Source organism: Pithys albifrons, chromosome 1, assembly GCF_047495875.1.
Source record: "Pithys albifrons albifrons isolate INPA30051 chromosome 1, PitAlb_v1, whole genome shotgun sequence".
NCBI classification, from domain to species: Eukaryota; Metazoa; Chordata; class Aves; order Passeriformes; family Thamnophilidae; genus Pithys; species Pithys albifrons.
This window is the reverse complement of record NC_092458.1, coordinates 9326588-9398676: the sequence shown is the minus strand read 5'-3', so window position 1 is coordinate 9398676 and position 72089 is coordinate 9326588. Positions and strand designations below refer to the sequence as shown.

Here is a 72089-nt window from a genome sequence, read left to right as displayed (position 1 = left end):
TATAGCCCTGCCTTAAAGGCAGTGGAGTGAAAAAAAAGTCATAAAACTCCCTGCATTTTATCAGAGGAATAATTGCTATTGGAGAAGAAACTTCTAGGAACATCATGAGTTCAGAGACTGGGAAGAAGCTGCAGGCAGACATGTGCTATTGCATAGTTAGATGGGGTGCAGCAATGACACCTTTTCCCCAGTATCATTGTGAGGATCAGCTGGAAAACACCTTGTATCCTTCCTGCCTGCCTGCCTGTCCTCTAACTCATGCATTGTATTTGGCTTGGTCACTTCCAATCCCAAAGCAAGGATACTGGGATGGAAAAGACAAGGCAGTGCAGTGGTGAGAGGAGAAAATGCAGTCACGCATCTGGTTACATGCCAGAGACTTTTCTACAGGGCAGAAAGCAGGAGCATCTTTTCTTTCTCTAGTTTTTCTGGCCCTCCTCCTCTGTTACAGGGATTGGGAGGCAGAGCCCAACTGCACAGCCAGCCCCAGGACTTATGATGTCTCCCTCAGTGTGTACCAGTGTACCCTAGCACAGGAGGTACCAGCATTTTCCTTGCTCTCTGTGCTGATTCCTCTGCCCTCCTGTTCTACAGCTGCAGGAGCAAGACAGAGTAGGCTCCTTTTGACTGGCATGTGGATGTTCCACTGAGTTCTGCATGGCCTGCAAAATGCTTGCTTTTCTGAGAAGAACAGATCTGCAGTGATACCTTCCAGCCAACGTGGAACTGATGGCATGCTTATTTTGTTTTGGATCAAAAAAAGGTGATCACCTTTTGATTTGCCCATGGCTACTATTTAGTGCAGGCTTTTAAAGGGAAGACTTTTTGCTTTGTCCTGTAAGACATTGAGCACTCACAAATTTTGAGCAGTCTGGTCTACTGGAAGGTGTCCCTGCCCATGGCAGGGGTGTTGAAACTAGGTGATCTTTAAGGTCCCTTTCAACAGTAACATTCTATGATTCCATGATTCACTGATCTAAATGAGGAATCACAGTCCACTGCATGACAAGGGAACCATCTTGATCATGTTCTGGTGACAGTCACAGAGAAATGAGTGAAAGCTGAAGCTAAGCATTATTTTTTTCAAAGGTAATGTTCCATTCACTTGCTTGAAAATGGGGAGATGAGGATTCCTCAGCTGAATACAAAATAATTTCTGCCAAACAAGTACTAATGGAACAAAGATATTCATGTAATTTTTGAAAGGGCTAAAAAAAGAATGAAAACATTTTTGTGAAATGTTTACCTTTGTGAAAAAGGCAACATCAAGATAAAGACTCTACCTGTCACAATGTCAGAAGTTTCTCCTAGCCGGGAGTTGGTTAGTTGATAGTGCGTGTAAGATCAATACCAGATAACTTAATAGCTGACTAATCTCAATTCACACATTCTTAAGGAAAAGTGTACTGTCGAGTCTACTGTGATCTTTATTCTGTTCAGTTAATGAAAGAAGAAAGATTTCATCCAAAATTACCCAAGGTGCTCATTTTATAGATGATCCTGTTGAAAAACACTGTTCTGCAAAAGTGAGGAAACAGGAATCTGATACAAATCTGATACAGAAGGCAGTTGGGTAATTCATAATTTTAGCTCCATTCATAAATCTGTTACCTTTCTAAAAGCAGAAGAATACTTACCCTCATACACACAGTCTAACTCATTATCCCTGTCTGGTACTATTGGCAGCACACTTATCATTTGGGCACTATTGGAACAATTTAAACTCATTAGGGACTACAATACCATCACTTACAGAGAGCAACATCTTATACCATGAGTAGTCTCAACAATACCACCTATGGAATAAGATATTGACTGGCATCAGTATAGATTGTACAGCAGGGTCCCGGGTGCATGGTAACCATAGCAGAAAGAGTAATAAAACGTCTCAGCATTATGTCAGCATGAAAGGTCTTACTGTTCCCAGTCCAATCTTCTTTAGTCCTAAACATGTTCTTGTAACACACTTGCTGTGGGATATGCAGGTTATTTCAGAGTATTTATGACTCAGTTATGAATCTTCATAAACACAAATCATTGTCAGCATGGGCTCAAGTGAATTCAGCAGTTCCAAAGAGAAATAAATAGCTATTAGGAGGCAAACTTCTCATTTCACACGCCAACTCAAATACTGTCTCACATTAGTCTGATCCATACACTTTAAAACCTGCCCAGAGAGACTATGACTGCACTTGTAATTAGGAGCAGAAGCACTCAACAAACTTCAGTGGAGTCACTGAAATAGAGGGAGTGGATGTCACTGGACACAAAACTTGGCAGAGACTCATGATAGAGCAAGACAGCATGAGAGCCTTCACAGAATGTGGGTTGTGTTCATGTTTTGCAGGTCGTGGATGGTTTGTGGGTTTTTTAAGGAGAATAATCTTTGTTTCCAGAGTGGTTAATGGTTTTATTACTTCATTGCATTCAGTGCATAACAGCATTTCACTCTTATTTCTTTATTTGAATCCCTTAGACAATACACATAGCTGCTTTGAGAGAGATTTATGCCAAAGGTAGCAAACCAAAGCTTGTCTTGCAAGGACATGGGTTAGATTTCAGCTGTGTCTCAGTTTATCCTCGTTGTCTGTTTCTGTCTTCAATGAAAGAGAATTGAGTCGCCATATGTCTTTACTTCTTCACAAGTCTTTGCTCCAACAGTTCCATGAAATTTCTGGATGTTTACACTGATGAGGAGTTGCTTATCTGTCTGAGACCAGAATTTCTGTCAATCATTAGTAAATATCAGCAACTCTATAATAAACTTTTCCTTTTTGTGACAAGAATCGCATTTGTAAAAGAAGTTACTTAATTTTCAGGTCATAAACCATTAGCTAATAGATGTTTACCTCTTTACATTTGCCTTAGGCTGTGATGCCTAAACCTGTAAGGAAGCACCTACCCATTTTAGACAAAAACCAAACCAACATAAAGGAATATATAATATATTCTGCATCTCTCCAAATGCCACAGGGGCCATAGCATTAATATAAAAATCTAAAATACTTTTCTCTGTCTCTAATAAATTATGAACTTTGGGGAGACAAGGAGTAGTTTTTCAAATCATGGTACCTATTACAGAAAAGGTGATAGTACTTCATCCCTGACAAGCATCTGCAGAGAGTTTGGCAGCTTACCAGTTTCTCTTCATTAGGGCCATTTGGGCCAACTCCAGTGAAAATGTTAATGATTCTATTGAACCAAGTACAGGATGGATAAGATGGATGAGCTGGTTGGAGTAATGACCACTGCATTCAGGGAAGGTACAAGCCAAAGGCATTAACAGAGAGTGCAAGACTCAAGAATTGGATGAAGACGAAAAAAGCCAGGGGGAGAAACATAAGGATGGCCACCCTTGGGAGGGCCTGTGTGTGTCCTCTGTGCTCTGGTTCTCAGAGTCAAGTGGGAACCCTGTGACATTAACATGTGCTTTCCTTCCCCCTCTTCCCACTTGTTCACTACTTCAGTGTGCACCAGATTAACAGCACAAGCTATAGAAGCCTCTTTGTTTTCTCTCATCACACACTGCTTTTCACTCAAGGTTGCAGGGGTGAAATACTGGCTATGATGAAGTCAGCATGCATTTTACTGACTGTTTCTGTAGGTCCAGTTTCTTCTCAGCCATGCTTATTTCCAAAATCCAGCAAGCAATGCTAATAATTTCCTGGGGGAGAAGGTAGGGAACTGTATTTTTCAGAGGTCAAGAAGTTATAGGTGAAAAAGTCTCTCTAGAAGTGCTGTGCCTCCATCACTGATGACCTTGGTGGCATTTAGGAGTTCTGCAGCTACTGCTGGGACCTGCATCCATTCTCAGGGCTGTCAGGTAGACCTGCCCCCTTGGGTATCCTGCAGTTTTGTGAATCTAACTTGCTGAAATTACACATTTCAAACCAAAGTTTGCAGGTTTGGGAACACTGACAGGCTTATGCTGAAACTCTGAGTAAATATCTTGCAATTCTATGTAAGAGTTTTTGAACTCCACGAACAAGTTGATAGGTGATTTCTCAGAGTGGAAGACTTTTGCTGATAGCTTTTTATTGTGGCTTAGTTTACTGTCATGAAACTCTGAATGAACACTGTTAATAACCATTCTGAAGGAAAGAACAGCTTGAGCAGTGAGGTGAAGTGCCTCCACCTGCTGTGTTAGCCCAGAAAAAAAGAGCACTTTGAATTGTCTTTACACACACAGGCCTCCTTGTCAAAAAAGATATTTTCATTTATCAGCTCCATCACAGATATTTCATAGTAGCATTTTCTAGTTTTCTGGTTCTTCAGTCTGAAATAAGAGCTATTCAGATGAGAAATGTAGGGTTCTTTCTGTATACAAATAACTCAGTACTTTTATTCTCCAGTTTAGGTAAAGGTTTTATGCCAGAAAAATAGCTGTGGTTAGACATTGCCCAAGAGCGTTCATGGTGTAGCCTACAGCAGTAATGGAAAACCTCCCATTTGACTGCCAAGGGTTGGAAAAAGAACTACAAAATCTTAACTGAGTTCTCAGATGTGGCTGAAAGTGATACAGCTCTGTTGGGTTGAATCTGTCTGAAAATTGTTTATGATACTGCCATGGACATAGTTTAATTTTACCTTCCTCATATTTATCATGCTTGAAGTGGTCCATTTGCTTTATACATTAAAGAGAGCAGCCTGAACTGTTACTGCTGTTAAATGTCTTATTAGTATTACTGACTTTTTTTTCATCTAAGGGACAGAATGTTTTTTCAGATTTGGATGGCAAAGCATTTAATTATTTGTTCTCCCATCATTTTATACATTAGTAGGATATCTGTATTTTGGCATACCCAAAAGAACAGACTGGATTAGGCAAAAAGTTTAACCTTGTAGTAGGTGAGTGAAGGATGTTATTCAGTTATTGTTCAAATTCCTAGAAAGGATATGCACTGTGACTGCATGATTGGTGTGTTAGAGTTCTCTGATGGCTTTCTTCTGTGTCTCAAAAGCCCCACCAGAACAACTTTTTTTTCTGAGGATAGCTATTCTCCTTCACTTTTATTGACAATAACTTTTCAAAATAAATGCTTACTGAAAATTTTATCTTTCCTGTCAGATTTGTTAGGTGGAAGCTGAGGACCCCATGGTTCTTCATGTGGTCCACACAATGTTGATATTGTCTCATTCTTTAACTCCTTTACCTGAATAGAATTGAATAGCTTAGCATCAGCTGCAAATTTATCTACAGCTGTAACAGTTCTTTTGCTGTTTCTAGCACAGCATATTTTATACAAATTACGAACACAAGCAAAACAGAAGTACCTTATAAGTAGGCTGCGTGGTGGATGAAAATCACCCCATAGTAAATGTGTCCTATGTACATGTGTTCCAAGTAAAGGAATCAAAGCAAAGCATCACAACTATGGCTCCAGTTGAATGATTGCATAGAGTCGTTCCTTGGTAGAGGATCCTCAAAGTGTTTGTCAGATGTTTTCTTCTTTTACATATTCGAAGTTTCACTGAACTTCCAGAATGATATATTCACTTCGCACTTGAATTCTCTTCTCTTCTAACATTATCTGACATATAATAGGATTAGTTCCATGAAATGTAGAAAAAGCAATAGTTATACTTGTATTGTATCAGAAGCCACTTATTTGGGATTTCTATTAATAGGATGTTTGCTGAAGCACTGTGATATGCTCAGGAAATGATTCAAAAAGCCATTTATTTCCCACGCACTTGTCTGTCTGCCCAGAAAACCAATAATTTGTTTATTCAGCTTAATAAGATGGGACACTGACTTGCCAAAGCATAGAAATGAGTGTTGAGAGCTGTCAATACATTCAGGAATACAGATAGTGTTTTACACTGACTTGGATTTAATTTTAGCTGAGGGTTTATGCATCTTTCTGAAAGACTTTTTCCCCATAGCATTCACATTCTGTTAGGGCTGTAAACTCCAGGGATCTTCCAGCTCTCTTATATCATATGGATAACATCCATCAGAGGAAGAAGAGTTGTATTTTAGTGGAATGACATAACTGAATTGAGGTCTTGGTAAAATCATATCCATTGGCACATTCTCTACAAACCTTTTGCAGTCTGATTTACAAGTGAAGTTTAGGAATATGTTTATGAATGAATTCTCCATAGATGGAGTGGGAATTAGACACTATGCCTTTTTCCTTTACAAAGCTTTCTTCTTCTGATTCAAGGCTGACTTTTCCAGTGCACTCATAGTTCTGTACCTCAATTTTACATCTCCCTGCAGCTGCTATAAATGCAGAATTGAATTTGCTGAATATTGTTATGTGTCTTTTTCTGGTAAATCAAGACAGCAAACCACTGAGTTAAGGGAAGTTATGCCATTAAAAAAGCTGTGTGATATCAGAATTGGCTGTCTCATTGCAAGCAAAGCTATGCTCCAAATAAGACTATGCTTTACCCATTTCACACTTTCCGGTTCCCTTCTGATGCAGTATCTATTCTGAGCATAAAAGCTCAGTTATTTCAGCCTTACAATTCTATTTCAGAACAGTTTCCCCCTCTGTCTTCATTGCAGCTAATCTAATTGCTTGTTGCAAATGATTGATTTTACCCCTTTTTTCCTGCATTAGTTTGTTGTATATGAGATGCTCAGAGAATATAACAAGGCCATTCTGAATACCTGTCAACCCCTATATTTTCAGAAGATTTTATACAAAGCACTCTCTGAATACATCTCCTTGGCTGGTTGGCCTTGCCTTCCTCCAACAGGACCTGTCCTTCAGCTGAAACCACTGAGCCTGAAGTGAGAGTGTGATTTCACAAGGGAGGGCTACAGGACAGGTCTGGGTGCGAGGAGGTCCCACTCAGTCCCTGTCCTCAGGCACTTGTTCCCAGCCCCATATCAGCACATGTTACTTCATGGCCATACTGCATTTTCCTCACCCACCCTTCTCTTCTTTCTCAACATGGTGTTGCAGGAAATACTCTTGCCAGTGGAGAAGAGGAGGGAGTTATTTAAGCCTGCTGTCCTCAAGGCTCTCTCTCAGGGCATTACATCAGAGACACACTGGGTTTTACATTAGACAGAGTACTCACAGACAGGTAAAGTAATTTAATTTCATCCCCCCAGACTTCTGGCAGCTTATCACCATACTGTAACACTGAACATTTCATTAAATTGAGTGCTTGGTCCAGTACAGGTATCTAAGTTTTTAATAACTGTTCACCTGGTTGTGATCTCCAGCTTCTTACTTTATTTTGTTTTTAACCTCTCCTCATCCTGAAGTTTTAAATTGCAGAGAATCACTAGTTGCCTCTAATTTTCTGTCACTTTGTGGTCTTTATTTGTTAATGGAGCCTACTGAACCAGATCTTTATGACTATCTGATGGAAAATACAAAACAAGAATCCCATCAGGAAACTCCAATTAAAGTTTTTAACTTCAGTTTAGCTCAAACTGGAATCCTTCATTTTCCTGAACAGATTAGAAAGGCCTCATTTATCATTAATAAAAATATATAAAATTACATTCCACATCATTGCTCTGCTGCACAGAGCTGTAATTTGTGGCCCTGTTCTCTTGTATGGATCCAGTTGTATTTTCCATGGTGTAAATGTGCTTTTTATTGTGAAGATGGTGATGTGGGGCATCATGGAGAATGTCGTAAGATTTTGCTTAAAAAAGGAATTTTTAACAGTTAGCTCCCTACATAAAAATTTCACATAGTAATGTCAGAAAATGAGAAATGCAATTACTTATTCAGCTGAATTGAAACTGACTAACTTGAATTTATCATAAAACACTAAAATGAAACATTTTGAGTGCATTGCCAATTGTCCTTACTTGAGTTGAGAAAAAGAGTGAGCTATCCCCATTTATGATGGGAGTCTGGGATTTTATTCAGGAAAACGGATATCAAACTAAATACATGGTTGCTACCACAGCAATCCATATTTGTCTGAAACTGTAGTTCCTTTTCATTGCCTTTCTGTCTAGTTAATTAGAAGATATGATAATGGTGATAGCAAATTCTGGTTTTTAGAGTTTTTTCCTAATATTCTGACTCCTTAAGCTTATGGCATCTTTATCAGTAAATGTAAACATCACTGATGAGCTGAGCTGTGGGGCTCTTTGAGGTATCACTGAAGTGGTGATTACATCAAACATCAACCCTCTTCTGTGTGCCCAGTATTGACAGACATTAACCTTCACGTCATCTTGTATTCTGACACTGGAACGTTCATGACAGTGATACATTAGCTCGCACATTGGCAGAGCCCAGACATCATATCTTGTCTTTATAGATGAAATCAGAGTGTAAGCCTTGGCTTTGTCAGTATGCTAATTAGCACAAGAATGCCAAGAGCATCTAGAGATCATTATTTAAATTTAAGCCATGTTTTAGCATTTCTGTTGATCTATAGCCACCAAATAAGAAGTCAGCAGCAGATGACTGAATTCACCAAGCATTTAGGTACTGAACTCCCAATTATCACAGTGGGACTTATGTTCCTAAATGGTTTTGTGGTTGTTATATGTCTTTACCATCAGCCTACAGATGACTTCTGGAGCCATGGAAAATAATGTCCATGGATTTGATAGCATGTGACTAGTTTCTCAGCATGAGACAATGCAAGTACTTTTATTTGAAAACACTAAAATCTAAAGATTGCCAGCCAATCCTTCAGCATTGTCCAATTTTCTTCTGTATTGCAAATAAGCATGTTCTAGCAGCCTCAAACGTCACCACGTGATGATTGACAAATGCAGATTAAGACATTTCATGCCACACAGAGCTGTTCTCACTCTTGACTGCAAATATTGCTACAGTTTGTAAGGGACAGGAAGCCAAGGAAATAAAATGAGTGACTTGTTCCCTTCCTCATTACTTCATCTCTCCTTCCTCATTTTTCATCTTCAGGTCTGTGTGTGTTGAGTGGGTGTTTTCAGAGAATTAATTGCAGTGATGTCAAAGTTGGTTTTCTTACTGGAAACAGAGTGGTTAGATCCTACCAAATGATTAGTTAAAGTCACTTATTCCCATGAGTATGAAATTATGTTTCTTGTCACTTATTGTCCATCCCATCACCCCAACCACCAAATTTTCTACCAGTCTTAGCAATCAGTTTTCCTTGTAACTGCCTTCAGCAGCTCAGGATCAGCAACAGAATTCAGTCCCTCACAGCTCACTCCCTTTTCCAGATCATTTCTGAATATTTTGGCCTGAAGAAGGTACAGGATGTCTCCCCATGCTGCCTATGGTTGCCTTTCTCCTTGGCAAAGAGTGCTTTGTACCTACTCTGTTTCCTATTTTGTAACTTTTATTAAATCCTAAGTTTATGAATGCTTTCAGAAAGTTCAATCACACATGTATGTCTGATTATTGTTATTTGCATTCTCACTGACTGCTAATTTAAATAGTTTTAGGTGTGAGATCTATGACTTCCATCTATGAAAGTTGTGTTGATTTTAACCCTCCACTGTGTATTTCTCCACATAGCTACTGATTTCATTTTTAAATATACTGTCTTCCTCAAGCACCAGAATCAAGGTGTCTGTCCTGCAGCACCCTTGCACTCTCTCCACACTTTTTGGACATCAGTGTGACATTTGCACCACTTTTTCTTTTGCTACTCTTTGTCAGAGCAAACCCATTACTTGGCACAAAACCCAGCACTGCCAAACTCATAGATGTTTTCAGACATTCAACTACACTAGTAGATGACTTTGCTTTCCAAAAAACCCATTTCTTCCCTTGCTTCTCAGTTAGACCAACCTGTGCCCTCCTATCTTATATACAGCTGGAGTTCAGCAATAATGACTGAGTCAGATGCTCTGCTGATATGCAAAGCCATTAAAATGAACACTGCAAATAGGTGTTGGGGAGAGCCCACTAAATTCAAATCAGAGCTAAATTAAACTGAGATAAGAGCAGAAGCTCTGCCCAACTTCTGCCTCTACCTCTAACTGCTGCAGGAAACCTGTCACTATCAGCACAGCTCAGGGCAGTGGAGCGATTTGCTGGCATCTCGTTTTCCCAAGTCCTCCCAAGAGCATAGTGACATCCAGTTGACCATTTTGCTGTCCCAGAGGGTGCACGTCTTTTCAAGTCCTCATGTGGGATGCTTTCCAAACACCTTTGCAGCTGGTTCTCCATCATTCTTACATGGCTTTATTTGTGACCTTATTAAAGATAGCCTCCTTTTTTTTTTTGGTGGTTTATTCCTCCTGCTGAGTCAGGAGATGTTCTCCCCCAGCTCTCGCTGCCTGTGCTCAGACGGAGTTGGGGTCCCCGGCGGGGACGCGCCCGCGGTACCCACCGGGGCGGTGGTGGCGGCACCGGGAGCGACCCGGCCCGAGCCCGGCCCAGCGCCGCCCTCTGGCGGCCGCGCTGCGCATCGTCCCGGGGGACGCTCGGGGGGTCATTCCCCGCCCGGGGACTCGTCCGATCGACTCCAGGAAAGCACAGAAGACGTTGTCGGGCAAAACCACCCCCAATGCTTCTCTTGGTCCTCCTCCCTCCTCCCCCCCCCCCCCCCCCCCCCCAGCCCGTGGGCAGCCGCTGGGTCACAATGCGGGGCTGATGGTGGGATTCGCTCAGAGCCTAACCCAGAGCATCACCGGGGGCTCGGCCACCCCTGCTCCCTCTTGCTTGTCAGAACTGAACCCTCCCTCCCGTGTAACTTAGAAAGAAAATCGCTGCCCTTAGATATCTGGGACTTGCTCTCTTTCTCGTGTGAAAGAAGACAACAGAAAGTAAATCATATATTAGATGTAGGCAAAACCAATTTGTTTTGGAGTTATCATTATTGAATGCCTCCATATTACCTGATTTTCTGCTTGAAACATCCCTCAAGTACAATACAAAGATGGTAAATGGTAATATTACCTTGCTATGTCTCTCCTGCACATTTCTTTCGAGGCACTCGTTTATAGAAAAGCTTTAACAGCCCTGTTGATTATGGGTTTCAGGTTTTTTTCCTCTCTAAAATATGTATTTGACAGTGAGTTGCTTCATTTCTTCCAATCTTCCAGAGTATAATTCTTATTATTAGTAATAACCGTTATTAATTATTTCCATTTTTGTGGTTTTCTGTGAGGTGCAGAACTGTCCTTTCCCATGACAACAAAGATGGGGGCAAAACCAGTACATCTTACCTTATAAAAGGAAAAGAACAGCATGCATTCAGCAATAATTTATTGTACCAGCTGCTTGTTAGTGACAACATTGAAAGAAAAAATTATTCCAAGCCCAGGAGCCCAAGGAGGATACTGAGAGGTTGCAGTGAAATAAAGGAGTGAAACTGGGGGTGAATCCATCACCACTGCTCAGCCCAGGGAAGGGCAGCGTGTTCTGAATGCTGCCTTTGCATGCCAAGGGTCAGGAGGAAAGATTAATTCTTGTTAAATCAGCACCTGTATATGCCTATGAAGTGACACAGCTAAGGGCTGATTCTTACAATCCAAGGTCTCAACATACATCTTTATGGCTGTCTGGCCTTGCCAGTTAATGTTCAAATAAACTCTCAGGCTGATTCTGCCCAGGTTTCACCTACCAAGTAAAGTCTTTTAAATTATTACTGAAGTAACTCCTAATGGTCCCAGTGCAGCTCAGTGCTGTCTGTCAGTAGGTCCTGAAAAAAATGTTAGGAGGATAGATCTGTAAGCCTTGAGGTTGGTGTTTCAGGCCTGGGGCTACCTGTTTTGCAGCGTGTATGTCCTCAGCTGTTTTGCCGGGGGAATGCTTCCACATCCCTGCCAAGGGCCAGCAACTGCAGGGAAGTGCTGGCTGTGCTGACAGCCAAGAGCATGAGAGTCTTCCAGGAATGTTTGATCAAAGTGCCACACCATAAAATACCCAGTTTAAAGTGCCCTTCAGGAAGAATTAGGAAACCAAGGACAAGCATGGGATTTGTACACTATTCTTGCCCTTCTAATGCTGCTGTCTACTACCTTCTTGCACGCAGACCCATTTTTATTTTTTTAAATTTTATTTTGGAAAACAGATGCATGGAAGAAAAGGATCTTCTGTTTCAGCTCTAGCCCAAACTTTTAATCTGGCTTCCTCCCCTTCCCCTCCACCGAAGTTTCTTGCACAAAAGTCTTTCAATGTTTAACTTTTAAGACTCCTCTAGCCTAAACAGTGTCACTAGCCTCACCTTACTTGGCCATGTAGTTACTTAGGATGATGTATTTGATTATACAATTAACCCAAAATCTCAGCTTCCCTTGCTTTCTCATCTGCTCTCTCTCTCTCTTTTTGCACACTCTTCCCATCTGCAGGATTTTTGATGACTTCTTTTTGTCTGTCCTCACCTGTTTGTGAGATGCTGACCTGATCTTTCCTTTGTATCATTCTTTGCCCCTCTGAGCTGTTCTTACCCACAAACATGTCTTTTTTTTCAAGCAGATGACTTTCAAATCTCAGGGACTTTGCCTCCATCTATCATGATGGGAATCTTGTCCTGCAATATTTCCTTGGGAATTATTTGTTGCCAACATGAGCCCAGCATGGTTAGAAGAGATTTTCATATTTCCTCTGCATCAACATGGCAACACTTGTGTTGACTGCTTTTCACTCAGTCCTGCTTTCTTCTTGTTCCTCTCCCTGCATCCCCAGGTCTACCTGTCTTGGGGGGTGTGGGTGTGTGGGGGGGTGTGTCATAAAATACCTCTTTTATAGCTAAAGTTTCTTGCCCAGATGTCCATATCTTGCCTGCCAAAGTATTCTCTGCTCTCAAAAATTGCATTGTTGCTCCTCAGAGTGCTGCTGCCAAGATCCTTCTCCTTGCTCTGGGCTCACATCAACACTATCTGTGCATCTTTCCCAAATGCACCCTCCTTGAAAGCATCTCACACAGACAGGTCTCTTGATTCTCAAGATCCTTTTCATCCCACATTTACCAGGTACAGGCTGGTTCCCTGCTCCTACTGGCCTACCATGCAGCCTTGCTCTCTCACTGTGTTTGCAGGTGCCATTATGGCTGTGGTACTCTTCAAATCTGGCTGAAAATTCCTGTAAATATATACCTGCATGGTCTCTCCTTCAAACACTTCCTTCTTCATGAGCACACATCCAAGGTGTTAGGCAGTTCAGACATCCCTTCCAGCTGTGTCAGATTTTGATTACTGTGTGTTGTGATGAAATCTGGGAGTGAATGGGGAATTTATGAAGTTCAATAACACACTGAAGGAGTTGTCTAATTTAGGATGAATAAGCTATTTTCAAAGGCACAGTGGGAGCACTTCAAATTGTGTGGCCTGCATCTTCATTTGCAGTACCGACTGTGCATCAGCAAGGCTGCAGGATGAAGGAGAAAACCTGACAATGCTTCATTTCCATTTTTACACATGCAAGAAACCAGCACATCATATCCGCTCAGGGGACTTTCATGCTGTGAATTATAATCAATTCCTTCCCCAGCCCTTCTGACCTCCTGTCATGCAGGTATGAGTACAGATCCCCGCTCAAAAAAAAAAAAAAATTAATGGAATTTACTCTGTATAAAGCCCTGTTGTAAAAGAGATACCTGGAATGAAATGGGCTAGAAAATAACCCTTTTGTCAACAGTGTTCTGTTAACTTTGGTGACTGAACAGTGGTGAAATGAGACACAGAACATGATGTGAGCACGTCCAGGGGTGACTGCAATAAAAGTGAAGAATGTGCTTGAAGAGATTATAGGAGGATGTTTTACACCACTTTGTTCCCTCTGGGAGATGAACAGTTTGCAGAAGGAGAATATTTGGTAAATCAGCGGATGGTGCACTCCACATGCTCATCAGGGAGTAACACCTGGTTCACTGACTCCTAGCCCCAGTAATCCAGTTATCAGGAAACAGCAGAACCCTGAGCACACAAACTCCTTTCCTGATACTGGACAGTGGATGCAAGTTTGTCCATCTCCTCTAAGAAGGTGTGCAAGAGGCTGCTATGAAGGAAAGTCATACTGTGGCAAGATAAGAGTGATGACACCCCTGGTGAAGAGCCATGCTCTCTGGGAGATGTTCCCCATCACTCCCATGTTCCCTGGGCGCTGGAGGTGCCTGGTGTGGAGGATGCTGCATGGGCTGCCTGCCCTGGTGCAGCAGGTGTGCTCCTGCCCTCCAAGGGGACGGCCAGCCTCGGCCAGCCTTGGGATCTGCAGGTGGACTCAGAACCTTCCTCTGGCTCCCATCACCAGAGCATCTCCCATGGAACCTCACAGGGGCTGAGAACGACCTGTTGCACTATATTTTTCAACATGGTCCATTTAGACATGATCAATGTCTTTCAAAAGACTGCAGCACACTGGCTGTTCAGGCTTTTTGAATATCTGCCTGTAGCTGTAACTGTGGCAGCTGTAGCTCTCCAAGCACCTTTGAAAAGCAGGTCCTTATGTACATTTCTCAGTGCAAAGTGCATTTGTTTGAAACTCTGGCTCCATTTGTGGGTGGTGAGCTCATAAGCAATGTAGGAACCTAAATTTCATCATGTTTCATATAGGTTTAAATGCTTTTGAAAATTTTACACCAAGCGTTTACAACTCTCCCCCATTGTGCACAATTAAGGAGGAAGAAGGTTGTCTCTTTGCAGCTGTAATTTGAAGGTTGGTTAAAGCTTGAGAGATGAAAAGAAAAAAGCATCTATTGAAAGTGCATGTGGAATCTCTCATTGTCCATCAGACAACCATTATAATGCAGGACCAGGCTCGTGAGACCTGCATTATTCTATTTACAGCTCTGCCAACAGCCAGTGAAGTAACTTTGTGCCACAGTTACTTTTTTTCTTTTTTGCATATGTGCAGGTTACTGCGTTTGTGAAATACAGGTATTGATGCCTACTTTCCTTTGGAGTGAGGCTTGGGATCTCGAAATGAACACAACAGCAGAGTTGGCTATGCAAATGCAAATACTGAAACATTTTGCGTGCTAAGGGAAGATGAATGCTAGAGTGACATGATGAAAAAAGTACACCATTTATAATAAATAAAATCTCTTAAATGCAATTTATGACAAGACAAAAACATGTCTGGGAAACATCCTCAGCATTTCTAAGTTACTTCTGGAGAACATCTGCAGACTAAGCAATGGTGAATAAAACCTGTGTCTTTCATCTTGTTAGCTGTCATCTTCCCTGAAACAGTCTATTTACATTTGACATAAATAATTAATGGTTTTATAATCTAAACTCAGTTTCAATCATTACAGGATCTGGTTTTGTTTGGTTTAGGTTTGGTGGGTTTTTTCCACTTCTGCATTTGTCTTTTCAATTTCTCACTCTGTTGTCAAAAGAGTTTGTTTCAAACCTGAAGCCTGGATTTAACAAAACCAAAAAATTAGAAAGCTGTAACTGTAGACTTGAAGTGCTTCCTGGAATGAGCTATCAATCTTGCAAAGTTGACGTGCATCCTCTCAGAGATCATGAGAGCCCCTTCCTTCACTGATGGAGACACCTGGAACATGGTGATGTGCCTACACTCACCTCAGAAAAAGAGTGAACAACATCACTGTCTGCTGGAACATAAAAAGGATTTCCAATGTTACTTCTCTTTTTTTGCTTTGCTCACCCCACATAGTTTGCCATGTAAAGGTAAGTCATTTAAATAGTAAAGAGTGATGAGTGATATTTTAGGCAAACTGACCACTTTGATATCCATCTGAAAGAAAACACGCTCATGATGAGAGCTAGAGATGTTATATCTCTGAGTGGTATGCTTACAAATCTGAGTCAACAAGTCATTTGAATGGGAAGGGAGACAAGAAGTCTCTGGTCCCATCTCCTACTCATGGCTGGTCACTGCCAGCTGCTGACCAGGCTGCTGGGCACAGGGGGCCATCAGGATTACACCAAATGGCTGCTACCACTTCCAGAAGTGTCCTTCCCACTTCATCTCAAAGCTCAGAAAGCAATGGGATAAAAGGGAGAGAGGAAGGGAGGGAGGGAAGAAGGGAAGCAGGGGACAAGCATGTGTGCTGTTCTTATGCAGCCCCTATCACCAGACTCCCAAATATGCAGGGGAAGTTCTCAGAGGGGTTTCCCTCCACACTGTGTGGATGGGCTGCTTCAGTAGCTCCACAGTTCCTGTCTGTGCCTTTGGTACGTCCTGCTGTGCTAAACATGGCATTGCCTCCAAATGGCATCCACCCAACCCAGCAGCCTTGCACAGAACTGGCCCTGACCCGCAGAAGTGCCTGTGCACCCTGATCAGACTTTGCATCTCCTGCTTTGAACAGTGGCAACCTTCGGCCTATTTTTAAATGTAGGCTTCTGTCTGAAAGGAATACCAGAAAATTTGACTTCCCCTCTGTATCCTCAAGTTCCCACTACATCACTTTCATGGGTATTTGCCTTAAAAAAAAAATTGTAAGTAGCCCTACTTAAAGTTAAGAGTACACATAAGTCCTTTGTTGACTTAAGAGTGAACAGCAGCAAAGCAGCTGAAAACACTGACCCAGGTCACAAGAATGAGGCGGAAAAACAGCTATTGAAGTGTCCTGCTCTGAATCCCACCCTTGGACATGGCTCCCAAACCCCTGGATATTTTCCAGATTGTGTCCTGAAATGCTTCTTTTATGTAGAAACCAGTGATCACACTTTAATGCCTGGTTTGAATTGCCTCTGCCCTTACTTCAAGTAACTCTAGCAGCTGGTGAAACATTCTTTTGCCTGCAAAAATGAGCAGTTGCAAGGGGAAATGTAAATTACAGCATCATTTAATTCTGCAGGGTAGTTTTCAAATTAACTATATTTCTCCACAGTCCAGGAAGTCCTCGTATATATCCATAAGTAGCCTGTTATGAAGCAGTAAGACATCAGTGACAGTTATACCTTAATTAAGTTCTAAGGAGTATTTTCAGGCTGTAATATGCCAAGCAAGTTCCCCTCTGCTGCATCTAAACATGCATTACCTACAGATGCCAGTATGGTGCATACCTCATATATAGAAATGATAATGTTGAATGGCAAACTTTGTGCCTCAGTGTTTTTACCTCCGAATTATAAAATTAAAGAATGTGCAGAATTCAGGCTTCCCTGGTCAACTTCTGATGCACAGTGCTAATATTTATTTGCCTGCCTCAATGGCAATCTTGATTTTATCTTAATTAGCTTTATTAATTTCATTTTTGGGGGGATGGAGGGGAGAATATTTTGGCTTCATATCATCATTCTCTTTCATTGGAACAGTTGAATACCGGAGTACAAGGAAAATACGTGTGCTCTTTCTTAAGTAGGTGGGATTGCTTTCCTGATCTATTTGCAGTGTGAAATAAATGAGGGGAGGGGGGGGTGTGTATTTTATTTTTTGTTGGGTTGTTTTTAAGCTTGCGGGCTTGTTTGGGAGCTGTAAGTCAACAGACTTGTGCTCTTCACCCTAAAGAGTTAAGGGGCTGCTCCCCCCGCCCAGCGCGGCAGTGCCCGGAGCATCCAGAAGGCGGCCGGCGCTTCCCGGCGCTCCCGCCGCGCTGGGAGCAGCCCGCGCGCACCGTGGGAAGCAGCGCAAGGATTGACGTACAGAAGATCCTGCCTATAGGATCCGAGCCGCCAGCCGAGCCCCGCTTTTCTTCTCACTTTAAATCCAGCTGGCGAGGGCAAGCACTGAAAGCGGGAGCGATTGGTAATGCAGCGTGGCAGCAACTCCCGAAAGTTCTTGCTTATTGTGTCTTGTTTCGGACTCGGAGCTGATCGGCAGACCTGAAGCTGGGAGTTTAACAAGCCCCGTTTTTGAAAATGCCTGCCACTTGCTGGTCTCTTAATTTGTTAATTGGCCTTCCAGAGCCGAGGAATATGCAACAGCAAGACAAGTCGTGGAGGGAAAGGCAAATTTCAGGATTCAAATTATGCTAAAAGATGTTCTCCTTTCACCTTATGGCAACAGGACTGTGGAGCAAGGTGAAGGTGCTTTTTCGTTTGATTATTATCAAGATGTGTCACAAAGTGATATGACCTTTAAACTCTTCTGACTGCTTAAAGCCAGCAAGCAGCAGCAAATTTAAAGCAAGAAATTTATGTGAGGACTTTCAAAGAAGAAAGCTGTCTTCCTAGGAGAGCAAATTAGGACGATGGCATCTGGAGAGTGCCTTCTGCTAGACCTGGAAACAGACAACTTCATTCTCTACAACTTCTCCGTCAACCAGAGTGCAAACTTCTCCCTCCTCAGTGACGACTGGTTCTACCCAGCATTCCTCTATGCCATCCCCACGATCTACGGAATCATCATTTTGATAGGCCTTATTGGCAATATCACTTTGATTAAGATCTTCTGTACTGTTAAATCCATGAGAAACGTCCCTAATTTGTTCATCTCCAGTTTGGCCCTGGGAGACCTGCTGCTTTTAGTGACTTGCGTACCCGTAGATGCCAGCAGGTATCTTGCTGATGAGTGGCTGTTTGGCAGAACTGGATGCAAACTTATCCCCTTCATACAGCTCACCTCTGTAGGGGTGTCAGTCTTTACCCTCACTGCTCTCTCAGCTGACAGGTAAGCTTGGCTGCTGTCACCTTGAAAAGAAACCTGCATAATTATAATTCCATAAAACACGTGATTACAAATGCGTATATTCAGGTAACATGTCTATTTTTAATGTAATGAGTGAAAAAGAACCACCTCAGGTAATTTCTGGTGAAGATTAGCATAGAACTGGAGGAGGATACTGACTGAACAGATGCAGACTGGAAGTTTTTCTAGGCTCCACTACATGTTTGTGCAAATTATGTAATAGTCTACATTAATTTAAATAGAAACGAGCAAATCAAGCTAAAGACCAGAGAGAGAAAATGCCATTAAGGAAGCTCTGCTAAAAGATTGTGTGTTCATATTTGCCAAAAAGATAATTGATCCATATTTCATCAGGTGTGAAGGCATTGGAGCTGCAATCTAAAGTACAATGAGAATCAATTCTTTCTAGTGGCTTGCTTCCTTAAGGCTAATTATATATGAGGCAGTATTTCATAAAATATTTCTAAAATATTCAAATGAAGATGCTTGAAGCCAGGAGTCTCAGCTTGTGATAGCCAGTGTATTTCCCTTGATTAAACTGTTTGCCCCTTATCCAATCAAAACTGATCTGTGCTCTTGGTTCAGAAACTTCATCTTCCAATCATGTTTGGTTAAAAATAATGCATAGTTAATATGCTATTATAGAATATGTGAAAGCAAGTTTGACTTTAACAAATTATATATGTGTATACATATATATATTCTTATAAACCAACTTTATTTTCGATTTCTGTGAGGCTTTGAAAACTGTCTCAGAGTATTCAGAGCTAAATTCAATAGATATTTTCATTTGGATAGTATTTGGAAGGATGGAGCCTATCTTTCTAGAAAGGTTGTAAGTATTTATCAGACACTGGCTTTTACAGAAATTCCTATGTGCATCAGAAAATACAGAATACTTTGCTTCTAATTTGGATACTCAAGAAAGAGATTAAGAAGTATATTGTCACCAACCATGCTGAAGTGACACAGAAAAACTGAGTGAAAAAATATTTGAGTTTTAATTTGCTCAAAAAAGTCCTAGAGACTGTATCTTTTTTCACAAATAAGTGAAACTAGGTTTGCTTTGGGTAGTCCCTTGCATGCCACTCTGTGTCTCTCTTCCTAACCTGCTTTAAAACACTAGACTGGTTGTTCAGATTTCAACGTAGTTTATGCACATATTTCATTATACTGTGTGCAGTCTTAATGAAACCAGATGACTCCTCAGTGTTTCAGAGACACAACAGTCAATATGTTTGTCAACTCCTCCATGTTTGGATATGTATAAAAATAGCACTGTTTGTCCCAATAGCAGATGACAAACAGACCTATATGTAGATAAAAGTCTTAAAGCAATGTGCTCTAAAAGTGTTGGGAAAATGGGAAATCTGCACAAACTCCCTACTAAAGGACCAGCTACACTTTTACTCCCAAGTTCGATGTGGTGGCTGGACACCCTCCAACTACTCTGAAGAAAATGTTAGGAAAACAAGAAGTATTTCTCCAGAAAACTCATCTTTCCAAACCTGTAATGTAAGTTGTTTTGAGGGGTGTAAGGAAAGGAAAACTGCACTGTAAAGAAGATTATTAGAGAGATTTGTTGCTATATGATCACATGCCACATAAGGTAAACATTGAAAATGCTTTTACTGAGCAGCACATCAATAGCGCTTTTTGCCTGAAGTGAAAGACCAGAAGAGAAAACAGCAGCTGTGCCAAGATTGGGGTTTGGTACTTTCAGTTCTGAACTTCAGTTTTCTCTGAAACATGTTAACCGTCATGCTGCACTGGTTTTCAAGTGTTACTACACTTTTCAATGTTCCCATTTCCAAGGGATCATTTTACACTCTTCTAATGCATCTGTAGTCCACTGCAGATAGAGGTAATAGTGAAACTTTTAACTTGTTGGATCTATGAATCTAAAACACTGCACATTGAAACACAAATGTCCCTTATCTGTTACGTTTGCTGAAGTTTCTGTTTTGAAAAGTTAACAGCAGTGCTGGAATAATTTTGTTATGAAATATTACAGTATATATTTGGTCAGTTCACAGCCCATTAATCTATTTCCTTAAAACTGTCACCCTGAACTCCAGACCCCAGTATTAATCGTATCAGAATCATTAGGAAAATAACCTTAAAATGTAAAGGGAAAACTTCCAAGATGCCAGTTGAATGTGACCAGCATGGTGAGATGTGCCTCGGGCTGTGGAGGGTCTGGCATCTCAACGCATTGCTGTGGCCTGTGGGGCAGTGTGATGTGGAACCTGGCATGTGGAGTGGTTTCATGGAGAACCATTTCTAAGGACAGGTGTGGCATTGCACATAGGGAAGCACCTGCAGAAGAAAGGGACCTGGTGGTCATATCAGAGTAACAAGAGGCATCAGGAGTCCAGCAGGTACCATTACTCAAGCACAGCTCGTCTCACTTGGCTTTTGCTGAATGAGGTGAGAAGCCATTCCAGGATAGTCAGCAAGGTGTCCCAGTCCATGGAAAGAGATGCCTCCAGAAGAGACAGGTTAAATCACCACATCAAGATACCTATCTCCCTCCTTGGATATAGAGGAAGCCTCACTGTTTAGCACAGACTCCACCTGTGATGCTCACATGAGGCATGTGAATGTCCCTGTTCTCATGAATCAAAGCTATAGACAGTGGGAAAGAAAAAAAACTCCTAGACCATCCACTGTGAATAGCATCACATGGCAGTTGTCTCCAAAGAAAGTGAGACTTCATAATGTACTTCAGGACCTTTGGTCTATAATTCTTCTTCTGCAAAAAAATTACAATAAAACCCTGTGGTTCTAGTGTCCTGCCATAGACAAAAGCAGGTGGGAACAACTTGTGGCATTACTGAAAATATGGTGATGCCTAGAGAGACCTGGTATCACAGGGATCAGAAATCTGCTGTGCAAGAAAAACCATTGGAACGTGATACAAGAGGGACATTTCCAAAGACATGACCATTGAAACACAAGGTGAAAGGTGGGGAATAGGCGTGATGGGCAGATAGAGTATGTGAGAGACTTACGTTACATGTTACAACAGTACAAATCATCTCAGGTGCTTTGTATCACCTTCTGGAAATGAGCCCAGTTTTGGCAGGTTTTTGCACAGCCCGTATCATGGGTGCAAGGATATACCTTCCTGAGGTATACTTTTATTCTTGCTGTTTCCACTTTCCCCTGTGTTAGGAATCTGTCATCTGCCAGTGACTGCATTCTGCTAAAGGCTGGCCTCCAGCATAGAGCAAAAACTGCTCAGTGGTTTGACCCACCAAGACCAAGGGGTTATCCAGAGGATTGACTGTTCACATGTAAACTTCTCAAGGAGAAACAAAGGAACAAACTGATGATCTCAGCTTTTCTGCAGTGGGAGCCTCCCAGCTTTCAAGTGCCCTGTGTACATATGGACACAAATCAGCATGCCTGCTCGGGTTTGAGCAGGAAGGGCATAGCCAAAGTGTTCCTCGGTGCGTAGGTTGTCTCTGTGTACAATCATGAGATTTCATCAGATTAAAGGTAAATTATTTCAGTGTGCGAGAAAGGGCAAAAAAAAGTAGAAGTGTATTTCCCATGGTAGCACTCTGCTGGCTGCACAGTGCTTGCATGTCTGCCTGCTTTTGCAGGAGCAATGGGAGCTGTCAGGTGATACCTGTTTTCCTGGGAGTGTGTCAAATCTGCAGAGCAGCCAGGGGAGGGTTAAGGCAAGTGTTGTGCTTGCCGCCACCTTCCATGAGTGATAAGGCGCCAGGTCTGAGTATACAAGAGCAAGGAAACAAGCACTCCATGTGTGTGTATGCTGTTAGTGTGTTTTTAGAAAGGCTGTAAATTATGTCAGGGAAGGGACATTTGTCTGCCCTGCTGCTCTGCACTACCAAGGCAGTGAGTTTCTTCAGCTACTGCTCAGCTCATCCCAGAAAAAAAATGGAGTTTGGGTTCACCTGTGGTCTTGCCCTCCTCCTCCTCAGGGTAAGGATAAGGGGTGCAGAGGCACCTGTGAGAACAATGCCATCTGGGCTTCTAGCCCAGGCAGGAAAACCAAGGCAGGCTCAGCAAGGAACAGGAGATTAAGGAAAATCTTTACACAGTAAGAGGAAAAGCAGACCATTTAATTGCCCATGTCATGGGAGATGTCTTTATTTAATTGACTTTCTCCCATGACTGACAGGATTTATACATTTGCATTTGAATTACCCTGGCTGTCAAGCATTGATCATAGTTCCCCACTGTTTCACTGACATCTTAAAAAATCGAAATGCCCTGGTGCTCATGCAGTGAAACCTTCCTGAAGTAATGCTATTTTTACAAGCACACAGCAGAGGAGGTGTAAAGTGTATTTCGAGTTTACAAGCAGCGCCTTTACTTTAAGCACCCTGGATTATCTGAATTTTAGTACTGGAAAACTGCGCAATTCCTGCCAGCCAGAGGTGCTTGCTGTCGTGTGGTGGGAGGGAATGACAGTGTGGTGAGACACGTGGAGTGACTATACACATGAGATTAGGTGGCTTACCTTGGTAAGATCAGCTGCAGATAGCAGGAATTGCAGTCCTGTGGGAGACCTGAAATGAGGTTGTTAGCTTTGGAAATGTTGACCTCGGTGTTTTGGGTGCAGGGATGGATGCAGGGATGCTGTAGTGCTTCCAGCAGTGCTGGGTCCTTTGGAATGCATCACAGACACAGTTTTCAATGTTCCTCTGAACTCATGTGACAGTTTGTTTGTTTGAGAAATAAAACCTGCAAACCATCTCTCTCCAAAAAAGTAGTGGTGGAAGAAAAAACCAAATCCAAAATTTCTAGGAATACACTTTTAAACATGCAAAAGTCTTTGTTTAGTGGACTCATATCTTCTATGATTTAGGTCTCCAGCCCCTACTATTAATACTACATATAATACCAGAGGAGGAGTAATATCTATGTGTCAGTTCATTTATTTTATTTTACAATCACTGGATTTTGTCTCCACAAGAGGATTAAGGGAAGTATGCCACCCTAAAATGAAGCTGTGGAAAGCCAAACAGGATTACAAAGTGACACTTTTAAAAAAAAATACCATCAGTTGTAAAGTGTCAGGTCCATAGTGGTCATGAATTTATTCTGTGCAATATAGCCACAGCATTCATTAAATCCCTTCAGGTCACTACAGCATTATTTTGGCACAATTTAGTTGTGCTATAATTTATTGTGTAGCACCAGAAAGGTTTGAGAGGGTAGGGGTGAAAGGCACTTTCTGAACTACAAAGACAGCCTCTAATCCAGTCAATGCAAGTCAGCAGAATGATACCCATGCGTAGGTTTTGGATCCACTGATGTGATCTCAGCCAGCACATTGGTTCTTCCAAGCCAGGGAAGAAAACTGGAGGGGCTTTGGGCCCCAGCCCAGAGCCTTCTCTTGCACCAAAGCACCAGGCAGCTACATACATCTCAAGCCTCACTGCTGACACAGTGTCCCTGCTGCTGCTCTTCACATGCTGATGGCACAGGGCACATGCAGAATGATATAAACATCTCTTTCAACTGATGTACAAGAGTCTTAGATCCTGGTTGCTGGCTGCTGTGTCAATATAATACAAACATTCTTAGCACCCTTAGTTTGAGCTTTCATTTCCTCAGCCCCTTGAATCCATCTGCACCAAGAGCAACAGATCAAACAGCACAAACTTTCTGAATATCTTGATCAACCAGAGCAGATGGCCAAAACACAATAGATGCACTTCTACAACTGGGAAGATTAGAGCTCCCATTTATAGCAGTGGGACTAGTGCGCAAATCCTAGGTTAGAGTCAGTGCTAATGTGCTGGAGACTGTCAATATTTAAGCAATCAAAAGGAAGAAAAGTTATATTACCTATTGTTTACATTTCAGTAAAACCTAAAACCCCCAATCAGTTGTCATGGTCTCATGGTACGAAGTGCTGTACACACCGTTAATAAGAAGAGCAACTGGCCACAGAGAATTTGCCACCTGTGTGTGCCAGCAGTAGGTTGGGACATCAGAATTGCTACAGGGGAATGAGCTCACAGTGGTCCCATCAGTTCATGTATTACTGCTGAATGTTCAGATGTGGACAACAGCCTGGCTGAGAAGAGTAGGAAGAGGTGAGCTGAAAAATGAAAAGCAGACAGAACCTGTTCTATATATGCAGTGAAACATCCAGTTACTGCTTTGCTCACAGACAGCCCCTGCAATAACCTGTTTTTGAAAGAGACTCCACTGGCAGCCCTATGGAGTCCCCTCATTTGTTTATCAGCACTTTGACACTCAGGTGCCCACCTTACTCCATACCATCTAGAACACCCTGGGCCATGAGCTCCTGACAGAGCTCCTGACAGAGCTCCTGACAGTAGCAGGCTCTTCAATCCCCTCTTCAACCACCCACACACTCTCTGCTGCATTGAACCTCAAGCAGAACAAGGGCTTTCAGTATCCAGAAGACCAGCCTCTGCCCTGGGGCAGAAAACAAGGAAAGTCCCTTGGCCCCTTGCAGTGCTGAGGCACCAGAAGGCATGCCAGCAGCAAGAAAATTGCTATACAATAAAGAAAGCAGAAAGCTGGAGATCCCTTGCAGAAAACTCTCCTCCTGATGCCAGGCTAGTGATCAGTTTAACTGGTCTGCCAAAGAGTGTGGAGCATCAAGGGGAGAAGCATAGTCAGGGCTCTGCTCATCCTGTCCTTGCTTGCCCTCTGGCTATGGTCAGTCTCTGCAGCTCTCTGGGAAGGCAGGAGAGAAAACAGTACCATGACACCCTGAGAGAAAAAAGTATTTCATCACACCTTCAGACAGCCCTGAAGCATGAGATTTAGATGTGGACAGTCAAATGACCCGGGAAAACCAGATATGCAAATTCTGGATTAGGACCTACTGCACTAGCCCTCAATTCAGCAGTTTTTCTTGCTCACACCTGTGCACAAAGGCTACTGACTATCTCATAGGATTTGGGTTAAAACAGATCTTTAGTAACACTAGGCTACCTTCTGAGCATTCAGACTAAAGGCACACATACCACCCTGCCCCCCTCTTGTGTGTCTGGCACTCTGTTATCTTCTCTGCTTAGAACTTAGGTCATATTTCAAATCAATATTCATTTGACCTCTAACCACTGCATAATAATCCAACTCACAGCATAACTGAAAGTCTGAGAGAGTTGAGGTTGTTTGGTCGGGAAAAGAGAAGACTCTGGGGAGACCTTATTGCAGCCTTTTACTAGTTGAAGGGGTTTATAAGAAAGACAGAGAGGGACTTTTTACCATGACCTTTAATGACAGGACAGGGATAATGGTTTCAAACTGAAAGATTACATTTAGGTTGGACAAGAAATTTTTATCATGAGGGTGGTGAGGCACTGGAACAGATTGCCCAAAGAAGTGGTGGATGCTCCATCCTTGGAAGTGTTCAAGGCCAGGTTTCATGGGGGGCTCTGAGTAACCTGATTTAGTTGAAGATGTCCCTTCTCATTGCAGGGGGGTTGGACTAGTTGACCCTTTAAAGATCCCCTCCTAACCAAGCTATTCTATGGCTCTACAACAGCAGTCAAGAATAGAACTAGATTGTTCAGCCCCAACATTGTGCTGAAAGTTTGCATAGTGGTCATGATAACATACTGGATTAGACTAAAACCGTGACATGATGAGAATCCCACAGGATCTCATTTTGTCATATGCAGAAAAGATGCACTAATGTCTTTTCTGGGATTCCTCTTTCCTTGAAAGAGCACTAATTTTTTTGCATCACCTGCTCGCTTGGGTCCTGTATATACTATTTTACACCTGACTGAGTTAAATGGCTTCTTTTAGAATATGGTCATTTGTCCTAGTGACTCTACAATATTTTCAGTCTGGTCATCCACTGTGTCATCTGCAAACTTTCCCAGCAAAGGTTTTATGGCCTGCTCAAGGTAGCTGATATGTGCAATAAATAACCCTGCAGCTAGAGCAGGTTCCTGGGACCCAGGCTAGAAATGGCTGCACACACTGCTACCTCCCTACCAGCATGTTTGATGTCCATGGGGATCAGGGTCCCAACCTGGAACAGATCATCTCCCAGTCCAGGTCTCCGAATTTTAACCTTTGTCCCCCTGGAGTAGGGCAAGGATTGCATGGATGTGAGAGGGAGGGCACATGGACCCTGGCACACACATGCTCATATCTACGTGCACAGTCACTTGTCCCAACATTCCCATGGCAAGCTGTGCTCCCCTTGTACGCCAGCATGACCCACAGCCCATTTACATCACCTATCCCATTGTGACAATATAAAAATAGTCCCTGAAATCTGCTGTGTGTTAAAAAAGACAGCCTTATATTAATTATCTGCTGTTATTAGGATTAACCTCTCTGTTATTCAGCCTACAACTGGCCTTGGGCAACCCAAAAACTTGCAGTTGTCTTGGTCACATCTTCTGGCTTTACTGAACTTGACAACTTTGAAGCCAGTTCTCCACTTCTGGGGAAATCACCACTTTTTCAAGATTTGTAAAAAAACTGACAGCAGGTGTTCCTCAGCGGGTTCCTTTAATGCTCCTAGGCATAAATTATTCAGGCCTGCTGTTGTGAAATTGGTTTGTGTTAGCAGATGTTGGCTCACATCTTCGTTATTAGAGCTGATGAGTTTTCTGCTATGGCTATAGTACTGCACACACAGTATAGAATCACATATATCTCCCACATGTTTAATCTTGAAGACAAGTATCTAGTCATTGCTCTTTACTTTGTCTCATCATTGTTCATATCTTCATCATTTTTGTGTATGCCTGACTTACTGATTTATTTTTGTTCCTAATGTATTTTAAAATGCACATTTGTCTGTTACACAGTGACCTTTGATAGTTTATTGGCTCCTTCAGCTTCTCTTATCAGTTACCAACATTTTAAAACTCCAATATTTGCTGTCATTTACTTTTCCTTTTTTTCCCCATCTGTTGCATATTGATTTTTTAATTACTCCTTTGAGGTTTGAGCATGACTCCTCATTTTCTCCTATTTGGGTTAGCTTTTTGCCCTGCACATTTTTTGGTGGCAAGGTGGGAGACACAGGGAGCAGGCGGGGGTCAGCTACTAAGTTATAGTTAGTGTTGCCCCCTTTATATTTGTATTCTGTCAGTTGATTTGACAGCTCCTTTCACATTTAGTAAACCCACTTCTCCAAAGTTCACAGAATCACAGGCAGGTTTGGGCTGAAAGGGACCTTAAAAATAATGTACTTCCAACACCCCTGATGTGGGGCAGGAACACCTTCCCCTAGACCACGTTGGTCAAAGCCTCATCCAGCCTGACCTTGGTTTTATACATATTCTCTTTCCACAAAATTAAGATAAGCACACTACAGCTGGTATAGCTTGTGGAAGTGCTAATTTTTAGGTCATTGATGAGCACTTTTTTATGAGAACAAGGAACGGTATTGATTTTTTGTACATCACAGGAAGGATCTTTTGGGTTGAGAAACTTCCATTTTTAGAAACTCTAATGAATTTCTATAACTGGCTCTGTGGGATGTCCAGCAGTTATGCCACCTGTTTAGGTTACTCAGTAATGCTGTATTTATGCACCAAAGGTGGTACTTTCAGGAGAAATAGGGCAGATTCTCCAGTAAAATCAGGAGTCCATGTCTGAGGCCCCAGCTTTAGTTGTCCTGGTAAGAGTTCAGTCCTCAGGTATGCAGACTCCCCTGTCTCAGGTTATGGACAACCCTGGAGACTTGGGCTAGACAGCTAAGACTTGGATGGAAAGCATTACTATGGCTTGCTCATTTTTGTTCCTGGTGATCCAGGTGCCAGCATCAGTTCTCCCAGCTCCACTCCAGAGGCACAACACATTGCAACCCCTGGACCAGCAAGCCACTCCACCAGCATGAGCTGTGGTGCCATGTCACATGAGTAGGCATATCCCTCTGGCTAAGGCTGCCGAGCACAAAGAAATGTGCACAGTGCTTGGCTGAGTGGGGGAGCTCACTGTTCTTGAAGTTAGAGGATGTTTCTAAATGAATTGGTCCCAGCCTACCCTGAGACAGCAGGTCTCCCATTCATTTGCAAGGACTGCAACAAACTTCAAGGCTGGCTCCACTGAAATATTTGACTTGGGATCAGCCTGAAGATCACCTACTGGTAATAAGTACCCTGGGTGCAAAGGGGGTCTTTCTGATAAGAAAAGCATCATCCATGGGACTCACACTGTTTTCTGTAGTAACCTTTACATCCATTGTTTTTCATATGTACAGTTAATTTCTGAAATATTTTATGCGCCGGATGGCCATGATTGGGAATAGCACATTCACTATGAAATGATTATTGTGTAAACTCTCCTTCCCCAAAATATACTGCAGTTCAATGGTCTCTAAAACACTCTGTCTCAACTCTGGATTTAGTCATTCCTGAACTGAAATTACTGTTTGTCCAGGTTCCAGGGTAATGTACCGTAATGCAGGTATACAGACTGAATTTGGAACACGTGCTTCAAAAAGTGAAAACGATGCTGTTTCCATCAATGCCTCCTTTTTCTTTTCATTTAAATTTTAAATTAATAAAAAGAGAAAGTAGGCAGTACCTGCCACTGTATGTAAGACTTGCCCATTAGAGATGTCTTTGTGCCCATATGCAATTTACTAAAGATTTTAATAACAGATGTTCACTCAAGAATCACACATAATAATGATAATCTTAACTAAGTATGCAGAAAGAGATAGACCCAGAATAGATTGTCGGAGTGTGTTGATGGATTAGACAGTTTAGCAATTTTGTGGATTTATTGAATTGTCTTCAGAGCCATAAATATTCATAACATTCATGTTGGAAACAATGACGTTTGTGGTGTTGCATTTGTGATAAATTTTTTCAGATATTTAGTAACTTTTTTCTTGCATTCCAAGTGAAGCTTCTCACTCAACAGGTCTCCATGTGTTTTTTCACAGCATCAACTTTTTCTCTTTTGCTTAAGGGTTTTTTGCACGGTAATTGCGCCAGTCCCTCATATTATGTGGGAAAAACAATAATGTGATACTAGTAGAACAGAATTAGAAAGTCTTAATTAGTGGATTTTTGTTCAGTCTCGTCGGTCCAAGACCAGATCAATCTGCGTGCATTAAGCTTACAAATGGGTACAGATGACTGGGGATGAGAGGGACTGTAAGTTGCCTATCTTTTCTCCCAGTTTGGTTGCAGGTTGGGACAGAAGAAGTATGGGGATGTGCTGACTAAGACGCAGTTCTTTCATCAATAACACGGGCAGTCGTGGCAATTTCAGGAGCTCATTTCCTAGAGCTGGGAAGAACTCAGCATTTTTGCTTCTCAGCAATTTACATGACTGATTTTGTAGAACACCAGTCCATTCCAACTAATCCCTGCTTTTTAATTTAAATTTGAGGTTCACATTAACCAAACTTCTCAAAATAGAGCTTAGTCTATACAGATTCAAAACGTTATAAGTGGGTTTCTCATTTCAGAGGTAAAAGAGAAAGTGGCAGTAGGGCACTCCTTACTGCCAGCCTGATGCACTCTAAACACTAGGACTAGAATTGAAGCATGGGCAGGCAAGGCTCCTGGAATTTCTTTGAACAGGTCTTAACACACTTGGGTTTTTTAAATTATTGTACCAATTCAGGAGCAGGTCGCAGATCTTTTAATATAAACAGTGTAGGACATAGTAACGGATTATACTATTTGGAGGAAACTTTCCTTGTCACTTAAGTACTCCTGTGAATTCATTTTGGAGGGCAGTGTCCCACTTCTCTGTAGGAAGGATAGGGAGAGGGTATTTTCTCCTATTATGTTTCCTGCAAGCATGAGGTTAAGCTGCAGAAAAAGGGTCGTGCTTGTAAGGACTGTGATAGAAATGGGCCATACTCTGCGGCAGAGCCTCTTTCAGCCGTTTTCTTTTGCTATGCTCCCTACTGCTGAAAAAAAGTAAAGAAGCAAGGGTTACAAAAGCAACTTAGTGCCTCATTTTAAGTCAGATTCAATCAATGAGAGAAAGGTAGTGACAGGCATGTAGCTGCTGTACAATTCATGCTGTCATATTTGGTCACCAGGAGCATCTCTGACAGCCACCTGCCTGGGTGACCAGCTGCCTTCCCTGCCATGAGGGAGTGATCTTCCTTTCCCATTCCACTGGCAGAAACTGCAGTTATTTCAGAGAATACAATTTTTTTTGGCTGAAATTAAGATCTACTAACCTACCAATTTTAAAGAAACTGCAAAGGGTTGTGTCTTCCAGGTTAAAAAAGGCTTTTTTTGCAGCCCATACCTACCAGATATACTGTGAGAGATGTTGTATGAGCCATCTATATTAGCTTTAATTGCTGGCGTGAGGAAAGAGAGAAAGGCACTAATAGAAGCAATCATAAAAAAGGAAAGCAAGCTGAGGTTGCCAATAAAACCAGCTTCTCTACACAGCATAAAGTTACTTCCCTAAAAAACCCCAAAAAACAGACCTTTAGGCATATGGAGCTAAATTAATTTAAAATATAAGGGAAATATCTGATTTCCCTCCTATGTTTTAATTTAATTGTTGTGGCTGTTGTAGCAGTCATAAGTAGGTGGATGAAGGTAACAGGAAAAAGCTGTGAGAGAAGCATTGAGGCTCTAGTCTTATGGATAAGATCCTTTCTTCCTGAAAGAGCAAAATTTTAGCCCTTGATATCCCTATGTTTAAAAACATATAGGCATAATTGCTTTGAAGGTAGAGCCTGTTTATGCTTCAGCTGGTGTATATTTTTCTTGACTTAGCTGAGGAGCACAAGGATGGATAAAATATTTTGCACCAGCAGAGAAACTGCACATAGGAAATTTTGACATCCCTTTGGGGCCTTATTTTGATCTGTGTCTTTGGAGCATGTGTCTGTAACTGTCTTTTTCATGATGAAGCCACTTCTTTGTTTATATTTGAAGCTGCAGCTTTGGGGCTAAGTGCACAGTATTAACCAATGTTTGCATAGTCCAAGTTTTATACTACATTAGGTGATGCTATTATTAGTTATATTATTATATTAACACAAGGATAATGGCACAGCTTTCCATTTCCCTGACATATTAACCTCAGTGAGAAAAGTATTTACTACAGAAAGACCTTGTGTGTGCCACATTTTAGTGGTTCATAATCATTTCAGAAGTTTTGGTTGTGAGAAACAATTACTCAGTGAGTACAACAGGGATCCTAAGAGATGTATATAAGATGTTTCCAAGGATTCAAGGGAGATACACATGCTCTGTGGACTCCTGCCAATCCACAGTGAATTTTGAGGATTGTATAAGAAGTGGTCAGGTGTTCTGGGTTGAAGCAACCCTCTCACCATCTTTCTCTTCGAGGCCTGGAGACCAGCTTGGAGAAAGGGACGGCACCAGCGTCACTGTGGAGTAGGAGAGGATTTCCATATAAATGAATCATCACGGTTCCTCATGAACTGCAGTTATATTAAATGCACTTAGGACATCCCCGTGTGCAATTTCTTTTTGTGGACTTCTTTGAACAAGAGTGCGAGACATTGAGATGACTGGCATCCATTCTGTCCCAAAGGTCATTGGCAGCTGCAGTGCATGCAGCTCGTTGCTGCTTCACAAGTGCAGTGGAAACAGAGAAATTCAAAGGCTGAGCAGGCATAAAGGTCAGCATCTCTTTCATATTTCTGATCAGATCAAAAAACCAGTCATTTTCATCTGGACTGTTTGACAACTGGAGAGAGATTGGAGTTGACACAAGTTCTTGACTATCCTTTTTTATTCAACTGATTCTTCAGAAGGCATATTTTTAAGTTTTGGTTGTTGTTGTGGGGCATAAATCATACCTCTGGTTTTTAATCTTTTTCAAAAATTTCTTGGAAAGCAGATAGGGAAAGGAGTTCAGCAGAAAAAGAAATTATATTAAACAATAATTAGAGACTGAATGTGAGAGCAGCAGAGATGATAAATCCAGGGCTGTGCCTATATTTACTGCAGACAAGTTGAACATGCCATGTGACACATACTCTCTGAGCCTGTGTTACTGTGTGGGTTAAAAATAATGCTGTGGCAAGACCTCTGCATGAAAGCTCACTCAACTGGCCATGTAGGTCCATGGCTCCACTGAGGTACATGGGCATATTCATCAACATTCCCTTAAAAGTGGATTGAAATATTCACATTCTGGATGTTAAATATGGGAAAGTTATGTGTCTTGGGCTAACTCATTGAAAAAGAAATTGCAGGGGACAAAGCTATGGAAAGGCTTGGTATTTTATTTGACATACAAACTTGGAAATACACATGCTGAAAAGCAGAATGAGCTGCTACTCAAATCAAGTCTACCTCGATGAAGTTCTTAAGAAATGTCAAGTAAATTATAAAACCCAGGCTTGACCCTGCCAGGGAAGTGGTATGGAAAAGTAAAGGAATGAAGGCATTTCTGAGCCCCACTCAGAAACCAGCCAGGAGGTGCAGCTTTTTCACACCCTGAACACCAACCGCAGGAAAATCTTCTAGAGGTGTCTCAGACCAAGCACTAGGCCGGGAGTCCAATGCCTTGTGTGTGACCCCCACCACCTGTGTCCTCACTGAGATCAGTTCTGCAGCTGCTGCCCAGAACCCAGGCTGGTATGGGAAGGTAGAGCTGCTGAGGCAGAAGCTGAGGAGAGACCCACTGATGCATCAGCAAGGTGACTGGAAGTGGAGACTCCCACCAGATTGATACTGATCAATCAAGCTTTAATACTTAGAGACTAACAGAGATTACTGAAGATTTTGAGATAAGTTAACCCACCATCAAAGAAGTCATGCAGATAATCAGGAAAATAATTTGATTTGATTTCCAGGCTATGAAGAAAGTATCTCCCTGTGTTTCTGCACCTGAGAGCCTACATTTTCAAAACCTGTTTTCCAGGTTTTGTTTCTGCTGCTTTATCTTTCTTTCTTTCACCTTCATGTTTTGGATCTACGCTGAACCTCATGCAAGCATAACCTCTCTCAGATCTTCTCTTATATCTGCTTTAAAAATAAAGTAAATGCCTAGTAATAAGTGCCAGCATTCCTAGCCATTTCTAATACTGTTCTCTCAAAATCACATTGTTTGTAAATGCCATCTCTATTAAAAATGTACTAGTAACTTGAGATGGATTCATTTTCTGGCTCCCCCTACTCTGTTAATGTTAATAAAAATTAAACAGAGTTTATCTCTATTCTTTAACTTATTCATGTTCCTGGGAAATTAATACTGTAAGATACTCTCTCAGCTGGCTATATTTTGTAAATAAATCCCTGAAATAATCATGCTAACTTGCCACATTGATAAGCATACAATAAGCACCTGCAGAAAGACCTTTGAATTAACCAAATGTAATACTTTGATATATAATTTCCTTCTGCATTTCTCTCCCTTGACGTTTACTAAAGATTTTCAGTTAGCTACTGTTTCTGTCAATAATGTATATCTGGTCCATGAGACTATAAATTGAGCTATTTCAACAATACTGGTATAGTCATCTGCCTAGCACTTCTGTTTTATTACTGCAATAGCTGTAGCATCGTATTTGTTTAAGTGCCATGATTTTCTTCACCTGAGATTATGATCTGGTGCTGGAAGATTGTGCTTTGTAGTGTGACACCACTTAATCCCCAGTTTCAGAGTGCAAGTTAAAGAGGTGCTAAGAGAGCCTTAAAAATACTATCTGGCTACTGCAGCTGCATAGCTGGAATAAAAGAGAGCTGTTGATCTTGGAGAATGAGTGGTTAAACAGCAAACTATTGAGGAAAGTGTCTGTAATACATGAAAGGAAAAATCACCTACACAAGACATATATGAAGGAATATCCTGCAAATGACAAAATGTCCAGATGCAGTCTTTACAAAAATAAATATAAATAAATATAAATAGGTATGTAATTACGTTTGCATATATATACATTCATCTATACATATAAATATGTTTATGTATATAAAATGCACACAGAGATATGTGAGCCAGGATCTTGGAAGGAGCTTAGAAATGAACTATGGAACAACCACACGGGGATGTACCTTGCCAGAAATGGGCTGGGATAGCCTAGGACACAGTCACCCCTCAATTCCCACGAAGCAGACAGTAACCATCATCATCATGGCCAGGCTTCGCGAATGAAGATTTGGAAAATGTTTGAACACTCCTTTGGAGGCAGGTGTATGCCTTTGAAATCTGTTTTTGTTTGCCCGCATGGAAGATGCCGGTTGGCCGCGGTTATCCAACCGGGTGTGGAGATGAGCTTTGGTTCGGTCACATTTTCTAGGCCCCTCTCCATGTGGAGCAAGCAGTGTTGTCCTTAAAAAAAGGCTGCTTGGTCATTCAGGATTCTGCCTCACAAGACTGTCATCTCCAGGGTCAAGTGTTGAATGACCAATATCCTGAACCGCCTGCATGCAGGGTTGGGTCTGCAGCTTCCAGCTGCTTCCTATCACCTGCTGTTTTCACCCCTCGCCTGTCACTACAGGGCTTTGCAATGTGGGTGAACCCTTCGAGCCTGCACAATGGATTTTTTAGGTGAGGCCCAGCGTGCGCAGAACTGGCCCCACCCTTTACTCCTAAGGTTCATCTGCCATGGCCTAGCGAGCTTGGATGGTGACAGCGAATACCTTAGTCTGCAGGTTTGGTTAGAGTATCCTTCTCTTAGATGGATGGCCTTAGAGGGCTAAGTGAGCTCCATCTGCCCGGTTTGGGGTTGGAGTTGTCCTTCTCCTAGGATGGTTACCAGACGGCTAGCGAGCCCATCCTGCCCGTGGACACAATTTGTCTAACCCTTCAGCTGAGACCTGTCTGGCATGGGAGACCCTACCATCAGCATAGCTCTGAACCTCATGAGGGTACGCAAGCCTCTCCGGGGACACCCCTTGTCTTGGAGACAGTAACCAAGGGGGTACTAAATGCACCACAGGCAGTGTGAGGAAGAAATACCCTGCAGTGTGTAACTGTTATGATGATGACCATAAATACTAATTTACAAAACCTGTAGGCACTCCTTCCTAATTATCTTTTTTTTCTTCTACCATATTCCATAAATGCATATGTGAGTTGTGGTTTACTCGGAGTGTGAACTCCTGCCAGAGCAGAGCTCCAGCATATATGAAGCTCTGATGGTTTCCATTCTTCTCATTACACATATCAACCTCAAACAACTTTGGTTCTATGATTTTCTTGCATTCTAAAGTACAATTTTCTGAAAGACTGAAATCATGAAAGATAAAATTTCAAATAAAAACCCCAGCTTCTACATATCTAGCATACCAAGCAATATTTTTTTTCCTGCAATAAACTCGGCAGAACTGGCTGCTTAATGTGAGTGCACTGAATTAGGGACTATTCTTGCCAGCTACATGACCAAATAGCAATTAAAATAGGCAACATGCTCTTTGTAGCTTGAGAAAAAATAAGATTTGGCTTGCAGGAGGCCAGCATACTCAGAGTTTGAAATATGTGGTGAAATCTCAACCCAGTTTTCTTCAACAATATTCTGTGAAAGCTGCTGTATCCTTTTGAAGAGAAGTCTATGATTGCACTTCCTGTCTTAATGCTATTTGGACACATATTAATGTCATTAATATTAATTAACATGTTAATTTCAGGCAGTACTGTGTTTTGTTGGGTCAAAATTAGAAATTAAATGAACTCATAATCAATACAGATGAAACTGAATGGACCCAGGACAGGTGGCTCTGGTTTAAAATGGGAAATCTATTGAAAACACTGACATTTAAACCACCAGAACAAAAAATGAGTCTTGAGTAAAAGAAGATGTAATTTGGGGTTTTATTTTTGAGTGGAAAGGAAAAGCAGCAATACAATGCCTGAATGTTGAGGCCAATAAACTATTTCCTTTTTTTGTTTGTTTTTTTTTTTAGGTACAAAGCTATAGTAAGGCCAATGGAGATCCAAGCATCCCATGCACTGATGAAGATTTGTGTGAGAGCTGCTGTAATCTGGATTGTATCTATGTTGCTTGCCATCCCTGAAGCAGTGTTTTCAGATCTGCACCCTTTCCATGACAAAGGGACTAATAAAACCTTCATCAGCTGTGCTCCTTACCCTCATTCGGATGGACTGCATCCTAAAATTCACTCAATGGCATCATTTCTTATATTTTATATCATTCCCCTATCTGTAATTTCAGTGTATTATTATTTTATTGCTAAGAATTTGATCCGGAGTGCTTATAACATCCCCGTGGAAGGAAATGTGCATGTGAGGAAACAGGTAGATATTTGACTTTCTTCAAAAATCCACATTCTCTGTGAATCTGGGAGGAAAGAGGGAAAACAGAGAAATTTATACTGGAACAGACTGCATTCGTTGTGCTAATTTTAATAGATTAGGTGGGGTTAAAGAATTAAAATGGTTGAAAAAAACCATGACGCAGGCCTAAACAATTAAAGCATATCCTCCTGTTTCCAGGTTCAGAGACTTTGGTGGAGTGGTTACCATGGAAAGCATAACAGGAGACCCATGTCAAAGCCTGGGAAGATATCGGCTAGGATGGAGGGAAAGAGGCAGAGCGGGGATATGGTGTTTGGAGATTGAAGCAGAGGAGTGACATGGTTGAAAATCAAAATTTTAGAAAGTTGCTTTGTCAAAGGGAGTAACTTGAACAAAGCCTTGCCTGTTTCTAAAGAGCTTATTTACTTTGACATATTTATCTTACTTGCCTTACCTCTTCCTTTCAGCTGAGGTGTGCTTTAACCTCAGCTAAACTGACACAAGCTGTTCTTCAGCTGAGCAATTATCCACAGAATTGCACCCAGCTGACACCTCCACCTTAGGCTGACCCAACACAATCATGTCACATAGCCTTCAGGTGCTATGTTGAAGCAATAGGGCTGGAAAGACTTGTTTTTTCGTCCATCAAATAAGGTGCAATCCCTGAAATCCTTACCCTTTTCCCCTTCTGCATGTGCGTAAATCTCTCTCCTCCAGAACATTTCCCTGCTGATTCAATGGCTGTTTTGATTAGTGACAATAAAGTGAGCAGTAAAAGCAGCCCTTTCACCCTTTGGTTTTGGGGGGAGAGCTCTAAAGGCTGCAGTCTAGCACCCTCCGTCCATCATTCCTGTCCTGCAGTGCATTCAAGAGCTATAGGTCTCCATCTGAGATAACTGGTATCGATTTCTTTATTGCGTTGCTTCCTTTCTTCATAGTGCAGATGTGGCCTCAATAGCCCTATATCAAATTAAGCATACATTTAAAAAGAACATATGGTTTAGCCAAGGAGAGCCCTTTCTCAAAGGATTTAATTTTCAGCCTGCTCTCTGAAGACATTATCACCTGGTACATGTCAATCCTTCCTTAAGCTCAATGGCTGATTTTCAGTCAGTGCCATTAAAAAGGTACAAAATAAAGTCAAAATGGTCTTGTCAGGTCTCTCCTGCCTGCTTCCTGCCTGCAGCTGCCCTGAGGAAAGATGAGCCTGTGTAAGATGCTGATTTACCTTTGCAGCTCAGAAGGGGAGGGAAGATGGGGAAGTGTCTGGGAAGTCGGGCCAGGCGTTGCAGCCACACTGGGGCAGAAACAAAGGTAGCAGAGCTAGGGCTACGAGGCAATTTCAGGCCATTCAGGTCCTACTTAAATACAGGAAGTGGTATGCAACAAATTCCCTGGGAGCACCTGGGAAGAGTTTCAGGGATTACCAAAGAGGAGAACATTACTGAGCCCTAAAATTTCAGCAGCATTATATTTTCCAATCCTACAAACTCTGGCTGCACAACCTCTCCCCGGAAGCAGTGCATTTTAGCAGGTGTCTCTGGGAAGCTCTCTCTGTCCTCTCCTTTTGGGCAACCTCCATCATGGCTTTTGTGCTTGTTAGGAAGAGAGATGTGGCTTTCAGTGGCTTTGTCATCTTAGTGGGCAGCACTTGTGGAGAAAAGACAAGGTATAGTTTACTTCAGCTTCCCTCAGTTGAGCAATAGCTTTGGGTTGACTCCAAGCCTGTAGAAGTAAGTAAAGTAACAGTGTGTCTTGTCTGCATGAAGGTTGTACTATGTACTAGCTGGCTTTGTAAAAGCACCTTTCCCTGACAAAGCTGAAAGCGTGCTGGTAGGTGCTCATTCATCTATTCACCACCTGTATCTGTCTTCTCCTGGTTGCTCCAGTGCTTTCAGATGAAGGGTCCACCTTGCCACTGTCTCAGTGTTTCCCCAAGTACAAAATATCCTCCGTCTGTTTCTCTGTCTCCTTCAGACTCTGAGTGCTACACTTGATCTTAAAGAGCTGTGAGCTGTTGACATCACTTTTGTGTACATACACCACATGGCCCTGTGACAGAATGTCCTGCCTTTGGGCTCTGTGAAATATCCCAGACTCCTACCCAATGATTAATTACAATAATAGTAATAATAATAAGATAATATATTAGCATTTCATGTGATTGTGTATATTATATGTGGATAACTAATGCAAATGTCCACATGTTTGTTGCCTGAGCTGAGATTTTGCAAAGTGACAAGCCATTGGAATTTTATCTCTAAACAGGAAAGACTACTTCTAATGTAATAAATTTTCAGAATTATTTGTTTTTAAGGGAAAGGGGTTGAGGAGAGACAAGGAGAGTTCTTGACTATGTTTACTTGCAGTCCAGATTTCCCTGCTCTGGATATGCCACCTGCCATGCTCTAAACCCAAAGCTACAGTGCTGGCAAAAAGAGTCTGCTACTTGTCTGAGATAGGAATAGCAGCTAATCTGCATTTCTCTTTCATCTTCCAGATTGAATCCCGTAAGCGCCTGGCCAGGACTGTACTGGTCTTTGTGTGCCTCTTTGCCTTCTGCTGGCTTCCCACTCACATCATCTATTTATACCGGTCTTACCACTACTCCGAGGTGGACACCTCAGTGCTGCATTTCATTGCCAGTATCTGTGCTCGGATCCTGGCATTCACTAACTCTTGTGTCAACCCATTTGCTCTCTACTTGCTCAGCAAGAGCTTTCGGAAACAGTTCAACAACCAGCTGCTCTGCTGCAGAGCTCGTCTCCTCATCCGGTCCCAGAGCATGGCCAGGAGCACCACACGAATGACCTCCCTCAAGAGCACCAACCATTCCCTGGCCACCTTCAGCCTTATCAATGGCAACCACCTTTACCATGAGGGCTATGTCTAAAGGGCACAGTCAGGGACTGCTGCATCATATACTTAGGACAGCTGCTTGACTTTGCTCCATGGGTTTGGTGAGTACCACACACACAGGCACATGTGAATGTAAGGAGATCTGACATGCTCAGAGAATTCAGAGGAGCTTGAAGCATCTAACATTTAGTCTTGGATTGAGGTTGAAGTATCCGACATTTCACCCTGGACTGAGGCATCACCAGAGCATCAGATCATTGAGCATCAGCCCATGGGAGTTCCCTGGAAAGTGCTGCAAGAAGTTGCTTCAAGACCTGCTCCTTTTAATGAGGGCAAAATGAGCACCTTAAGATCAAATCTTGTTTGGCGCTGCAGAATCTCATGCAGATTTACAGCAGTGACAAAGACCATATCAGGTGCACACAATCAGAACAGTTGCATTCATCAGTTCATGGTAAAATGTATTTTGACATAGAAATAAATCCATTTAAATAAGGTAAATGCTTTTACAAAGGAGTTCACTGTAGATCATTTACAGACTTTTCAAATATTTATTAGTGCTCTGAGTACAGTATTAATTCATGGTATAAAAGGTATCAAGAGTTTACTGGGGCATGTCAGTGGCCCCATCTGAAATGAGCAGTATATTGCACCTCATCAATGTGAAAGCAGTAACATGAATAAATGTGAGTTGGAATATGTTTACAGTTTTCAAATGTGTGAGCTTTTGCCATGTTGTGGAGGAGATATCATGGTCATAGGCGTCACTGTTTGCTATTTCTGTCTTCATGGTGTGAGATAGTGAATGTTTCATCACCTAAGGGGTACCACAAAATTTTGGTTGGGTTTGGCTAAAGGTGAGCAATAATAGGAAATGAAGTCCAGTTATTTTTCATGTAGCAGTGCTGTGTAAAACACCAGTCTTTCAGTAAAAGCTATCATAAATGCAAGGTGTGATCTTGAACCAACATTTTTTTCCTTCTATCTTCACAAAAATCTGTGGAAATAGAGTGAAAACTGGCTAACACACTAAGGAATCAGGTCTTCTGTAACATTCAGCCCAGAACAGTTCCTGTGCCAGGTACTATGTATTCTGGATACAGGAGTACAGTATCCTGCAGACAGCAAACTCTTGAAGCACATGGGCTATAGGACAGGCACTGGAGCTGCACACTTGATAAATATAACTACTGCCAAATGAGGCCATAAACCCCTCATTGTAGTGGAATATTGAGTTTTTCATGGCCTTCGTCCTCTTTGATGATGATCTTTTTCATTACCACAGCAAAAGATAAATGAAAGCTAGTAAAACATTGTGTTAGATTTACTCTGTATATGCAAAAAATCATGTGTGCAGTGCAAAAGGATTCAGCCCTGCATCTGCAGCTGCTTTGGGATGCTCGTGGGAGCTGCTGTCTCCAGGGACTCACAAGGGCTGTGCTGCCAACGGCAGAGCTCTGAAAACTTCAACTGATTTTCCTTTTTTCCCTCTGGGTGATATCGCACAGGCAGGTGAGTGAGCTCAGGGTGTGGCCACACCACTGTGCTGATGTACTATTAAGGGCAATACTGCATCACTCCTGCAGCATCCCTGGACACTACCACCTCTGTCACCCCCTGCTGCAGTCTAAGTGTTCCCACACCCCAGTGAGCCCAAACTCTAATGTGATTGGGTTATTTTACAGATAAGTCAATTCCCTTGTTTGAGCGACTGTGTCACTGTGGTGTTAATTTCAATTTACTGGGCTATCTGATGTCCTCATGTACTAAAATTTTCAGTGCTTTCCCTAATCTTTACAAGAAACCACATGCAGTACCAGAAGCCTAGTCTCTGACCATTTTACAGAGTTTGGTCAAGTTTTGAACTGTTTATGATATTTCAAAATGAGAAAAATTTACCTGACCTAAGGTATTTTTACTAATTATTTTCTTCAGCCTTGTAAGAATTTCATCAAAAGCAAACAGGAATAAAATACTTCTACACCATCCACACCAACTGTGCTACACTGTGTGTCCTCTGTTTGATAACAAACAAGAGATTTCTGTTGCTCTACCAGAGATTTCAGCAGTTTCTGAATTTTTGTTTCTATGGGAAGGGGCTATAATCATAAATCATGAATCATAAAAATGAGAAAATCATAAATATGGGGGGAAAAATCATTGCTGTAACTCTGTTAGGGCTAAGCTGGATACAAACCCTACCTTCCTGAGAAAGATGTTTTGAACACAAGAGATTTATAAAGATACAGCAACATGGATTTAAATAAGTGCCAGCAATTTTGCCCTTTTCTTTGTAACAGAGATAGCAAATCCTCCAAGGACAGGAAAGATGGTTATGGCACTTATTTGGAAAGTGTTTTCCAGAAATGCAGCTGCAAGTGTCCACATGTGTCACAGCCTCACTCTTGCTTAATTTGCTTAGTATTATTTAGTGGTGGACTAGGCACTGTTGGTTGGTCTCAATGATCTTTCCAACCTTAATGATTCTGTGATTCTATTATTCCTTTAACTTTATTTTGGAGCTGATAGGCATATTTAGGGAGAGTTTTATCCAAAATACAATCCTTTCATCAGACTCTAAGATGCCCACAACTTTTTTTAATATTGATCAAATTAGATCAAATTTTTTTCAAAATTTTTTCAATTTTCATTAACATTCTTCCTTTTATTCAGATCCTTGTCCCCCTATTTAATATTCTTAAGACAATTAGGTGATTCTACAAAGAAAAAAAAATCCATTAAAAACAGTTCCTTCCAAAAAGTATTTTGAAATGTATTTCACAAACTTGCAGTCAATTTTTAATATCATTGAAAGAGCAAAACTGAAGTTAGAATTGTTTCTATTTCATTCTCAGATTAAAATAATGTAAAAGCTCAATGCAGCAGTTGGGGTCAGGGAAGGAAGATTCAAGAAAGTTTTCTGAAATATCCCAGCATGTAATTGAAATATTTGTAGCTGCAATTTTTTTTCTCACTCCTTGTCTCATTACCTTGATTTCAAAAACATGATGTACTTTACAGTGCTGCAGCAGTCTGATCCCTTATCTAGAGCTCTTGCAGTGTTTGCTGGCACAGCTGCAGTGCTGATTCTTTCAACCTGGAGCGTTGTCTGCAGCATTTTGTTTGCTTGATAAATTTTCAAAGGGCCCAAGATAAAACCTGTGCCCAAGATACAACACTGGCAGGTGACTCCAGCACTGTGCCCTCAGGTATTGCCAGGTCCTGGGAAGCTTTGAGGTCCTTGGTGGGGACAGTCCCTGGCTGTGACACTGGGGTGGCTCTGCACACTCTTCTCAGCTCTGCTCTCTCCATCAGCACTGGGAGCATTGCAATGGTGACTCAGACCATTTTGTTTAAGAAATGCTGTGTTTCAGTGCCCTGAAAGACAGTGTCCCTGGAATTCCACCTTCTGGGAGACTGGAATTTTCTGGCTGGGTCCACAGAGACATCTTTAAAACGGACATGTGTGAAATTCCCTTTGAAGCAGATATTCCTTTGAGTTCGGCCTGCTTTGTCATGTCTGGCATGTGGCAGTTGTGTCATGTGCAACTGTACACAGGTTGCACGTGGGAAAAATGGTCTCTGGGTCAGAGTAGTGTAGCTTACACACTGGGGCAGTATTGCTGTTTGCTACAGTGCTGCTATGCTTTTGTCCCAGGTCCCAAGTACTGCAGGTCAGAGTTATTAAAAATATGTAGCTGCCCTTATCTGAATTGGTGTGAAGTGCAAAAGTAATATTAAACAGGGATATATCCAGTATCTCAAGGGGAACTACAAGGAAGCCAGAGAGGGACTCTTCATCAGGAACTGTGGTGAGTTATGGAAGTAATGGGTTCAAACTGAAAGAGGTACGTTAGATACATGGAAGAAATTCTTTACTGTGAGGGTGGTGAGGCACCAGAACAGATTGCCCAGAGAAGTTGTGGATGCTTCATCCTTGGAATTGTTGAAGGTCAGGTTGGATGGGGCTTTGAACAACCTGGTTCACTGGAAGTTGTCCCTGGCCAAGGCAGGGAGTTGGAACTAAATGATCTTTAAGGTTGCTTCCAATCCAAGCCATTCTATGATTCTATATTGAGTTATGTCCATGCTTTCTCAGGAGAAATTAAATAGGATAAAACAGTGTTCTTCATTAGGAATTTAAATTTTCTGAGATTCCTGGATTCCCTTTGCTCCCATTGAATGTGGTGGGAGATAAAGATGCCAAGTAAATTGCAGCTTTCAGCTGTTCTTCCTTCAGTTTAGGATTATTCAGTGCAGTTTGGCTGTAAATTTTTTTTCTAGGTTTGGAAATTCACCACAAAGTATAATTATAGAAACTTTCTAATATTGATACCAGGTAAAGAATTCGGTCTACAAGGGGCATTTGTATTGCAGTGTTTCCAACTGTTGCCTTTTTTTTTTTAGGAAATGTTTAAATATGAAAAATCAAAGGTGTGTGATTCTGCTGCATGGCAACAATAGTTGTAAGCAAGAAAATATATCAGATGGTGGAAAGAAGAGTTGTACTTTTAAACACAAATATTTATTTATGAAAATATTGGTTGAACTCAATTAGTTATTTCAAGAAAAACCAAAACACCAAATTAATTTCATTTTTTAAACAGAAAAACAAACACACACGCAAAAATTCAAAGCATCTTTATTCACCTAATAACAAAACAGGAAACCTGTTATTGATATGTGTAATCCTGATTCTCCCAATTAGTTTGATTTATGTGGTATGACTGTTAAAACCCAGAAAGATTATACTTCTATGCATGGTTTGGCAGAAACAATATACCTCCTTGCTCATTTTTCTGACAAATTACATTTTTTTAGAGTAGAAAACCATTTCTGTGCATTCAGTTGGGAAAAAAATACCTGTCTTTCAGCCTTCTTTAAAGGCAGGAAGTTCAGTGCTGCTTATCTGAGCAGTAAGCAATCCCCTGAATGTTAACTGCATGGCTCATTGTTAGTGCTAGGCATCATGCTAACAGGGTAGCTTATTCTCTTCATCCTGGAAAACCACGGCAGGTGACGGGCCTGTATCATCCACCATAAATCATTAGAGATTGCTGATACTGCCCTTTCTGAGAGGAAGAAAGCAGCAGTTCAAGCATACGAGGAAAATTTCTACACTTTTCCTGAAATATTTGTGCTACTTTTACTCCATTGTTTTTTTATTATTATTTTTATGATACCATCTTTATACATTACTGTCTTTAAGCCTTGAAAAACATGCATGGAAGAGAGGTCTTCTGTAAACTGGTATTTATTTAGGAACAGAAAAGTCGTTGTTGGGCTGTAAATTGCATTTTAGCTGGGGTATCTACAGACACCCCTCAGAAGCGAGTTCAGCCAGTCTGCAGCTGAGGCTCACAATGCATGGTGAGTTGGAAAAGCAGCTCTTACCTCAGCCCTCCCTGGTACATGGCATGTCTTGCATGTGGGCTGCACAGCCAGACTGCTCCCCCAAAGCCAGCGGCCCTGGGCCAGCTCTGTGCTCACACATCTCTTCTGGAAAGACCACCTCGCCCCTAAGCCCCCTCTCTTCCCAAAAGAGCTGGCAGGGTTTTCCCCCTGCCATCCTGCCTGCAACTGGGGCTGTAAGGAGCTGAGTGGGAGGAATGCTCAGGTATGTGGGACGTGGACACAGCCTTCTGCTGGACTGGAAGATGAGGCATGACACTTCTCCAAATCATGCTTCAGGCACCCTAGGTTCTGTTAACTTGGGTCCAGGTTACAGATCTCTCGTAACCTGTTTCTCATTTGTAATAAGCTTTCCTGGGAAGCCTCAAGTTTAATTGTACAGGCCACCTTGAAAGGCTCAGCACCTTGAAATTGGTGGAGCTGGATGTGGATTCATGTTTAAATAGGAGTCCTCACCCAGGTAGGGTACCTGTGCAGGTCATACCACAAAAGGGATAAAAGAATTCCTTTCGGAAAGAGTCTCCCCCTGGAAAGTCCATCACTGCTGGCCAGCTCAGTGAATATTTATATGTCTACCTTGCACTTCGTAAATATTGATCACAACAGTTGTAAAATCTTTAAAGAAGAGAGACTGAATGAAATTGTTCTTAATGTTATCAATGAAGACTAAGACTATATCTAGTTTTATATTAAAATCACATCCAAAACTAATTTTATAAGTGGCTAATTGCTTGTTTATGGAAATAGCTACTTCAAATGATTTCTGTGATTAGCTTGACTGTTTTATTGAAAGTGGATATGAATTAAAGAGAATTGATTCCAAAACTCTTCTGAAATAAAGAATTGAACCAATCGTAATGTAAATTAATTAGACTTAATGGCAAAATGCCTGCCTTGTGCTGAACATCTCTTTGTGATCTCTGTGTTTTCAAGGCAAGTCAGTTCCTTAGGTCCACCCACTATGTTGCTTTGAAGTGGACGGATCTGGGCTTTGTGTTAGCACTTCCATCTGTGGAGTCAGACAGTGTATTATTGCTGTTCACACCAACATCTCCCTGCAGCTGGGTTTTGGTGGATGATGGATTTGACACTGGTCTCTGCACTGTGAGGCAGAGCAGGAGGATTGTAACACCTTCCCATTGAACAAATCTTCTTGTCCAAAGAGCTCCAGAGTGTTCAAGAATAAACAAAAAAGTGACCTTTCTGTCTGTGTTTTATGATTGGTCTGAAACCAAACCAAATCAGGTAGAAATGGATGACCCACTAGCCCTGGAGGTCTGCAACAAAGTTGAGCATAGTTCCCAGTGATGGGGTGCCTTTCTTTTACCTGTAGTCATGAAAAAACCCAGGCATCCAGCCTTGTAGAGCTGCCACCAATCCATGGAGATGGACAGGCACATCCAGTGCACACCATACCTCCTGTTTTGGACACTTCCCTTTGCATGAGATGCCGTGCCCCATCTCTGACCACCCAGACCAACTCTAGATGAGCAGCATAGGTGAGATGCCTAACTTTTAAATGGCTGATGTCTGTCCAGCCAAGTCCCACCACATCTATCTGAGTCTCTGCCCCGGGTCCCCCTCTGTCCTGCCCTGTCTCCATGCTGGCCAGCAGAAGGGTGCACATGATGCCCTGTTCTATTTGTACCAACTGCTGCCTGGAGCCTTGTCACCACCATCTGATGTCACATTAGGCAGGCTCTTAAGGTGGTGTAACAAAGAAAGGGTCTTTACTCCCCACAAGTCACCTTAACGAGGCACGTAGGAGATGTCTTCAGATGATGGTTCAAGTCTTTGCTTATTTGGCCCTCTGGGGTTGTCTAACTACCCACTGGCATGATAAGGGGAACTAACTGTGAATACACTCCCAATGGCCACTGTGATCCTTTGGGATGACTTTACACACCTTGCTTAAGCTTTGTTAGACTATGAGTCTAACTTATGCCTGTCTCCCCTATGCCATGTGGTTAATCATGTAGCAGACTGAACAGGGAGGAAAACTCAGAATGAAAATGTCTTACTGCCATAGACTCATTTAGAAGAAGATAATAACAAATCCAGAAAATTCTCAAGCCAGTCTCATGTCTAGAGTGATTAGAGTTTTGCTATGTGCCAGCGGCTGAATGATGCAGAGCAAGAGCATTGGCTCTTGGTCTGATACACACTAGTATCTGTCAGGAAAGGCGCGACCTGCAGGAAAACCATACTTTATTAATGACCTAAAGGAAATGTGATGCTCTTTGGGAAAATTGGGTGTATTTCTCCCTGTAAGTGTAGGGTTGCATTTCAGGGAAGAGGTAAGCTGTGTTGTACCATCTGAGGGACAGAATCTAGGTTGAAAAACATTCTGATTTATGACCATGAAACATTACCCTCACTGAGTTGTTAGGAGTCTCCAGGAACAACCTATCTTGTTCCAAGAAGCAGAGCCCTTTGAAAGACAGGTGAGCAATGAACTCCAGGAAGGCCTTTCAAGTTCAGTTGTTTGTTCCTGGAGGAAAAATCATTTTGCACTTCTAATTGTTCTAAATATGTGCATTCAGGACTAATTGCTGGCAATCTAGAACAAGCCAGGAATCAACTGAGGAAGGTTGGCAATCCATTACCATGACATGCATTTTAAAAATATCTTAAAGAGACCACAGTTTTTATAGAAATGATGACAGCAAGATGAGAAGTGGTTACATATCACAGGTTGGCTTTACTAGAAGTGCACTCTGAAGACAGACGAAGGCACAACCCACTTCATATCAGTTTTCAAGTGCATGTGTACAAAAGCTTAGTTATGAACTACAGGACTACATATTTTATAAAATGTGTATAAATTTAATATCTTCTATGAATATTATTTATCGTTTTGTAAAGTAATGTATGTATGCATTCAGCCATCTGTATAGAATGTAAATGTCTTGAATTGCTGTGCAAAGAAGCAGTGCAGTTTATTTTATTTGAAACATGCTTTGCTTTCCTTCTCCAGAGACTGTATAATCTGTTATGAAAATCACTGAAAATAATTTCCTTATTAAATGAAAATTTGCATTAATGTTACTATCTCAGCTCTCTTGAAATAACATTTAGAGGAAAATTTAGAAGAAAAAAGTTTAAAAAGTGAAAGCATGTGTTGTAATTTGGATTTTTTTTCCAGACCTTTGAATATATTTTTTAATTTTATACACCATAATTTAAAAAATGTTCATGAATGGCCTCTACAGAAATATGAACTCAAACTGAAGATTCTGTCAAAAAGTGAATATTTAATTACACAAAACTTACAGCTAATAAAGCATGACAGACAAAATGAGATTACATTTGTTGCTTTTTAGTTAGAAAATAATCCCAAAGTTTCATAAGCATTTTTATTCACTTGTTTTTGTGTCAGTTTTTAAGTATCAGAAAGGTTTATCCTCCACCAACCAAGCAGACAACACCAGAGACAGTGTCACCAAAATATCGCACTGAGAATTCTCATCCCAGATCCAGTTTGCTCCCATGGGCAGTACAGGACTAACAGCAGACATACAGACCCTAAGGACGTGGGAGGGGTTTGTGTAATGTGTAGTAATCCCATTTCTGCCATCACCAACCTGCAGCAGCAGTGAAGATGTGGATGCAATACAAGGGGGCTCCAGATGGAGCAGGGAAGAGAGGAGGCCACAGACCTCCTCCTGAAAAGATGCAGTCAGCATTGTCTGTAAAAAAAGGCTCAGAGTAATTGAATACATCTAATAATTATGGGCTGTGAAACTCAGCTGTATGAAGTCAATTAATTAATGAAAAAATACAGAGGGACATTATGAAAGCTTTCCTGTGATACTTTGCCAACTGTGGGCTTTGTGTCTGGTTCACTGAGAAGACACTAGGAGTGACCTTTGCTTCAACATCCATACCATTTTGAGCATCTGTTACACAACAGTTTTGGCCCTCCAAGAATCAGTTGCAGCTCACAGCTTGAAGGAGACAATGCTTTTGTTGAGCCTTATTACGCTTGAGTTCATCATTCCAATCCATGCCTATAACATCTTTGTACTCATTACAAACACTGCGAGCTGGATCCAGACATTAGGTGGGTAGGAGTGCAGTAGGAGGCAGAATATCATAACTTGAATTTCTTCTTGGCATTGTTTGTTTCAGATTTATATTGCAGCTCACACTTTGTTCCATGTTTGTCTTATCATTAATAATATTATTTAAAGGTTTAACAGTACAGGCAACTGACAAAGGACTGGTCTCTTTACATGTTGGCACTATCCACCATTTAAAACTTCATTTACTTTTTCTATCCTGCTGGCTACAGTTCTGTTATATATTATTACACGAAACTGCTTCTTATATTGCATTTTTTGCAAGTGTTTTGTGTATTATGGTATTAAACACCATGAAATAAGAAGAATACTGTATTTGAGTAGGTTTTTTCACACTGCATATGTATCAAAACTCAGACTTTTCCCTGTGTATTTGGTGTGAAGAACTATGGACTACACTAATATCCCATTAACTTTTTTTAAGGTATCACTTTGCACAAAGAAAAGCGTTGCAAGACATGGCTTGGCACTACACATGATGAAGTGCCTGGAAACTGCATATTCTACATGTTGCAGTCTGCTATCTTTCTGCTCAGGCAGACAAGCCTAGTACGAATTGTGCTGGCACATCAGCAATCTTGTGACTTGAACACGTGAAAGAGTAAAGAAACAACCAGGTATCTTTGCATAGCTTTTAAGACAGGGACCTTTCAGGAAATCTGGATGCCTGCTGATCTTTTCAAAAATTCTGATGCATGAGAAATTATTTGAATAGCTCTAAAATGTAAATAGGTTGTTTGATATTAATGTCAGATCATATCTTCTAAAATTATACTAAATTGGTTATTGATTAACCTTAAGAACATTTTGTACTTTTGTATTTAGCATGCATTAGCAATTCTTTTCATAGAATCATAGACTGGTTTGGGTTGGAAGGGACCTTAAATATAACCAGCTGCAATCCCCCTGCCATGGGCAGGGTCACCTTTCATTACATCAAGTTGTGCAAAGCCCCGTCCAATCTGGCCTTCAACACTTCCAGGGATGGAGCATCCACAACTTCTCTGGACAACTTGTTCCAGTGCCTCACCACCCTCACAGTAAAGATTTTCTTCCTAAAATTTAATCTAAACCTACCCTTTTTGAGGTTAAAGGCATTTTCCCTTGTTTTACCATTGCATGCTTTTGTAAAAGTCCCTCTCCAGCAATCTTTTAGTCCCTTCAGGTACTGGAAGGTGCTCTAAGGTTTCCCCATAGCCTTCACTTCTCCAGGCTGAACCACCTCAACTCTCACTGTCCTCATAGCAGAGGTGCTCCAGTCCTCTGATCCTCTTTGTGGCCTCCTCTGGACCAGCTCCAACAAGTCCACATCCACTTATTTTCAGGTCCCTAGAGCTGGACACAGCATTCCAAGTGGGCTCTCCCCAACTGGAGCAGAGGGAGTGAACCCCTCCCGTGACCTGCTGGCCTTGCTGATGATGATGCAGCTGAGGTCACAACTGGCTTCCTGGGCTGTGAGTGCACATTGCTGGCTCACATCAAGCTGGTCCTCTACCAACACGTGCCATTCTTGACCTGCTTTGTCATAGAAAGAATCACCTTATGCTGCCTTATATTACTTGCAGATAGTAGAATGTTCTGGAGCTGAAATTCTGTGTTTCTGTTTGTTTCTGCTGCATGGTGTCCAGTGTTGACATTAATTACATTGGATGTATTAATTGCATGTATTTCTATTTGCATGGGAGATCTTGAAAACTCTCTACTGGAAAAATATATTTCTTTGGTGTTTCCTACCACAGACTTAGGAGTTTATTAAGATAATCATTACGAAAATCTGTCAAATCTCTTACCTAGTAGGTTTTATTAAATATTTGGGATTTATTAATTTTCCTGTGTTTTATTACGTTTTCTGCCACAGGCTTAAAGAAGACCCTTACCAGGCAATGGAGCTAATGAAGCATCTATTTCCATGTTCTATTTGTGTTAGGAAGTTTATCTACACCCTCATTCAGAGCAGGTCAGATGTGGAACTCAAGGGTCCTTCAGGCCACTTAATCAACTCAGTTTAATTAATATGATTAAGAACTGGTTCTTATGCTTTCTCCACTGTTCACAATATTGTGTAACCTCAACTTCCTACTAGTTCTGTAGGAGCAGAGTATATTTGCCTTTAATTTAGGTAGATTATTATTATTATCTTTAAAATAATTTTTAATTTATTTGTAGCAACTGTACTTGAATTTGTTAAAGCTCCAGGAAATACTCCAGTAGATGGGACTGCAACTTCCATGTAAGAAGGGAACAACTCTAATAAGAAGTTACTATACATTGACACAAACAGATCTTACAAAGGGTTCTAAAACTCAAATCAAGGCAGAGGCTTTACAAATACATTCTTTTGCACTGAAAAAATTAAATAAAGCATACGGTGTTGGGGGAAATAAATAAATGTTTGCTGACAGAAAATTGTGCTCTCCCTGCTGCCTTGCCAGCCCAGGATAACTTTCTACAATGACATTCTCCAAAGTCTGTCCAGTACATAGATCTTTTCCAGTAACAGGAATGAGCATATGCAGAAGGACCAAGTGAAACATCAGTACAGCTGAATTGTAGCGTGTCAGCAGTCGAGAAACTGGAACTGAACTATTTCAGATGTTGGAGATAAAGTGTTGCCTATGGAAAGGAAATACCTCCTATTCATTCCATCTAATTTAACTTAATGTAGCTCATTATCAAGCCTCTCTGAGTTCAAGGCTGTAGTGGCAGATTAATCTTAAAATGTCTCCTGAACTCTACCAATTCACTTTTTTCAACTCCACATGAGCACAAAGGCAACTCTATAAAAGCATGTGTCCACCTGCACAAACCTGTGCCACTGCCACTCACAGAACAAACTTCTTTTACTGCAAACAACAGGACCTGAACCAGCACTCACACATGTTGTAGGACCCTGATTAATTAAATGTGTTATCTTCTCTTTGTTTTCTGTAGCAGGGCCTTGCTGCTTTATGTATAGTGTATGCATACAAGCAGGTATACATTGTGAGCATCGAAGTTGTCACTTACTGGTGATCAGGAGAATAGATCAGAGGACCAGCTGTGAGCACTCTGGGTGTACAAGCACAAAGGTGACAAAGTCCATATTAAATAGCCTCTGTCAGCTCTTTACAGCAGCACTTGCTTCTTAGCACATTTTTTCTAGATGCCATGTGAAAATAAATCTTCAAAGAAAACTGCAAAGAAGGATGGGGGGAGCCTTCTCAAGCAATACAAAATGTTTCAGAAAAGCAGACTGAGTTGCTGTGCCTGGAGAAATGAGGAGGGAGACAACTGGAAAAAAAACAAAAGTGAAGATACATGAGAGAAAGTCTGAAGTTTGCAAAAGTGACTGGCCATATAGGTTAGCATTACTTTGAGGGAAGAAAACAGGTCACCTTACTCTTTTTGAGGGTCAAAACATCACAACACATCTCAAAGCACCACAGCCTCTGCCGTTACCTCTAGCATGAGCGCTGCAGAGAGCTAGAGCCTTACCGAGCCTTCACTGAACCCTCTTCACTGAAGAGAGGGTCACACTGATTTCAGTCCTGCTAAAAATTTAAATCCTTTTCATTACATTATTTGAATATGTATGATTGTTATTCTGACTTTTTTTGAGAGTGCAGGATCAACTTTTCATCTGAAAATACCTGTTGGAAGTATATGGAAGATTTTAAACTGGGCCTAATAATTATTTCCAAACAAAAGTAAAGGCACATGAAACCAGATAAAATAGAGATCCTTTGGTTTTAGTCTTTGCTTCTCTTTGCAGTGAATTTTATGATTAAACTAGGTGCAATATAGACAAAATGTAAACACCAGAAAAATACTGCTGTGCTTTCATAGGCGTCATTGCCATAAGAGCTACATCTTCAGAGGTATCAGGGAAACAAAAAGATAATGTTAATTTTTCATGCTTCTAAATGATGAGTTGTAGGAAATCTTGACAGCTCCCTTATAATGTAGTCTTTTTTGAAGTGCTGTCAATCAGTTTAAACTATAATCCCAATGACAAACAAAGTTTTCATCTTCTCCCTGTGTGCTGCAGTGATTATGAGCTCAACACATGCGTGGCAGAGCATACAAAACTCTTAACTCACATTGGAAAAGAATGGTCCATCACCTTCAAGGAGATTGAGAGAAGCTGTTAGACTTTCCTTGCAGAAAGATAGAGGAAGTTGTGTTGTTTTTAGCCTTCCACACTTTCCAAAGTGGAGAAATATGGGTCTACCTCAAATACTGAAGAGGCACATGTGAGTGTGGGTCTTTCACTGGGTGTATCTGAAAGTTTTGCCTACTGATGGTTGCTCATGTGTTTAACAGTGTTTGAAAGGTGGAGATGTCGAGCCCTATGTCAGCAGAGCTGTTTGATTTTGGCAGTTTCAGAGCCTTTTATTTTCTGAGTTGTCTGCTCAGGGTCTTGTCATGGTACTTTCCCACAAAAGACAAAAGGCTGAAGGGAAAATTAATCAGTGCGGTGTGGGTTTAGAGATGTTTTTAAAAAGAATTCTCAAAATACAATTTTAAATTTTCATTTTTAGCCAAGTACAGGATGAGTCATTGCTGTGGTGACTGTCAGTGGTTAATTCTCACCTTAAAGAAAGTATTCTTAGCCACAGATATTGGTATCAGACCATGCTGAGGCATACCAAGGCAGCTCCCGTTTGTACCACTTAAGTCCTTTCTAATCCTTGATAATGATGCCACCAAGTCTGAAACCTTGGATCACATGTTCACACTTCTTTTCAACAGTACTTTGGTGAATACATGTCCCTGATAGTGGTTAAAGGGCAGGGGAACAGCAGCAGCACTCAGGTATGGACCTCATTACAGCACCCCTGGTACAAGCTCTTTGCCCAAGGGACCTGGCTGTAAACACAAGGTACCCTGGTCGTCTCACCCTGGGGGAAAAAACCTCATACTTAACCATGAGACAGAGTGTGCATATACTCTATTGCATCAGAGCACTTACACTCCACATTACCTTCCAGTAACTTGCTTGCATGGCAATTTTCATAAGCAACACAGTAAACAGGAGCTGGGTTGAGAGATTCAAGGGCATTTTTCAGTGAGGACATGCTTTTATTTGAGATTTATAGCACCCTGCATGAAATCATAACTTAATGCTTATGCTATGGAAATTTCAATTCCCATGATAATCCAATCTTCTTCAAACCCAGTCAAGAGATGCCTTATTATACCTCTTGAAGTAGATCACAGAGCCTGAAATTCCCATTAGATTAATTAACGTTTTGAAAGCACACTTCTAAGACACTTTGTGAGAGCCGAAGATGAGAAATAAATTTCATCATGACACTGGCTCTGGTACCACCTTCCAAAATGCCCGAACCATTCAGAGTAGCTCATCACTCATGTGCTGTGAGCAAAATGTTTATTAGAGGCTCTCCATCTGTCCTTCCTGTCTTTGCAGCGTCTTCTCTTGAGTCTCTCTAGACACAAATGCTATTACTATTTTTAAATTGTCTTTCCAAACTTGTTAATCTTCTGACTTCTTCAGTAGTTATTCAAGTCTCTCTGCATTCCTGAAAGATTATTTTAGTGTCATAGATACCAGAATTTCTTTTTAAGTATGATTTTTAGTATGTACTTTAATAGTGAATTATTATTATCAGCAGGAAATTAGGATATCCTCCAGACAATATGCAGAAAACTAGGACAAGAGAAACAGCAGTGAGCAAGAATTCTTTGTGTAATTGTATAACTGCATAACTGCAAGTTAAATATTTGGGGAATTTATTGCTTGTGATCTTGGTTATTTGCAATACTGATATCTTTGGAGCTGCTAGAAGGGAGAGAAAAATCTGTTGTACTGTGGTTTTGTCTGCTGGAGTGTGCTGGTTTTGTCTGGGATAGAGTTAATTTCCTTTATAGTTGCCAGAATGGGTCTATGTTTTGGATTTGTGCTGAAAACAGTGCTGATAACACAGGGACATTTAGAATCAGAGAATCATAGAATGGTTAGGATTGGAAGGGACTTTAAGTTCATCTAGTTCTAATACCATGCAACAGGCAAGGATGGCTCTCACTAGATCAGATTGCTCAGGGCCCCATCCAGCTTGGCTTTGAACACTTCCAGGGATGGGGCATCCACAACCTTCCTGCACAACCTGTTCCAGTGACTCACCACCCTCACAGTAAAAACTTTCTTCTGACCATCTCAATTAAACCCATCCTCTTTCAATTTAGAACCACTCTCCCTTGTACTATCACTATTTGCTCATTAAAAAGTCCCACTTTCTCCTTTTTATAAGCCCCCTTTAAGTACTGAAAGGCTGGGAAGAAGTCTCCCTGAAGCCTTCTCTTCTCCAGGCTGAACAGCTGCAGCTCTCTCAGTCTGACTTCATAGGAGAGGTGCTCCAACTCTCTGATCATCTTTGTGGCTTCCTTTGGACCTACTCCAACCAGTCCACATCTTTCTTGTGCTGAGGGCCCCATAGCTGGATGCAATACTGCAGGTGGGGAGTCATGAGAATGGAAACAGCATGGCCCTGCTGGCCCTGCTGGCCACACTGCTTTTGGTGCAGCCCATGACACAATCGGCTTTCTGGGCTCTGAGTGCAGTGGTTTTGTTACTGCTGAGCAGCACTTGCACAGTGTCAAGGGCTCTCATATGGCCCTGCCCACAAGGAGCTGTGGTGCCCTACCCTGAAAGGGAAGGAAGCACAAAGGTGCATAGATGCCCATGGTCAAAAAGGAACAAAAAAGTCATAGGGCCCATAAAAACTTACAATGGAGGGCAGAAGGGAAGGAAGGGAGGGAAGGGAGCAAGAGAGGAAGGGAAGAAAAGAAGGAAGTAAAGGAAGGAAGGGAGTCAAGGGAGGGAGGGAGGGAGGGAGGGAGGGAGGGAGGGAGGGAGGGAGGGAGGGAAGGAAGGAAGGAAGGAAGGAAGGAAGGAAGGAAGGAAGGAAGGAAGGAAGGAAGGAAGGAAGGAAGGAAGGAAGGAAGGAAGGAAGGAAGGAAGGAAGGAAGGAAGGAAGGAAGGAAGGAAGGAAGGAAGGAAGGAAGGAAGGAAGGAAGGAAGGAAGGAAGGAAGGAAGGAAGGAAGGAAGGAAGGAAGGAAGGAAGGAAGGAAGGAAGGAAGGAAGGAAGGAAGGAAGGAAGGAAGGAAGGAAGGAAGGAAGGAAGGAAGGAAGGAAGGAAGGAAGGAAGGAAGGAAGGAAGGAAGGAAGGAAGGAAGGAAGGAAGGAAGGAAGGAAGGAAGGAAGGAAGGAAGGAAGGAAGGAAGGAAGGAAGGAAGGAAGGAAGGAAGGAAGGAAGGAAGGAAGGAAGGAAGGAAGGAAGGAAGGAAGGAAGGAAGGAAGGAAGGAAGGAAGGAAGGAAGGAAGGAAGGAAGGAAGGAAGGAAGGAAGGAAGGAAGGAAGGAAGGAAGGAAGGAAGGAAGGAAGGAAGGAAGGAAGGAAGGAAGGAAGGAAGGAAGGAAGGAAGGAAGGAAGGAAGGAAGGAAGGAAGGAGTGCCAGTACCAGCTCCAGGATCAATCCAGCTGATGGCATGTCCATTGTCCTGGGGTGTGTGCACCAAGGCTTCGTGAGGGTACCTTTTTATAGATTATTAATCTGGAAATGGGTAAGAGGGCTTGGGGGATCTTTGGTGGTCTTGATCCCCTCCTACTCGGTTGACATTTGTTTGACAGTCCCTGCCTCCTTCTCAAATTTATTCCTGCAGTTGTGCAATACTGTGCTGTGCTTTTCTCCAGGAGCCAGAGCAAGGATGTTTGTCCCAGAAAAGTGCTGTCCTACCTCTGTATGGCCCCTTCTCCAGGCACATCCTGTTCTTTCTCACAGCATGTTCTTACCAACAAGGCTTGGTTGGCTCAACAGCCATCTGGCTATCGGTGTTGGAGACATACACATTAACCCCTCATTTTCTGGGCTTCTACAGGAGGCTGAGGATGCACAAGGAGTTGGACACAGCTAGGACAGGTGACCGCAAAGGACCACAGGATAACCCCATACTGTATGGCATCAAGCTCAGCATATAAAGCAGTGGGAAACAGGTTGAACAGGGGACATTCAAAGTGATGACATTTGTTTTTCAAAGTGACTGTCATGCATGATGGAGCATGTCTTTCCTGACAGGCCGAACACCTACCTGCCTGACAATGGGAAATGATGAAAGAATTCTTTGATTTGCTCTGTTTGTGTTTGTGGCTTTCGCTTTGTGTATTAAACTGTCTATATCCCAACCAATGAGTTTTCTCACTTTTACCCTTCTGATTCTCTTCCCCATCCCACTGGGGACAGTAAGGGAATGGCTGCACGGTGCTGTGTTTCCAGCTAGGAATAAACCATGACACAAATCTTGCTGTCATTCAGAGTGACCTGCAACAGATGGAAAGGTAGACCCAACTTCCCATTCTTGTGATATGCTGCCAGGACACAAATATATATGACCTTTTTCTCTCCAGTGGATGTTCGTGTTGCAAAATCAGAGGGGGTGAAGCAGAACCTGATACATCATTTCTTTTAGCTATGCCAGCTGAACTAGAACAGAAAATTCAAAAGGTTCTCTTGTCTCTCTTGACTTCAGAGGTGTAATTCCCACCTCTCCCCCAAAAGCTAGAAGAAGGAATAAAAATTATAATTTGCTTTTTATATTTTGTACTACATCCCTTTGAACAGCCCATCAAACATCCAACTTTGACCCTCTCACACTCTCTAGGAAGTTTCACAGCTAAAAGCCATCCGGTTTGCAAGGTATGACACCAGCTTATGTAGCTGTGCACATCTCATGCATGCTCTCTCCAGCTCTCTCTTGGGTCAGCTGCCCTTATGACCACCTTCAAAGAGAATTGTTTGTGATAGTGGTATCTGAAGATTTTGCAGTTAATAAAAAAAATAACCCTGGGCCTTAATGGCTTGTAGTTCATGCTCTGATTCCTTGAAAGGTCTAGTGATAAGTTTTGCTACCTCACATGGCGATGAACAGTGACTGATGTCTCAGAGCTAAGTCAGCCTTTCACAAAAATTTCATTACTCTGGTTCACAGGGTCAAAAGGCTTAGGAAATGAGACACTGAGCTGTGACAAAAGGCGCAGTGAATGAGCAGGAAATGAAAAGGGCTTCTTGCCTGCAGCAGTTCCCGCTGCACTGACTCAGGAGGAGCCACCTGAGAAGGAACTCAAATTGTTCTGACATCTCCATTACCAGGGAGAGGCATAAATTCTTCACTGCAGCACCTTATCCAGGAAATACAACCAGAGGCCACAGTGCTGGGTTATCAAAGGGAGCAGAGTATGTCACAATGGCATGGTCAGCATGTACCTACTGTTCCTCTTCCTTGCTGTCCTGAGAATTTGTTTCCCTTCTGCAGTTATACTTACAAGGCAATATGGTGTTTTGCATGTATTAAGTATTTGGTTGTCCATATGTAAGTTGTAGCACAGCTCTATCTACTTTACTGTAAATATAAGTGATATTCAGTTGTCTTGTGTAAAGACACATAACTCTTCTGTGTAACATTTTAGTTGTCTGATTACTCCACTTATAAATGATCTCTGAGCCAATTAAATTATGACAGATGTAGTTATTATATTCTAGAGACTGGTGACAGTCTGATGGGTACAAATTGGAAGAGTAGAAATTTAAGGTAGATAATAGGAAGAAAGTTCTTACTGTGGAGGTGATTAGACACTGGAACAGGTTGCTCAGGGAGGTTGTGGATGCCCAACACCAGCAGTGTTTAAAATGAGGTTGGATGAGGCCTTGGGCAACCTGGTCTCATGCCAGAGGGGACTGGGACTAGAAGATCTTTAAAGTCCTTTCCAATCCCTTCACATATTATGATTCTGTGATTCTGTGCTGCAGGTTGTTGCCTGCAGGGGACAGAAGGAAAGAGAGCAAGCCACACAACACAGGACCATAAGGTCTCATGTAAGGAGCTGCCAGTTGTGGAGAGCTAGAAGTGAATAGTGCTGAATATTCAAGAGATTGGAATGGGGAAGTGTCAAGGCTATGTAGCACTTAACCCATTCTCTCTATATAGGGAAAACCAATGAATACACTATTTTAGCTGCTTGTATATTTTGCTACTACAAGACAGGACCCACAATTTTCAGTTACCATAGTATTGATAGGGCTGTCGCACACATCTGCAGTGAGGCAAAAATTACCACGTTACAAGCCACATTGGCTATCACGATTAAAGGTTTTCAAGTGCTCTTCTCTGTTGCTCTTCTCTGGCTCAACTGAGAAGTCTGAAAAACAGGATAAACATCAGAAAGATGCATGAAGGAGTCTGAGTAGCTTCTCCTTTGTCATGGGCATGAACCAGTGCTGTCTCAGGTGGCTAATTATGGAAATTTTGCCAGACCCTTTTTTGAACTGCTGTTTTCTGTATCTGGCCATAAATCCATTATTGTAATTTACTCCTTGCATAGCTTCACTCACTGAAGAGTTTCTGTTTGATCCACACTTCATCCCACTGCACTTTGCAACACCATCTCAGGCATCTCCTGGAAAATAAGGAGGTGACTGTATGTGAGGAAGAGATTATCTCACCACACCAAACATGAGGAACACAAGTCTCCTCCCCAAATCCCTTTTGGGGCGTCATACTGACTGTGGTTTGTCAGGGAAAAGGAATCCACCCACTATGAATGCTTTCAGCAGGTATCTTATCCCAAACAAACACCACAAATTAACTTAGCTGCCTTCCTCTTTCTTTTCCTTCCAAGCCACCACTCAGTTTAATACCTTTCTTCATGACATGAGCCCAAGGATATCTGCTATGTGGAAAGGGATGTTTACTTCATCTTCCCTGTGTGTTGCAAGTGCAGAATATGAAGATAGTTAAAACAAATTCTCAGGGTTTCAGAGAAGGACTTAGGCAAAGCACAGACTTGATGTAGTGCAGTGTCCATGGCAGAGCTCCATTAGCACTAAGTGGACCTTGGAGGTGATGCAGTGATCCTCAGTGTCTTCGCTGACCTTCATTCCCTTTGTATCCCTCGGAGGGAGTGGCCCACTGTATCATTCTGGTTGCCCCTTTATGTGCTCAGGCACCAGTGATAGGTGGAAGGTCATGATGGGATCAGGGTACAGAATTGTGCTGCTTCTTGTATCCCATTTCCTGGCTCCGATGTGACCTTTTTTCCTGCACCATCTGTTGGAGTGGGCAAAGGCCTGCATCTTTATAAATGTACAAACATTCCTGATCTGTAAATACCACAAGCCAAAAAGAAGAGAGAGAAAGAACAAAACCATGAATATACTCCTCCAGCTGCACCAAGGAGAGTGAGAAATTAATGCTTTTGTAGCTGGGTACTCCCACTGAAAGCATCCTCTTCTCTGTGCAAGGAGGGTCTCAGAAACCTAATGATGTGTGTCACTTCTTAATGCTACAATTGGGATTGTATCCTGCTGTGCCGCCACGCCTGGGAAAATGTGTAATTGCTGATGCCTGGCCTCAAATGCTGATGAAAAGAAAGGAATTACATATGTGTATGTCTCAGAACAAATATTAATACTGGGATGTGATTGACAGTAGACTAGGGTTCTGGGTTAAATATGAAGCTATTGTACACAGTGCAAGAGGCTTGGAAAAGAAGTAAAGCTGCTGACTATAAATTAACTGTTTAAAAGGCCATCAACAGGTCCCCTCTGAAAAGTTATTATTCAGCCCTTTACTTTATTTGGGTGAAATGACAGTGGAGGGGATGGAGAAATTCTCATCTGTGTATGGAACTAGTGGAGCACACAAAAGACACAATGTGAAAGTACAACTGATTTTGCAACATTTGTTTGAAGATGCTGTGGGAAGGCATGACTTAAAGACTTCTCATGCTGTGATATTACAGATGTAGAGTATAGGATGAAAATGAAAACTATATCTCTGTATCACATGATGAGAACCCCAAGTACAATACAGCATGAAGGACCAGTAGCATCAGTTGAGTGGTAAGTGAGATCATGCCCTGATCAGAGCAGAGCAAACTAATATGCAAAAGTAGAACAAATGCAATAGTCAAAAAAGTAAAAGACAAAATCTTTAGAATTTCTCAGTGATATCCTTTGTATATTCTTCCATCTGAGTCCTCATAGAACTACTAAACACAAAAACCAGATCACAGGGAAAGGCAGAGACATATCTACTGCTCACCTATTGAGAATTTTTTTTTGGTAATTGCATGTCCTTAAATCATTAAGTTAACAGACATTTTGTGCTTTGTAGCCCTCATGTTGGAACTCATGTTATGTCTGTGTGTCATGAGGAAAAATGAAATAATGAAAATTTCTCATGGTACTCTGTTATTTAAGGCAATAAAATGGAATTCAACTGTGAAGAGTTGCAGATGGATCACAATACCAAATGATTGTGAGAAAAATGGCAGATGAAACGCTGATAAATATGAAGTATTGCACATGGAAATAAACATTCTTAACCATGTATCACAGTGATGGGCTCTAAGTTAGCTATCAGCAAGCAGAAAAAAAAAAGATTTTCGAGTTAACACTTTACAGTTTCAATAAAATCTCAATGTCATGCTCGGGAGCCCTCAAAAATAAATAAAACACTAAGAATTCTTAAGAAAGGAAAAGAGAACAAACAGAATAATAATCCTCTGCTACTGCATGATCATATTGAGAGTGTTATGAGCTGTTCTGATTCTTTCATCCTCCAAGAAAACAGAAGTAGAATATATGGAGTGAAAGATGAGAGCAGTCAAAGCTTTGGAATAGGATCATAGAATATGCTGAGTTGGAATGGACCCATTGAGTCGAGCTCCTGACCCTGCACAGGACACCCCAAGAGTCACATCATGTGCCTGAAAGCGTTTTCCAAATGCTTCTTGAACGCAGTCAGGCTTGACACTGTGACCACTTCCCTGGGTACTCTATTTCAGTACTCAGGCATCCTTTGGGTGAAAAACCTTTATCTGATATTCAGCCTAAACCTTCCCTGACACAACTTCATACCATTTGCTCAGGTTCTGTCACTGGTCACAAGAGTGAAGAGATCAGTGCCTGCCCCACCTCTTCCCTTCACAAGGAAGTTGTAACTGCATTGAGGTATCCCCTCAGCCTCCACTTCTCCAGGCTGAACAGACCAAGTGACCTCAGCTGCTCCTCATGTGGTTTCCCCTCCAGACACTTCACCATCCTAATGGCTCTCCTTTGGACTCTCTCTAATAGCTTAACATCTTTTTAATATTGTGGTGCCCAAAATTGCAAATATTAGCTTTTTATATGAGGAAAGGTATACACAGTCATGAATGTAACAGTGAATAGAAGTTCATATTTATTATTTCTCACAACAAAATATGTGAAGATCAACTGATTAAATTCTTAGGCAATAAGTTTAAAACTTTAAAGCAGGTGGTGTCGGAGTTGAAAAGTTAAGAGTTTGTCCATGGATTAATCATTATATGATCTTGAGGCTGCCTGAAGTTTAGATTGATTCAGAAACTGATTAGATCAGTTAGTGAGGGGAAAGCCCATCTAGGACTACTAAGCAGTCTTGTTATTATCTCTGGCTCAGTAAGTATCTCCTCACACATGCACTATTTTAATGTTACTCTTCTAAACCTCTTTTACCAGCCCAAACTGGGGACAGAATACAGAATTAGCTGCAACTCTTGTTGAAGACACTGTGGTCAAATGCTCCCAGCTTATCCTCTGTTTTTAATCCATTCTGTTACCAGGGTTGCTCTCTCCTGTGGCATCCTGGAGGCACAGGCTAGGTTTTCCAAAGCATTGCAGGGAGTAGAGATGCAAAGATCAGGCCACCTTGACAAAAGTAAGTTCCAGCTACCCGCCAGGGTCTGTGCATCTTTCCATGGAACAAGGGCAAAACTAGAGCCTTTCCTGAGCAATACAAGAAGGAAAACATAATTGTCATACAAAGTATCCTTGAAAAGATAGCAGCCAGAAGCACTCTGTCACTCAGATTAAAAACCTTCTCACTTACAAGAACGATGGTCAAGGAACAGACCCATAAAAGTGCTCATTATTTGAAAGGTTATTGGCATATTAATGGATGGATCCCCTCTCTCTCTCAGATCACACCCTCTGAGCTTTTCGAAAGCAGACACTTCAAAGGGAGCCAGCCTTTTCTCACTCAACTCTGAAGTAAAAAGCCCATAACAGCAAAAGGAGCCTTACTTTTGTAACAGACACCTACTATACATACATATGTTGCTCTCTGAAAGCATTTTGTCCTGTGTGAAGCTGGGAGGCTCTCTCTTCTCTCATGATAGACTCCAAACCAATTTAAAGAGCTGCCTTTTGAACTGCTGACTCAGTATAACACAGGACAACTCACTCAGACTTAAAACGCCAAAGAAATCAGTATACTCAGATATAGCTTGAATGCCCAGATGCCCACAATGCATAGTAGATGTTTAAATACCTAAGACTTTGGTCTTAGTTTTCTTGGTCCAAGTTCTCCACAACAGTTGGCTCTATGGAGTCATGGAGATGCTTTGACCTCATCACAAAGTGTGTTGGTGTGTGTTTCTCAAACTGTGAGTCTCAAACTCTCCCCAGTTTCAGACCAATTGAATGAAATCCACAGATTCATCTGAGGATGAAAAACAACACTAAGGATTATGCTCCAATACGTTTACAGGAGGCATTTATTTCATAAACGAGTCTGAGCAGTGAGCACAGACAAAAGCTGTCTTTTGTTAGTAATATGTATATTGCTACTGGTGATTTTCATGTTGCATTTCTGGTGATCTCTGATAAAATACAGAAATTCAGAAGACAAAGACCCTGTGTCCTTGTGTATTAAAAAATCATTAAACCCACAGTGATGATCTCTATATACTCACAGGCTGGATAACCCTTTAGGTCATGGCAACCAGTCACTGGGCCCAGTTTGACCTGGGAGAGTTGGAACTCTCCTGGAGAGCTGCAGGACATACCTGATGAGTTAGCTCAGGCCAAGGAGCTGTCTGCCTACAGCCAATTTTAGCAGGTAAAATAGTTCCACAATACAGATGCACTCACAGTGCTCTTCTGACACTCTTCAGTTGGCTTCCATCTTCATTGAAGCACAGTGCCCAAAACTGGACAAGATATTCCTGCTCAGTTCATACTGATACACTGGGTATTTTGCCAGCTCCATGTGTGTTTATATATCACGGTATGCTGTTTGGCTTTTTCATAACAGTACAACATTGTTGTGTTCTGCTTGTGATCTATTATAATCCCACAGATCCTTCTCCAAAAACAGTAACTCAGCTACTTGTCAAATATACTGTGCCCATACAGTTGAGTGCTCATCCCTTAGAAGACTTCCTTGCAGTTGTCCTTGGTTTTCATGTCTTTTTTAGACCAGCTGATGAAGTCTTGTGCAGATGATGAGAATTCTCACCATTCCTATAAGCCCCTTCCTCCAATTTCCAGATCTATAACCCAACATGACAATTCTGAAACACATGCATTGAGTAGAAATGTTGTTATTTATACTCTGCATTTTAGCCAAGCTCCTGCCACATCTGATCTGTTTTGGGACGTAGACTTGGTATGGAAGTCAGTGGTGTATATAGGCACGCTGAGACAGATCATCACAGAAGGTGGGTACAATGGACAAGAGGGAAGAAGGGAAAGCCAAAGGGTGCAGAAGAGCAACTGTGCAAGGGCTGATATGAGTTGTTCTCAGTTTTCCTGCTGAAATGTGCCCATGGTCTTGGTGGATAGGCTGCAATGAGGCACAACTCTGTTGTACATAATCAGCTTGCTTTTCTGCTTCTTTCACAACTCACTGTTGTGAAAGGAGAGAAATCATTGAGTGAGGAAGTAACAAGGCATGTAGTGATCTGGACACATCAATATCTCAGCAGCAAATTACTTCATCTGAATAAAGCACTTTCTGTTCCTGTAACACATTGCATGCCTGTGCCCTCAGCATATACACAGGATTGTCCCACACTGTGGTGGCCTGTTGATTCCCACTGGTTGGGAAGAAATGAAGAAAAAGTAGCTGTGGCATAGCTTAAAATGGCAAGCTTTGACTTTCTGACATCCCTTATCAGTTTCTAAGATAAGTAACGACTAAGACACCTGCCAGTTTCCAGGGTCAGAATTCCCAGGATCCTAGGAGAGAGATACAAGAACCACACTGCCCTGTCTGATTATGTCTGTGCTTGCAGCTATGTGACTAACTTCAGCTCTGACCCTGGTAACAGCTGTCAACCAGTTAAAGTGCCATGTGAGCTTTCCACAGATGGTGACATCCACCTCAGGTGTTCATCCAGCTTTCCAGGCTGGCCCTGCAGCCCTTATCCCTAGTACTCTCTTGCAGCAACTGATATTCCAGCAGGATCACTCATTCAAGCTCTGCAAGATGTCTGAGACGCAATCCATGCAGATCCTCAGGGAACTGAACCTGAAAGGAAGGCTCTAGTGTGACAAGCACCATTACTGACCAGACACCTTGAAGTAAACTTGGAGGGGGGAAAAAAGTCATATTTCCCAATAGGACACCTAAATAAAATTTAATTGAATGTTTAAACTCTTGGCTTATCAAAGGCACATTTTACTTAAAATTGAGCACAGTCAAGAGATCCAGGAATGCCCAGAGTTCTTGATCTGAAAAATAGCAGATAAGCAAAGTTATTGAAAGGGTTTGAACTCTGTAAAATAAATATTTGAGGGAAAGCAGGGTCCCTTCCAAGAAACTGTTCTATAATAATAGATCTAAATAAACAAATAGAAATAAATATTATTCATTAGTAATTCAATTTGGGGATTTTCTTGGCAACTTCCAAATAGAATGTATCCAACATTTATCAGTTCAGTGCTCTGTACTTCATCTTAAGAAAGGAGAAAAGGTTATTTTCCATGTATCTTTGCCTACTTTGTGGAGGAAATAATTTTTGTATTATTAGTAGGCTATATTTCAAAAATTCCTGAGTTCTTATAAATGGATTGCAATCACCTTGGGCAAAACTGTGCAGAACAAAATGCCTAATGATAAGTGGGAGAGGATAACCTCCTATTTTCTCCCTCCATGGAGCTTTATTCCATAGTCCAACCTGATTTAAATTGCAGTTAAAATACCAGAAAAACTAATATAAGGGTTTGATTTTAAAAATACAAACAAATAAATAACTTATAGGAATATAGTCATTATTGCTTAGCACAAAGTTCTGGATAACAAAAATCTTGTCAAACAAATACAATTTCATTCTTCAAAAGGATGATGTTTAATGATTAAAGATTACTGCATAGATATAACAGTCTTACACTGTGTAAAGGCTTTTGATTTAGGAACTCACAATACTCTGATTAAAAATACAGAATTATAGGAAAGAAAAAAGCACAGGCTGGCAGGAAAAATAATTAGCTCACTGACAGACTTCAAGTTTCTGTCAGCAGGGAGGTCACTGAACAGGGATATATATCTTCCTCATGGATCTGCCCCAGGTACTCAGCATCCTCATCAGTGATCTGCAAGCAGATATAAAGTCACTTCTGGTAAACCACAGGCATGACAGAGGTTAGCAGGGTGGTCAACAAACACTAAGGACTAGGGCAACAGAGGACCTTGTGAAAAATGCATGTGTGTGGCTAAATGCCAGTTATACATTGAGGCTGGAAGGAAGAGAAGTATTCTTGTTGAAGACGGGTCTGTGTCTAGAAAACTAGTGTCTGAAAAGTGTTCTGGTCTTTCAGAGGAGAAGCAATCTCTATGGAAAATGTTTTGGCAAAAAGGGTGAACCAAAAAGGTCATCCTGAAGAATGGACTGGGAGACATCAACATTTAGTGGTTTCTTAATATCACGGCCCTGGGGAGCAAAGTCCAGCAAGAGCAAAAAGCTGGAGAAAAGAGTTGGACTCAGACCTTTCAACTGGGAAATCCAAGAAAGACACCTCTTGAAAATGACTACTGAAGTACCTGGGAAAGCATGTCTCAGCTTCAGGGTGACACTTGGACTGTTTCTGAGGCTGAGCTGTGCACGTACCCAAGTGCCAAACTGCCTTTACAGCCTGTAAAACAGTCAAAGAGTAGTCAGGCTGGGATCTTCTCTTACACTGGGTCTTTATATTATTTATTAGTCCTGCAGATGTAATGGGTTCATACTGTATGGAGCAAAGGCAAGGCTCTAAATAGCAGCAACAACAATTTATGCAATAGCCTATGTTTCAAGTGTAACCTAGATTTATTATTTTGTCATTCTGAAATATGTGTCTGATTCTTAATTACCTCAATGTCCTCATCTTCCTAATGGTTATCATGAACAATTTGTGAAGGCAGACAGAGGAAGTGCTTTAGGGAATGACAAAGGTATTTGGGAGCCAGGCAGCATTAACTGCCTGACTCTGCAAATGGTGAAGCAATTGTGGTGCTTGCTGACTTCAACCTATGGCTTGGGCTTTCTGAAATTCAGGCAATAAGTTACTGTGCAATGAACTGAACCTGCCAAAACAAACAACTAAGTGCATGCGTCTGAATTAATTACAGGAGCACAGGGTATTGTTAGCTGTGATTGATACAAGCTGAAATTTATTGGAAATACAGCTTTAAGTTTCTGTGTTAGTGGGAAATGTGAACACATAGTACAGAAAGAAAAAAACACAGCATTACCTCTTTCATCTGGCCAGACTGCCAGGTAAAGCAGCCTGCATAGTTCCTTTGAAGTTAATGGCATTAATTATTCTTACTGAAGATATGCCATTAGAGGTGTCTTCTGAGCACGTGAATGCCGTGGTCCTAATCTCCAGCCCACCCACCTGTGAACTCCCATGGGACATGAGATGTGTCCCTGAGCTGCACCCTCCCAAAACTGTCATCCTTCAGCTCACAGGTGTGAACATCTTTCCCCAAGGCGAGTTCCCCCAAGGTAAATGTGGGAATCCCCAAGGAGTTCCCACAACCTCATCACAAAAAACACCTCTCACAAGAGAACCAAACACAGAATGGCTACATTAACAAGTGACAGCATGTCCAAAGTGGCTGGTTTATAGAGGCATATACATGGGGACATGGCAACCAGGTTGGATAAGAGACAGCAGGAAAGTGAAATAATTCACTGGAGGATATATGAAGTTGTGTTTCATATGAAAAGATCTGCTATATGTTTCAGTTCCTTTTCTTTCTGACACTCTTACCTGCAAATCACAGCTATCACAAATAATACATGATACAGGATTTTTTTATTCTCGTCTAAGGGTTGCTTTTCATTTCACCAAAGAGTCTGCTAATTTGGGCAACTAACAAATTCACTGGACAAAGAAAGATCATGTTTTTTATCTTGCCTTGGTGTAGGTTCCTGCTTCTTGTTTAAATTCCATAGCAGGCAACATTCTAAAGTTGCAGACACAAGACTGCACACTGCAGTTCTCATGCATTATTTTATTGGAATGGGAAGAAAGCATTTGAGGAGTTAATACATTTGACTTAACTGGCCCAGCAAAGGTAAGATGTGGGCCAGCTTCTTGGTTGGTATCAAGGTGCCTAGTTTGTATTTGCTAATTACATTAGGAATCAGCAATGGCCTCCAGTTCAGCAGAGCTTTCTTTCTTCATGTAAAAGTTAATAAACAGAAGCTGAAAGAGGCATTCTGTTTTCTGCTGGTTTTGAACATTGACAAAACTGTGGAAATAGAGATGCTTTGGTTTGTTGTTTTTTGACTTCTGATGATTCTACAGTAAAATACAGAGAAACAAAGTGTTGTTTCATGTGAGAATTTCAGCCCAGAAATTACTTGTCTAACAAAATGCTTAGGAGGAGTTCTGAAGATTCAGCCTTCATTAGTTTTTTGAATTATATTTGCTTTGGCTCTTCTTTTTACCTTATTTTATAATTAAGAAATGACAAACTGAAGTGTTGCTGGAGATTTAGAAAAACAAATCTCTGTACTAGAAGGTACAAAACATCCTATTTTGTATTCTTGATTTTTAAGGCCTTCCCAAAATGAAGCTTTTAAAGGCAGGTTTAGCCACATCAGTAATTGGGCCAAAAGTTCCAAGTACTTACTAGTCAGTGCCTTACTGTATCTAGGAGCCTCATTTTAACTATCCATGTTTAAAAAAATGTTACTTTGAGTAATACCATTATTTATGTTCCTTTAATTTAGTCCAAATGGAGGAATTTTTCATATAACCATAAAAGCCTCTAGGCTACAAAAGACCTGCAAGATCATTGATTCCAATTGTTAACCCTGCACCGCCAAGTCAACCACTAAACCATGTCCCTAAGTGTCACATCCACATGTTTTTTAAACACTCCCAGAGATGGTGATCCTACCATTTTCTTGGGCATCCTATTCCAATGCCTGACCATATTTCAGTGAAGAAATTCTTCCTGATATTCAGCTTGATCCTTTCCTGATGTGACTTGTAGCCATTTCCTCTTGTCCTGTTGCTTTGTTACTTGGCAGAAGAGACCAACGCCCACCTCACTACAACCTCCTTTCAGGAAGTTGTAGAAGACATTAAGTTCTCTCCTGAGCCTCCTTTTCTCTGGGATAAACAACCTGAGCTCCTTCAGCTGCTCCCCATAAGATTTGCACCGTCCATTTCTAATATTTCTTTGCTGCAGCATGCTTAATCTTTGTGTGTAAGATGTTTTCAAGAGGGGGAAGTCTTTTACATGTAAATACAGAGTTTGGGAGTAGAGATGGATGGTAAAAAGCTTCTTTACCTTATAGACAGAACTCTGAGAAGCTAGTTGTGCTGGTTTAAAGGTGAACCAGCAGGGGAAATGAACTCACCACAAGAGAGAGATTATAAGTCAGACCTAAAATTTAATAATAATATTACAATAACAACACTGACACACAAGGGAAATTGCTTTCAACTCACAAAACCCCAGCAGTATAACCCAGTGTCCTGGGGCACAAACCCAAGGGGGTTTGTTTGCCCTTGTGCTGAGACCCCTGTGGTTCCCCCAAGTCCAGAGCAAAAGGAAAAGAAAAACCTGATGGTGCAGGCGAGGGCTGTGGTCTGGGCAAGTGCGGGGATCTCCTCCTGTCAAGGTCCTGCTGCTGCTCTGGATCTGACAAGAGGTTCCCGAGGTCTTCTTACCCACCACTTATGTACCCTCAGGGAGCACTCAGTCCCTCCCCCTGGGCGGGGACTCACACAATGGGTGATTAACTCTGGGAGCCAGGGGGTGTTGAACTGTTGATGGCCCATTAGCAGCTCCGCCCCCTCAGGCTGGGTGTGAAGGTGATAATGGCTCCCTGGGCAGCTGCTGCTAATGGCCCATTGACCTTGGGGAATGAATAGAGGGGGTAGAATACACAGCTTTGATCACCCCCACACAGGGTTAGCTGGTCCCTCCTGCTGAACTAGGACATTAGTCTGTCCATAATCTCACAAATGAATTAACTTTTCTACATAGACACTTCAGGAAAATTGAATGTATTTGTTCTGGTATTTGGATAGCAAAAAATTTCTGATCACATGAATACCCCTGAAAGTCTGATCTGTGAGAGTGGTCTCACCTGTATGACTGTATCTCAATGTAAACTGAGTTTCCTGTGTGAAATAATTTGAAGGAAGTAATGAGAGCTATGGGTTCTGGGAGAACCCATTCCAAAATCATAGTGAAAATGGCAGACAGGTGCCATAAATGTTGTGCAGGAGAAACAAAACTCTGTTGACAAAGAAGCAATTCATTCAGTAGTTCTCTAGAGGTGCATTAGAAGTCAGACTGTGTTCCAGCGCTAGCCCAGCAGTTCTTAGAAATTGTGAAAAAAAGAGAAATGGAAAAGAGCACAAAAAGGCATACATACAACACCTGAGACTGCTTGAGGAAGATTGGAAGTGATAATGTACTTATGACATGAGCTTCCCTCAGGTTTGCATCCTATATCCATCAAAAATGCAGCTTTGAATCCAAATACACTAAGTCCCAAAGAAAAACCAGTCATCCAAATTTAGGTATATTGCATTCTAGAAATACAAGAACATGCCATTAAGAATAATAATGAAACAGACAGGCAGAGTATGACAATATTATTCCTCTCCACTGGCCCTGCAAATTTATTCTGTGTGAGGTTTTTTGTTGAATTGATTCCCTCAAAATCCCAGTGGAGCCCTCATAATAGTAATCTATTTTTTCCCCTGGTGTAATTTAACTTCTTTGAGAGGAAAAAAAGGAGCTTGAATATATCAGTAAGAGCTGGGAAGTGGTTAGAGTATGCAATAGAAAATTTCATCACTACTTGTTGGACTTTTTAATTGAAAATGTTTACCTTTCCCTTCCCTTCCAAGGACAGTAAAAGCAAATGAGTGACTAGAGTCTCAAAGAAAATTCACTACAACAGTTCAAGCTTCCCTCAGTGGTGGTTGAAGGGGTCAAATGGGAAAACAACTTTTATATTTGTTTTCCAATAAGATACTCCAACTCTTACTGCCTGCTATTATGGTATACAACATATTGCTGCTAGAGTCCCTGAGTGACAGGTGGTTGATAAATAGTTTGCAGTGTTTAGCCCAAGATAGGAGTCTTCAAAGAATACAGATCTGAGCAAAGAACTGTAGAAACAGAGATCAACTTCTTTACAATGAATCCTGATCTAAAAAAATGCTCTGATTAACCAGATATAGAGATTTAATCAATTTCTATACGTGCCTCTGTTCTCCTTTTTGAAAGCATGTGTTACCAGTGTAAATGAGTTTCTGTCTCTCAGTCTTTCCAAAATGGTGCATGGAAAACAAGGTTGACATGCCATAGGAATACCAAAATGGCACTGCTACCCTGAGCACCCGCAGGATGCTGGGAGCTCATCTATTGTCAGTGCTTATGCACCCTCTAAGCTGCACCATACCTGAACCTGGAAAATATCAAGTCTTACCAAAGTCTTGATTCTTACATGTTTTAACTTATCCTGGTGGTGGTCTTCAGCTGTTTTTAGTAAACATAAAATCTCCAGATTTCCAGAGAAAGGCCACGCCTTTTTCTGGGTGTGAGGTTTGTCAGAAACAGTGGCCAGGTCTTGGTCTGCAGCTAGCCATGTGAGATGACTGTATGTCTTTGCCTGTTGAGAAAACACAAGGTACCATACACACTTCATGGCAATTTTAACCTGTTAAACAAATTAAACAAATTGTTAAAAATATGTCCTACTTGCATCCTGTTTGTGAGTTTCATCATACTGGGAAGTGTCTAGTGGGCTGGATATCCAGATATCCAGTGGGCTACAGTCAATTCTGTGTAGCAGGGGACACTTTGATAGACTGTAGGCTGGTAGATTTCATC

The 72089-nt window shown here is 41.5% G+C and overlaps 1 protein-coding gene across 1 annotated transcript; it reads left to right on the top strand.

Moving 5' to 3' along the window:
• Positions 1 to 17422: 17422 nt before the first annotated feature.
• On the top strand, positions 17423 to 41487 carry GRPR (gastrin releasing peptide receptor). The gene is made up of 3 exons (XM_071569523.1): positions 17423 to 18404; positions 36230 to 36581; positions 39082 to 41487. Exons 1-3 carry the CDS (start codon positions 17986 to 17988, stop codon positions 39472 to 39474), a joined length of 1164 nt encoding a protein of 387 aa, XP_071425624.1. The 5' UTR covers positions 17423 to 17985; the 3' UTR covers positions 39475 to 41487.
• Positions 41488 to 72089: the final 30602 nt, after the last annotated feature.

Bases quoted from the DNA above. Each gene is read 5' to 3' on its own strand.
- GRPR (XM_071569523.1), top strand. From the start codon at position 17,986: ATGGCATCTGGAGAGTGCCTTCTGCTAGACCTGGAAACAGACAACTTC. The intron at 18,405-36,229 runs GTAAGCTTGGCT...TTTTTTTTTTAG, and splicing joins ACTGCTCTCTCAGCTGACAG to GTACAAAGCTATAGTAAGGC. The intron at 36,582-39,081 runs GTAGATATTTGA...TTCATCTTCCAG, and splicing joins ATGTGCATGTGAGGAAACAG to ATTGAATCCCGTAAGCGCCT.